Source organism: Phyllostomus hastatus, unplaced genomic scaffold, assembly GCF_019186645.2.
Source record: "Phyllostomus hastatus isolate PE091 unplaced genomic scaffold, TTU_PhHast_1.1 phas_scaffold_21, whole genome shotgun sequence".
NCBI lineage: Eukaryota > Metazoa > Chordata > Mammalia > Chiroptera > Phyllostomidae > Phyllostomus > Phyllostomus hastatus.
The window spans coordinates 19,179,232-19,251,168 of NW_025334017.1; the positions used below are offsets into that span (position 1 = coordinate 19,179,232).

Here is a 71,937-nt window from a genome sequence, read left to right on the forward strand (position 1 = left end):
CTGGGGAAAATTTTGTTCTCTTTTTGGCAGACAGTGCATTCCTTTCTCTATTTTAGGGCTGTAAGGAGCAAAGGAAGAGGAGGAGGAAGGTCCTCCCTAGAAGCTTAGAGAGATCAAGTCAGTTTACTCTCTTCGCTTTCCTGGCTGGCTTAGGAGGTAAAGCAGGGGAACCTCTTCAACAGAGTGAGCCCGTCTCCCCCAGAGGAAAATGAGAGCTGAGAGCAGAGCTCAGAGGAGAACTCAACAATGGGAATGATACTACCAGTATCTAACCCTGGAGCTGAGGTGGAGGAGAAACGGAAGGAGGATGTGAAAACCCGGGAAACATCTAGAGAAAGTAAATGAACAGGAACGTCAGGGCTGACCCAGCAAGTCTACCTAAGAGTTCATCGTCTTAGTCCTTTTTTTGTCTTTGCCATAATCTGGGCTCAGACCAGTGGCCATCTGAACTGTGAGCACTTGGTAGTAGAATCTTGGGTGGGAAAATGATCCAGATAGAAATGTTTTACTGGATTCTAATACAGAGTAAGGAGGACATTAGAAGGGAATACATATTTCCCTTCAAAAGCAGAAATTCATTTCCCCAAGAGAAGAAAGGGACAAGTACCCCGTGCCCCAACCCTCCCGGTATGACAAATGAAGACAGGGACAGAAAATGCTACGGTTGCGGGGGCGGGCAGAAACAGGGCTACATGGAAAGCTGGATGAGCTGAGAAAAACTAAGGTGGAGGAGAGGGGTCCTTCCTCGGGCCTTCTTCTTAACCTCTCTACTGAAATTCCCCTCTTCTTCCTTGTAGTATCTGTTACTGCTGATTATCTGAGACAAAGGTGGTATTGCTCTCATTTTCCAGGAATTCCATTTCATCCTTGTCCCCCCTGTGCCCTACCAGAAGGAGCTTCTAGACAGGACTTAGCACTGAACTGCTTAGACTATGGGATTCCTTGGAAGAGCTCTTGGACAGCAGATTTGTTGATGGGCACCTTGAGCCTTGTGGTAGAATGCTGTTGACAGTTGCCTTGCCATTGGAATCTCTACTTTGTAGCAGCTACTGCTCTTGTTCCTCAGTGGAGCACCTGTTTATCTACTTCCTCATAGAATCTGCTCTCCAAAAATGGCGGTGACACTGCTAGCAGCACGACATGGGTCACCTGCTGCCACCTTGCTTTTGTGTCACTTGTTGGGTGAGCTATGCCTGGGCCAGAGCTCAGTACTCTCAGTTGCCTAGGCTAGTGAGTGAGGCAATACCTGGCCTAAGAAAGAAGGACTAGACAGATTACCGATTTGTGGAAGTTAATATTTACCTGGCCAAGGAAATGGAGACAGGCAGACCAAGATAAGGTGGCTCAGCGTCTTAGTCAGTTCAAGCTGCTATAACAAAAATACAATAGACTTGGTGGCTTAGACAACGAATGTTTATTTCTAACAACTCTGGAGGCTGAGAAGTCAAAGGTCAAAGTGCCAGCCAATTAAGTTCCTGGTGAAAGCCCACGTCCTGGTTTGCAGATGAATGTCTTTTCACTGTGTCCTCACATGGGTGGGGGGCAGGGAGGAAGCAAGCTCTTTCAGGTGTTTTCTTATAAGGGCACTAATTTCATTACAGGAACTCCACCTCCATGACCTAATTACCTCCCAAACTCCCCATCTTCAAATATCATCACAATGGAATTAGGACTTCAACATATGGATTTAGGGGGAGCACACACTTGCAGTTCATAACATTTGGGTCACTATCAGAGTGATCAGCTCAAAGTTTCAGGAGCCAGTTAGAGCACCTTCTTATTAACAGTCTCCACAAACCAGTAGACAGAAAAAGTGGCCCATGGTGTCTGAGTCTTTTTGGGTAAGAGTACCATCCTGAAGGTTACCATGAGGTGGTCAGGGTGGTCGTCCCAAATCTTGCTGATAAAAAGAGTGCCCATACCAGACCCCAAATCTTTTACTCAGCCAGTGAGTCAATAGGAAACTGTGGAGCCTGAAAGAGCTATACATCCTTACTGTAATAGTCTTAATGGTTATCAAGATAACTTTAGATACCTTATTATGATAATGTCTACAAACTCTTCTTCTTTCTTTCTGTGACCCTTGCCTGCTCTAGACTGACTACAGGTAAAGTTGCCTGGACTGAAGATCTTGCCAAAAGGACTTAAACAAATATATTTCATAGTCTTTGGCTTATAATCATCCTAGACGATGTGGGGAATAAGGTACTGCCTGTGGTTTCATTACAACACCTGCAGATCTGGTCTGGCTGCACATCACCATTCCATCATAAGTGCTGGTGGGCTCGATGCTGTGCTCATCACTGAACACCAACCAGAACTTAGCACTCACATGCTTGCCACTGTGGACAACACAGCTTGGATAGACTAGGTTTCCCTCGGGGTAGAATTTACTTTTCGTTTTTACTCACCTCAAAGTATGTGGAGAACAAGAGAATCACACATTTTTTTCTTAGTATGGACTTTAAGAATAGCACATGGCCCAGGAAGCTGCAGCTACTCTATCTGAGTTCAGAGACTCAAAGACTGCAGCAGCTCTGGTTCTTCCTTTGTTTTTCTAATTGTGTTTGCCTACGTGAAGTTACTAGTGTGTGAAGGGCAAAGCCAGTGTCTTCCCCATTCTATTAACTGTTACTGTGTCTCAGAGAGTATTCGAGTCTGGTTCAGTGATTCCATAATCACTGACTGTTTAAAATGAAAAAACGTTGCAGACTGTCGGCTTAACAGATATTGCTCACACTCTTCATTCCTCAGATGTGACACGTGGGTAGATTTGGCTTGAAGGAGGGAGAAATTTCAGCAGTATCAGGACAGCAATTTTTCAGGGCTCCATTATTTTCTGCTGCTCACTTTTCTTGTTGTCAGAACTGAAGAAGCACCAGCTACACATACATCAAGATAAGAGCCGTGCTTCCATTAATGAAAGGGGAGGCTTCAGTGGAAATCAAGGAGTTTTTTACATTGCAAATGGTAAGAGGGAATTTGTTTCAAGGTCTTATCTGGCTTTTGATCATCTGAACAGGCTTACAGAAGGAGAAAAGTTGGTATTTATTTTAAAGACAAAAATTGCTCTTCATTACAACAAATAGGTGTTGCCACTGCTTAGACATACTTCTTTAGAGGCAAATGGGGTGAGCCTATTCAACACAGGTATACAAGGCAGTATAAAAAGAACTGTACTTAAAGCAACCAGCTTGTAAAAGTCACGGACTTTCTAAATCCACATCTGACTGCTGAAATGAACAGCATCCTACAATAACCAGAGGTTAACACAGTTAATAAGGAAGTGTCCATTTGCATTAAGAGAAACAGAACAGGAAAACAGAAAAAGCCACATTCATCTGGTTCCTCTTTCCAATGTGGGACCAAGACTTCAAGAGAGAGCAAAGCTCACCTAGATTGCCAACGCCAAAACCAGAAGTTGTTTCAGGCATCTGTTAATTGCACAACTCTACTCACTTGCTTTGGCCACATAGACACCACTCCGGGGCTCCCTTTGAGGTTGAACTCATGGACATCGGACTACTGCCTGGTTTCAGTGAAGCACTTCTAGGGAGGAAACCATGCCTTCTACACCTTCTGATTTTTAGCATGGTGTTATGCAGATGCTAATAAACTTTTACCAAGCAAATGAAAAAGAAACAATAAGTGGATGGATGGATGGATGGATGGATGGATGGATGGATGGATTGATAGGTGAATAGACTTGTATTGGTATTCCAGAGTGTGATCATTATCACTACAAGTTGTTCTCCTTGTATACACAAGAGAAAAAAAATAGAATCCCCAGGGCAGCTCTAATTTCTAGGCTCACATCCACCAGTGAAATATGCTCCACTCCAAGGGTGCCCTTCAGATGGTAAATGTCTGGCTAGTCCAGTTAGGTCACCCTTGCCTTTTACTCCCTGTTAACCTTATTTTTATAACCTCCAGCGAGCTCTTTGCTCCTGCCTCTCTTCCATTCCCACACTCAACTACCTCCCTTCTTCTTCAGTCACCTTCTCGTGCTTCCCTACCATTGCCCCACATCCTTTTCTCAAATGTAACTCTTTCTATGGCAAGTAAGAAAACCCAATCCAAATGGCTAAAGTGCAAGAGAATCAGTCAATTACTCACATAACTGAAAATCCCAGGGCTAGACCTGGCTTTAGGCATGGGGCTCAGATTACATCATGAAGACCCAGCTTTCCCTCCATCTATAAATTGTCCAGCATGTTGTCTGAATTCTCTGAGAGATTAGAAAGTGTCTGCAGCAGCTCCAGTTTATATCCTCCTACGTTCAAGTTCAGCATAAAAGGAAGGGTCCTCTCCCTCAATAGTACAATAATGAATCCCAGAGTTGGGCTTCCCAAGCTCTGATGAGATATATACATACACATGTGCCAACCACTATGCTCAGGGGGTGACATACACTGTTAAGATTAGACCAAGTGTCACAGTCCAGTGCTGGGGCTCAGGGCAATCAACTAATGCCAAGCACTTAAGCTAAGCATTGACTAAGGGTAATTTCCCCAAAATATGCTCAGAACATTCTCGTCTAAGAAAGTGGGTATGGGTCACAAAAACAGCAAACACCCACTAGTGTCCTCAACTTGCTTCCTAGTTTTCTTATCATTTCTTGTGTCATCAGCACCTACATGATTCCACATGTTCCTTCCTTTTCTACTCTCCTGGTGTCACTGCTGATACCTGGGTCCCTGTGGCAAACACATATTAGTTCCATTTTTGTCCCTGGTGCTCTCTTCCTCTGAAACAATGCGTCTTCTTCCGCCTTCTCTCACAACTGTCACCTGGATTTCAACTCACCACCATTATCTTCGGGAATCAGCATACCTGCAGGAAGCAAGCCTACTACCAGAATCCTAACATCTGCTGGGAACTGTTTGCTTTCTCTTGTGACCACAGAATCTCCCTCATTTTTTATCGGCTTTTTCCTTCTGTTTCTATAACCCCATCAAAACCAAATATACCCTGGCTTCCCCATCCATCTTAGGAAACAAGACAAAACCACTTTCATTCAGCCTTGGCAGCACGCCAGCCCCCACCCTTCTGCTTCCTGTTCTCTGTCCCCTCCCCCATCACACTATCATCCCATCTCAACCCCTCCAGGCTTAAGCCTGTCTCTGCTTTCTTTCACCAAACTCATTTCTTACATCCCTGAAGTTCTGTTTCTGGGGCTGTCTCTTTTCACCACCCTCCCAAAGATTTCTTCACAGTCAAAATATTTGTCCTTTTTCTCCCTCACCTTCCACATCCAAATTGCCCACAAGACGCTTCAAATAGACCCTGTAAGTGTTCCTTAGCTCCTTCCCTTCTGCTCTGTTCCCTCTGACATATCAGGAATTTTCCCATAGCCCACCCGGCTCTGCCCTTCCATCCAATGCTGAGAGTTGATGTGTAAAACACTGCTTCTGTAACAACGTTTCATGGTGAGCCATGGGATGAAATTCAGATGTTCCAACTTAGAATGCAAGACCACTCATCGCATGCCCTCCTTGGCTGTTATAATCTAGAGCTACTCTGCACTCCAGCTGCATCTCCCTGCATGTGCTCACACTGATCCCCCCACCTGGGATAATGTTCTCAACCTCTGCTCTGACACTGCTACACCTGAGGAACTCATTCTTTCTCTGAGCCGCCCATCAACCACCTCCAACCCTTTGACACTGGCTTTAGACCCCTCTCCCCACCCTGAAGCAAGATTAAGCCCTTCCTGACTGTGCTCCTCTAAGAATTACCACCCTGATTTATAACTGTGTACACATGATTGTCTTAAAGCACCAGACCATGACCACTGCAAGAGTTGCCTCCATGAGTCACTTGAGCCTGCCTTTCACGCATTTTACGTGCCTGGTATAGACGGGAAGTGAGATCTGTACCACCCTCTATTCCCAAAGCTTCATCTGCTTCTTCCACTTCGGAAACCATAGCCTATAGAGTTGCTCTCCTGTCCCCGTTATCTGACCCACTGGGAGCAAGAATCCGCAGAGCCCTCCACACTTTTTCCTAGACATATTCTACCTGGAAAGGCAAAGCAGCTCTCAACTGCTCTCTCTCAGGCTTTGATCTCTCCCCTTCTTCACATCAGGTTCTGCTGCCTCCACCTGCACAAAATTTCATTCATCTAACAAGTATGTATTGTTTGTCAACATTTTCTTCTTTTTTTTTTAACAGTGAAATATCATGGAGAGGAACCCGAGAGAGAAGAGTGTAGATACTTCAGAGTGATCAGGAAAGATCACTTCTTTGAAAAAAAAGTGATTGATTTTAGAAAGAGGGGGAGAGCAATATCGATTTGTTGTTGCACTTATTTCTGCATTCTTTGGTTGGTTCTTGCATGTGCCCTCACTGGGGATCCAACCTGCAACCTTGGCATAGCAGGATGACACTCCAACCAGCTGAGCAACCCAGAACTATCAATATTTTTATTTAATAAATACCTGTTGTCCCTAGTGATGTTGCCATCTCATGGAGCAATGCATCATTCACTTGTGGTCCCTTTGTGACAAGAGATCATGGGTTAGGTCACTTTTTCAATCATCCTAACTTTTTGCTTGTTTTTACAACAATCTGTCCAAAACCTAACCCTCCTTTTCCACATGTAAACCAAGGTGAGGGTGACTATGTCATTTGCCTACAAACCAGATGCTTGAACAGTGAACAAGGCAGCTATTAATAGTTTTACCTGAGAAGCAGGTATAAACTGAGACCTTTCCTAGCCAATCAGTACATCTGGCCCACCTAACTAACTGTAGCCTGATTACTTGAACTCTTCCCTGCCAGAATCCACCACTTTAAATGTTTCCACCATTGTCCAAGGTTTCCACCAAAATCACCTTCCTCTTCACACCAACCTCAGTACTTTTCAGTGATTCCCTACTGCTTATAGCATCAAATTCATACTCCTCTTTCTCCTACACTTTGCCACAAGTCTGCCTGACCCAAGGTCTTTGTTCCATTGAGCAGAAGCTGGAGACTTTTGTTGTTGTTTTTTTTCTGTCACTTTTTCCATCCAGTCCTCACCTATAGAAATCACCTCCCCTTCATAGTTCCAATTTACTTTTCTTCCCATAATTAAAACTCAACCTGAAGTTCATCTTTACCAGGAATCCTGCCATGATTGGGAAGAACTGGGCAAGAACATAGTTCTATCCAAAGCCAAATGTTAATTCTCCCACTTATTTGCATTCCGAATTATTTACAAGAAAGAGACACTAAGAAAAAGGGGGAGGCTTGGAAACTGCAGTGTTCATCCACATTGCCTCCTTTACATTTTAACCTAGAAGTACCTTGCAGATAGGATACATGGCTTCTGCATGATTCAAACACCAGCACATGTGTATCTCAACAATGACAATGTCAAGGATGTTGGAAGCTTTCTCCAATAATGAATGCACATTTAGGGGCAGCTTATATGTATTTCCTAAATAACGTTGCTGAAGATTGTACCTAGGAGCTCAGAGCCACCAGAAAAAAACTATTGATATTTTTCTGTTCTCAGTGACATTTTTCAATTTTGACAAATGTGTTTAGTCCAAAAGTCTGAGCATTTTTGGAAATAGGTGCCCATTCTACCACGTGCCTGTCTGCCCCTCACCTTCCCACGGAAGCTGCTCCCTCTTCTGGTTAACACTGAGGGTCAGCAAAGAGGAAGGACCATCTCCCCCCTCCCTTGGAGCTCACTGAGGTGGAGCGTGAGAAAGACGTGCATCTGTCTTTTTAGCAACACACACACAAAGATGTGAGACAGGCTTCACTCAATTGTCACTTTTGGTTTAGTCAGCTTTGTGAGGCTTTCACACTCATGGAGTCAGAGTGTGCCCACCATCCCTCCCATAGCTGCAGAGGGTGAGGAGGGACTCTTCCTCTCCTGAAAGCCTGCAGCCCTGCCAGCCAGTGTCGCCAGGAGCCCCGGCCCACGCTGCTCCCTGTCAGCTCCACACCCGGGAGCCCTGCCAAGCTGTAAGGGTCGTTAGAAAGACGCCAAAGAGTGCTCAGAAAATGAACAATGAATTTCGGCTGTCAAAACAGACACTAGAGAAGCCCAGTTAGAGTTCAAGCATTTTTTTCTCCACCAGCAAACCCAAGGCTTTGTCGGTCACACGAGATGGGGCAGATTCTGGGATGTTTACGAGACAATATTACACAGTGGTTAAGACCACCGTGCGCTAGGGGATCATATTGCCTTGTGTGGGTCCCAGCTTTGCCTTTTCTCTGGCTCTACCCGCAGGCATATTCTTGAACCTCCCTGAGCCTTGGTTTTCAGGTCTGTAAATTGGAGTTTTTCTTATCTGTGTGTGGGGGAGACAGAATGCGTGCAAAGCATTTAGCATTACTCGTATCTTATTGTAAGAAGTCAATAAATGGTGTTGGTTTTCATTGTTGTTGGTGGTGCTTCTCCTGAAAAGCAGTAGGTTCCTTTTTTTTTCTTTGTTCCCTCTTCCTGAATGATTAGTGCTTTGTCCACATTTCAGAAAATTTTCTGAAAATCAATTTCTTCGGGGAACCCTCACTGGTAAGTAACAGTTTATTGACTCACTTAAAACATTCCACGTGAATGTAAGACTGCAAAGAGAAGAGAAATCATTTTTGTTGTTATTCTCCCCTCGGTGAGGCTGCAGCCTAAATGACACCTACATAAGCAAAATGGAATTTGAAAAGTAAGAGGCAGAGTATTTTGAAAAATTAAAAGTTTCTTATACATCTTTACGAAAATGCATCTGTGTCAACACAATAAAAATAATAGCCAGCCCCCTGGCTTTCATCCTCCAGCCCTGCATGAGCACTAACTCAGCCCTTCCACTGCTGTTTGGGGGGTGGGAACCACCTGCTTCTGCTCTTTGGGGTGCATGAATGAAAGCTCTACCCATGTCACGTGGGTCACAGTTTTCCAGATACCTCAAGAAAGCAATCTGTTAAAAGCACATCATACAGTAACACTTAATAATATTAAAAATAAATCGCCTTTATAATTGAGAAAGGTTGGCAATTTTTTCTGGATTGTTTAAAAAACAAAAAACTCATGCGATATTCCTGGCTCCTCTTTCCTTTTCTATTCCCAATGATGCATCCCATAATACTAGGGAGAATTTATGCTGAAGCTCTTCTTAAGATCCATGCAGTCTGGTAATCTATACTGCAAATATAGATTGCAAATATCTTCTCAATGTCCATTTTCTCCCTTCTTCTGTGGTTACAGAACCTCAGTTTTACTTCCAGCACTGATGCACCCAGGTAAAAGACTCTATTTTCCACCTTCCCTTGCAGCCAGGTGAAGCTTTGTGACTAAATTCTAGCTAATGAGATGTAAGTGAAAATGTTACATGGAGCTTCAGAAAGGTTCCTTAAGGGTGGCTAACACTGCTGGGCTGGGGTGCATCCTTCTTCCCTTTTCCTCTTGCTCTTTCTTGCTTATGAGAACACAGATGTGATGGATGGAGCTCCAGCAGCTATCTTGGACTCTGTGACAAACTTGAGCATGGAAACCATGTTAAAGAATTAAAAAAAAAATTCCTTAATGACTAACAAAGCACCATATTAATGCTAAGATTTTTTTTTTGCAAGACAGAAATAAACTATCTGGTTTAAGACACTGTAATTTGGGGCTTCCTGTTTTAAATAGATGAACCCGATCTTAACTGATACTTTTTCGGGGAGGGGACCAGGAAGAATTCTCTGCATTGGTTCATCTGAATATCTGTTCCTAGGGGTGATGCTACCCAAGATAACATAGTAAGGTTTATTAGAATACCCATTCCATGACCTTTAAGATAGCTTACCAAAATATAGAGTCCACACAGACATAGAGAACAGACCGATGGTTGCCAGGAGGGAGGGGGTTGGGGAACCAGGTGAAAGAGGTAAAGGGATTAACAAACACAAACTGGTAGTTACAGAATAGTCACAGAAATGTAAATTATAGCATAGGGAATATAGTCAATAATATTGTAATAACCAAGTATGGTGTCAGATGGGTACTGGAAAAGAAATATCATTGGGGATACTTTGTAAAGTATGTAATTGTCTAACCACTATGCTGTACACCTGAAACTAAAACAAAATAATGGCAAGTGTGCACTGTAATTAAAAATAAACTTAAAATATAAAATAAAATACAATAGTCCCAGAAGAATTAGTCCAGCATGGTTAATAAGACGTATGTCAAAACTTGGGTTCTCCAAAACCATTGTTCATTTTAAAAGAGGCAAAACATACTGTTGTGACCACATGCTGCATGCTAACCTTGGCAGCTCACCTCACCGATGTGCGAGATTAATGATCCGGTGGGTGGCTCACCAGAACGCAGGGAAGGGCCACTTTTGTGTGAAGGAGATCTGCTTCCTCCTTTTTAGCGTGTTATTCAAATCTCCAGGATTGCAAAGGACATCGTACTGCAATGATTTTAGCAAGTCTCCTGTTTTCCTACCTAGGTCTATATTCTTAGTGCCAAGCACAGCACCTGGCAAGTGAGGAATATCCCAAAAATATTTGTACTCTTAGAGGAATGATGTACCTGCCTGGGGACTCATTTGAACTATCATTTCTATCTATATAATTCACTAGTCAAAAATTAATGTAGCTTTCAAAAATACGTTAAAAAATAATATAATAATGATAGTAATCATTAATAATTGCTGAGTTTTCTCAGCAATAATTGCTTTCTACATACTAGGTCATTTATTAAGCTTGAAAAAACTGTGGAAGAGACATACATATGTGTGTGTTTCTGTATTATTTCCATATCTATGGCCCACGTTTCAGGTCACACATATCCTCATAAGTAGCTGTGCAATTTGGTGCCAAGACCACTTAAAGCTTCTCCTCTCCACCCAGCACCCCAAACCCCCAGAGCCTGAACTAGTTTCTGAAGGCCTGAGTGAGACGAGTTTTTGGAAGAAATATTTGTCTGTAATCTCTCTTTAGGAAGCAAAATAACATGTGAGGTTCCTGGGCACTCAAGTCTCGGCCCACAAGAGGAACTCAACTGTTAGCATTTATATAAGTTTATCACTTTTACAATCCATAGAGTAAAGTTTGAAGGGTGAAATAATGAACAGTGTACAATGTTTTAGGTATGAAGCAAAAGAATTTGAATGTATATATACACATTATTTACAGAACTTCACAAAATCCTACTAGTACCATCCAGGCCATGAAATGTTGGTTTGGGTTGTGTTTCGTTTTTTTATCATAGACAGTGTCACAAGTATCACTGACATTATAATTGCCTGAAGTAAGGTGACCTTTTCATCTGTCTTACTGAAGATCTTTTGTTTGGAAGCTATGGAGTTTTCAGTTCTCAACTATGGTCAGTCTAACAAGTTCTTGCCTCTAGCCATTGACCACTGATCAAAAGCCCAGTTCAGCAATACATTTTAATCACAGTTAGTGTGGCTTAGCTCCTATGACTCACTATAGTTTTCATTTATTGTCTATCTTTGGTAAATAACAATGAAAGCAACATTCTCATGGCATATACTATGAGCTTGCCTAAAATAAACTAATTTATGGCAGCACCATCCAGCACTGGGAGCCCGAGCACACAGACCAGTGACGCTGTTTGTGGAACACAGCGGGACAAACAGGAGAGTCGCCTCTGGGACAGAAGTGCCCTGTGCCAGGTGTTAGCTGCCCCAACCCCAATATCTCAACACGTCTGTAAGCTTTTCAGGGCCCTTTAGTTGCAGAGCTCAGAGTTATGAGATTATGTATTGCATTATATAATATATAGCACATGGAATGTATAAAGATATGTAGTATGTCTGAGTGCACAAAGTAACAGGATTATTTATACATCTATAAGAATCTCTGGGTAGATACACATACAGCCTTGTAAGAACACCTACAGTAGGAAAGTTAAAGTTAGGATGGGATCTTCTACCTTATGCCCTTTTCCTTATTGGCTCCTTCCCACGGGAAAAAGTCAATCATTTGTCTTAACATGGACTTGCTCTGTTCTTTCAGTTTAACCTTCTTCATTCCAACAATTAAGTAGCTAAGTTAGGCTGGTGTGCCCTATAGATTCAGGCATTTTCAATCTGGAGGGAGGAGCAAAGGCCTTTGTCCATCAAGCCTCTGGTTGGTGCTCCATCAGCGTTTTACTGGAGAACCTGCGTTTCTCTACCATCACCTCAGAGACTCTGGTTTCTGGTATAGCTTGTACTCTGTGCAATGAGCTGTCTGGGCTGGAAGCCCCCAGGGATAAGGAGGTATAAGTGGTAAGACTGGGTCCATGCTTTAACACCACAGTATTAAGAGGTCACTTGTTGCCTAGTGGAAGAACAGCCATATGCTAAATGGAGTCAGACTACATTTCCTATTTCCCTGGAAGTCGGTGTGAGTGTGTACTCGCAAGGCTGTTTGAGGTAAGCCAATCCTGCTGGAAAGAGCACCTTTATGCCCTTCTGGTTTTCTTTTTTCTGGCTGTCATCTAGGATACGATGTCTGAACTTCAGCTGCCAGCTCGGGCTATGAGGCAGCTTAGAATACACTAGAATGGTGGAACAGAAAGTCAGAAGGAATCTCGGCCTCTAAAGGCATTGTGAAACCATGATTAAGCCTTGGGTTGCCTATCAATGATAGACAGTCCAGGGCTTACTGGACTTTTGAAAAAATGTTTAATGTTAAAACACCTTTCTTATTTTAGCTAATCCTCACCTGAGGGTTTTGTTAAATAAATCTAAACAAAGGCCTAAGTAATATAACCATCTATTACTTTATATCTAATTTCTAATGGTTAAAATGGCCTACATTATAACTACAATTACCATCATCATCGTCTATAACCTTACATAACAGAGAAGTCAAATCTCACCATCAACTACAAAGTCTACCAACATCCCGGCAAGAGTGAGCAAGTGCCTGTCTAATGATCCCTCCCTCGATGTCTGAACTTGCTGGGAAGATACAAACCCCGGGCTACTTCCTTGCTTCCTGCGAGAAAACAAGTGCTGACTTACATGGACCCAGAAAACATGGTTGTAGGGTAGCCACCCGCAGCCTGGTCACACCAAGAAATTGAGAGACACTGATGTGAAGGGGTTAGATCTGCCTGTTCCTGCACCACACCATTAGACAAATGGCCCAAATTCAAAGATTTGGGGTAATCTGAAGAAATTCTGAAATGCAGTCGCTGTTCAGATCATGCTTCCAAAGGGTCTTCTTCATCCACTCTGCTGACCCACTATTTCATCCGGGCCATTGGCGTGGCTGGCCAGGCAACAATAACTACCAGTGTACTGGCTCAGAAGCCATTTTCCAAATAATGCCAATAAACTTTAGCAAACAAAAAACTGTTTTTAAATTTAAATATTTCACTAGGCTTTTAATATTTGCCCATATTATTTCTACGTATGATGTGAAGTCCGAATCTATTTTGATATTTTCCCTAAGGCAGTCGATTTTCCTAACACCAGTGACCGAATTGCACATTCTTTTCTCCTGGTTTGTAGCCTCTAACCATCAAAACTTCTGTGCATGTGTTCCAGGCGTGTTATGTGTTTTGTGTGTATTAGTTTTATTCTGGTCAGTATTTTTACCCCAGAACTTTATAATTTTTAAGAGTATGATAGAATAAATGTATCTTCTTTTCCTTAAAAATTTGTTTTTTAATAATATTATCATCTTCTTTTTGGGGAAAGCCATTTGTTTACTGCAGCGTCAGAGGTTGTAGCTCAATGGCAACTCATTCCGAACAGTTGTCAGTAGTTGGGTTTTAGGAAAAGTGGAACTTTGGAAGGAACACATACAGTTTTGTTCGACCCGAAACCAAACATCCTTATAAGATGAACGTGGCTGATTTACTCTGGCCAGCAATTTTAAAGTGAGCACCATTAAAAGTTCTTTCTGATGTGACTAAACGATGAACTGAGCCCTCTAACCAAGGGCCTTGAAGAACTTTAAATCTTCTGCTGTGATTTGAACGGTTAGTGTTACACCCTTTGTAATGCTGAACACGGATCGAATGGTACAGAGGACCCAGGGCTGCCCATGTTGCCCTTTTCCCAACCTTCAACCCTAAACCCATTCTCCTTGCTCCCTCACATAGTTGCAAAGGAGGGGGGATTCAGTTTCTGGGGATTTCGTGAGTTGGAAAGGAAAGAAGTAAGTCATAAAAAGTCTGTTGTGACCATAGAACTAGATGTGGAATGAGGTATATGGAGTTTACAATGGATGTCTTTTAAATATCTGTAAGAGTTACAGCTCTTTGAGACAAAGAGTACAGAAACATGTACAGAATTCTGATTAGCTGAGGTTAATGATAAAGCTGGAAGAGGCTGTGGAAGAAGAATGTAGGAGCCGAATAATCCAATAAGGTGGCAGTAAAGCAATTTTAAACCTGAAGTTGAAAGCAAAGAAAGTCCTAAAATCATTAAGTAGATGTGAAATCCAGTTAATCAGTGAAGAAGATTAGCTATAATCTTAATGAGAGTATAGAATTCAATTTACTCAAATTAGAAGGAAAAATAAGTTAATGGCCTGTCTTGAACCCAAGAGAAACCAAGTCGTTCGAGTCATGGATGTGGGGTTCCTGTCATTAAAGTGCCTATTGGAGGTAGTTGCGTGTTGGTCAGTGTCTTAGAGAAAGTCCTTCTCCTTCCTAGGCCAAAGCTATGTTTGCAGCCATAGTCTGCTGAAGTCTCCCAACTTGCTGGTGACACTGTAATTTTTCAGTAGTGGATTAGTGTTTTTCGCCCAAAGATATTGTAGAATAGATTATGAAGATTAAGCAAATCAAACCTGCATAATTAACACTTGTATTAAGTTCAAATACCATTTTTTGACATCGTTGAGACAATCTATATATTTGGTATTTAAGATGTCTTCAAGTTTTAAGAAAATGTAGTTTATTAATGTATATAACACATTAGCCTTCTAATATCAATTTAAATAAATCATCGAGTAATTAAGTTTAGATGCTGGATGTTAAGTTAAAAGTATGAACAGTGTTAGAATGTTTACTCGAACTTCAGCATCATCGAATTTAGAAGTTTGTTAGTTCTACCTGGAGTGGTTTCAGTGTATGGAAAGCGTTTTCTTCTGAAGACATTTAAAGGGCTTTAAAGAGAAACTTGAATACTTTAAATTGATAAAAGTAATGTACAATATTTAAAGACAGTTTATGAACTAGGTTTGTAATCAGAATTGATTGATTAAGAGAGGATGGTCCATTTAACGTGAGTTGAAGAGACATAAATCAAAAGCTCTCCTGGAATTGCTTATTAAAACTACTGGACTTCTACGTAAAATGACACTTCTAAATTCATTTATTCAACATGTTCATTGAGTGTCTATGATGTGTTGGGCACTATTGTGCAAAAGATGCTCAGAATACAGCAGTGAACAAGGCAGGGAGACCGGGATTTTGGGGGGGACTACATTCATTAAATTTAGAAGCTTTAGCAAAAAAAAAACTAAGTTGTCAAGTCTTTGACTTGAATATATTGGATATTATTGTTAAAACAAGTTTGCTAGTGTCTCCAATGCACAAAACGTCCCACAAGGACACCAAAAAATCACACTGACAAGTGTCCCCATTCTTTTTTGTATCATCAATGCCCAGCTCACACTCTCAGAATTATGTGTGGTTTCAGTGTTGTTTTCTCATATTGTCTAAATTTTTTTCACATCACTCACAAGTGATCTGAGTTAACCAAGATTTTTTTTAAAATCCAAGTGTCTCCAAGGTCGAGGAGCTAAGAGATATTTACATGTTTATGTAATTCAATTAAATTGTGTTTCTCCTAACATCTGAGTTAAGGAATAAAATTTATGATGGAGGGCAAGAGGAAAATAACTTTGGAGATGGAAACATTTGTGCAGAAAAGGGAAATCTGTAGACTGGGGACACATGACGGAGGAGGGCTAGGTGTCTTCAGGAAGTTGGGGGGTTGGGGGAACTGGGAAGCAGCAGCACCCAAAGAGTGGTGGAAAATGGAAAGAATTCTCAACCATTTCAAAAACAGCCTCTGCTCAACAAAGAGAAAGACCTCTGTTTTGTTTTCCCGAGTGATTCCCTGTTCCCCAAATCCAGAAGTCAAAATCGCTTTGTTAAAAATTTCCATTTGGGTAAATAAAGCTTTTGCAAAATGACCCAGAAACATAAATGAACATTGTTTCCATAGGAAAATGTTTCTCAGTTATAAACAGCCCGCTTACAACTAGTCTATGGAAACATGACCTGTTTGTAAATTTACCATTATTCTGATCGTCGAAACACAAAAACTACACCCAAGACAGTTTCAGAAAACTGTAGACAAGAGAATCTACAGAAGCCCATTGATGACTGAAACTATGGGTTTCTCAAGGCAAGCCTAAAGCTAAGAACTCCCTGAGTTTTGCAATCCATACCCAAGTATCCCAGCTGCCTCACTTCATATGTTCATTCCCAAACCACAGGCACCCCTGGTGGCTGCTGTGGCAGCTTCTCCTCCACCAGCTGGCTACCCCCAATCATTGTGGCTAATTGCAAATTTCCCACACTGACATTTAGGGACCAATTAGAGAGCAGATACGTAATCTGGGGGCACAATTATACAGAGGTGAAACTCCTTGGCTCTAGGATGTGAAAGAACTAGGTTTAAATTTTAACTATTACTCCCTGGGTGAATGACCATGGCTGGCTATTTAAACTCTGCACCTGTTTCCTCATCTGCAAAACGGGAATTATTGTAATAACTACCGCATGAAGATTCTGAGGGCTTTAAAGGAGATAATGCATGCACAGCATTATTTCTAACATGTAGTAAGCATTCAGAATCTCCCTTGTACCTGGGTTCCCTGATTTACAGAAGGCAAACATCTAGAAAAACATTTCATATCTTCTGCTTCCAATAGGCCAAAAATGTAAACAGTAATTACCAACATCTTGGTTGGCCTAGGTAATTTATAGCTTTCTTTTTTCAACATTAAAGAAACCAAGAAAGAATCCAATTTCTATTTGGGATCTGGAGATGCTGAAATGGCACGCAGACCTATAAACGCTGTTCTAATAGCTGAGAGGGATTTAGTGAAAGAACATTTCATGCAAAGAGAGTTATGAAGAGTTATGGAGAGAAAGTGTAATTCTCTAAATGATGGCTCTTAAAATAACCAGTGTCTTTTCCGACATTCAGTCCCATACTGGAACAAAATACCCAGGCTGAGTTATTAAGGGAGAACACGAGTTTAATAATACAGTATTAGATTGAGTATCATCCAGGAAAAATATACTGTAAAAAATGTTTTGAATATCAATTGACCTCTGGTAAATTTAGTGTTGTAAATACTTGTATTATAGTGAGGTAGACAGTTTAAAAAAAAAGAACTCTCCATTAGACAGACTTAAAATCTTGTAATAATATTTAAGAAAATGATAACATTAAGAAGGAATGAAATATCTGATTAATGTTTAACTTTGTACAACTCGAATATAAACTTTAAAAATATTAGAAATTATAACATTTGAGTGCATATAACATTTTGTACATTAAGATGAATTGCATGCTATCCATTTCCTCTTTGCACTTTAAGTCGCCTTAAATAGACAAATATATACAGCCTTTAACAGAACAACAGTGCATCCAAAGCAAATGTGCATTTTAAATTATTTCTCTTGGCCAAGTCTTTTTTCCTCAGCATTTTATATTAATATTTATTATCATTCTAAGCCTTTCTTTGACATACTGTAGTTCTCTGAACCAAACAAGCAATAGGTTTAGATCAAGAGAGAGCAAAACCACTTTGGAAAAACAAAACTTTTTTAATGGCTGATACAAGTTCCCTTGTTTAAACCACTTCATGGTCAAAGATGAGAAGGAAGCAAACTTTTCAAGGGGCTTACTTATGGGCAATGTTTGAGAATAATAGTGGTGCAGGCTGGGGAAAAGTTCTTGTTTTTGACAATCTGGGAGTGGGTGTTTCCATTGCTCTGTGCTCTCTCTGGGCCTTCATTCCTGGGGATGAATCCCACCCCTACCTCCATCCTCGCTGCCAGCCCTCCATCTCCCACCCCAAGCTCAATGTAACACTTTGCTCCTTTCACAGTTTCTCATTACTAAGTTTTAAAAACATTGCCTAACTGGTAATTACAATCTGAAACAATTCTTTTGGGGGAGCCCTGGGCTATTGCTGGTTGGTAATCTTTCAGGAATGTCAGAGAGAGGAGAGGAAACACAGATTTTAAAGAAACTTGGTAGACAGGGACTCGTGTCCTGGTTCATCCTTCTCCGCTCCTGGCCGGCCCCTTCTCCCCATCCTCCTGTGGGGCCCACCATCTCCCCTCCTGACTTTGCCCTTCTACCTCGGAGGTCATCTTCCCTCTGCACCTCTTTCTTACCTTAGCCATATTGTTCCCCACCCCTATTCATTTTTTTGTTTAAGTGGGAACTTGCCTTCCCCTTAAAATGAGATGTCTGGATTTTGGCAAATTCTGTTCAAAGAAATCAATTAGAAACTGACATTAGGAAGGGCTTTTCCTAGGTTACCTGCAGCCAGGGCTAATGCACCTCAGTGTCAGGCATCAGAGACAGGCCTTGTGGTTTCTCATTATCCTTCAGGGGGTTCCATTTGGACTCATTCCTGTCATTCCATCCATACCAGCTTCCCTTTCCCTCACCAGAAAAAGCAACTGTAAAGGCGGTGTGACCTAAGCCCCCTGGAGTGTAATGCAGGTTGCCAGTTCCCTATACTGGGAGCGGCCAGGGCAGAACCCATCCACTAGTGAAAAATGCCAGCTTGGGCCCAATTCTCTCAACATTCTTCTAAAGGCAAGGCCTTTCTTGGCTTTCCTATTCCTGGTGCTGATTCCTCTATTCTAACACTCTCTGCTCAGGAGGTCACAAGGCATGAGCTATAACATGGCCAGAAAGACCCATCTTTTTTACACAGGTAGAGAACAATCAAACCAAGATGTGGTTGGTCAAAAGTGATTCTTCCTCCCAAACTGTTTTCCTTCTTAAACTATTTTTTTTTTTCAATCTGTGAAGCAGTTGAGGAACTGGTGTCTCCCCTCCCCCCACCTTCTACCAAAACCTGCGCGACACACAAAGAAATCCAAAGCTGCAATAATAAAGATAAAAACTAAAGAAATCCTCCTTGGCTTCTTTTTCCAGGGAAGCCAGGCAAGGAGTGAAAAACCCTATTTCCCTTTGGGCTGGCAGGTGAAAAGTTCTGGCAAGGCTGAGCACCCTCCTCTCCCAAGCGGCTGCATATTCAGGCTGTTCCCCCACCCTCTGCCTCCAAGGCCGACTCCTCTTCTGCCACTCTGCAGTGAGGCCTCCTGCGGTCATGGGCCAAGGCGGCAGGAAAGGCGCCGCTGCTACCTGCAGCCGCATGACTCCACCACCATATCTTCGTATTGCTTGTAGACCACGTTGTTGCCGGCGTCGATGTACAGGATGCTGATGGGAGTCAATTTCGTGGGCACGCAGCAGCTGGGCGGGGTGGATCCGGGGTCCATGGAATTCATCAGCGTCTGGATGATGGCGTGATTGGTGGGCTCCAGGTGCGAGCGCAGCGGGAAGTCGCACACGCCTTCGCAGTGGTAGGCCTCGTACTCCAGGGGCGCGATAATCCAGTCGTCCCAGCCGAGCTCTTTGAAGTTCACGTGAAGGGGCTTCTTGCTGCAGCGCAGCCTGGACTTCTTGCCGTGCCGCTTGCCGTGGCGGCTGGCGAAGGCCGTGCGCCGCCGGCGGCGGCCGGGCGAGGGCAGCCAAGGCCCGGCATCTGGGGAGCCCGACGGTAGGGGCCACGACCCTTCAGCATCTGCTCCCGGGCCCGCAGCCTCGGCAGAGCCCAGCTGCTCACGCATCTCGGTGAACAGGTTCTTGCTTTGGGATTTCGTGAACACGACGAGCAGGGCGCGTTCTTGGGGGGACCGCACTCTCCGGCCGAAGCCCAGACTCCGCAGGTCTGGGGACAGTGGCTGCTGGGGCTCAGGCGCGTGCTCCTCGGCCTCCTCAGCTTCCGGCTCGCCCCCCGCGGCCCGCAGCTCCAAGCACAGCTGCTTCCACGGCTGGTGGCGCAGGCCCTTCCACACGTCGAAGACTTCCCAGCCGGCCCGGGGCGCCCCCTGCAGGTCCAGGGTCCGCGCGTCCAGCAGCTGGGGCGACAGGCAGGGGAACAGCTGCACGTGGAGTGGCCCGGCGGGTGGCCCCACGGGCGCTGCGGGCATCTGGCGAAAGAGTCGCAGCTCTGCGCCCACCAGCTCTTCTTTGTCTGAGAGCGTGGACACATCAAACAAATACTTCTGTCTCCGGAGAGCAGTGTGCGAGAGATCGTCTGCAAGATAAAAAATAATTACAGTCAGTTTCACTTAAGGGGGAGATCAGCCCGGTGCTGTGCGGCTGCCCCCGGGAGGAAAAGGGCGGGGAGCAGGGCCGGCCGTCCGGGAGTCCAGTTGGGCCAGCCCGGGGCCGACCACCCGGGCTACGCGAAGCGCACACCCAGGCCCCCTCCTCCCCGTCAGCCCGCGACTCCCAGGGCGGAAGTCGGTGGCTGCTGGAGAGGCGGCCGAGGCGGCCTCCCGGCTTTTCCCCCAGGAGCTTGCAAGCAACCACTAATGTGCCCTTTGTGGTTGCGAACCTGGGCCGCACTTCCCCCAGCCCTCCTCTCAGCTGGCTCGTTCTCATCATTCACGGCTCAGTTTAAATGTCACCTGCTCCGAGAGGCCATCCTCGACCACCTTGATCTACAGTAACCTCCCTCGGTCACTATCACAGGACCCCGTTTTATTATCTTCCTGGCACTTAACACTATCTACAATGAGCCTCATTAATATTTCTCTTTAGTGGTCTGTTTTCCCCAGCAACACCCCTCCCCTCTCCACCAGCCAGTGGGAGCAAGGAGCATGTCAAGTCTATCTTGTTCATTATAGCACTTAGAGCCTTGCTTGACCTAGTGTACATGCAGGTCAATGAGAAACTTCTAGAATAGCCATTCTCAACTCAGTCTGGCTGTCCATGATAATCACCTAAAGAACCTAAAAATTACCAGCTGCCTGGGCTGACTTCAGGCAATTGAATCAATACCTGCAAACAAGGTCTGGGTATTGGGGTTTTATTGGGGTTTAGTTGCTGTTAACTTTTTTTTAAGCTCCCAAGACTGTTTAAAGGTGCAGTCTAGCTTAGACCCACTGGTGGTGTAGGGAGAAAGTTTGCTGCCCATTGGGCAGTTTTGCTGAAGCATTTGACCCAACACAAAGTAGACAGAGTAAAGAGTTATGTGATTTCTTTCTTTCTCTCTCGTTTAAATTCTCCATTTAAACACAAACAAAAGAGCAATGAGGTTTTCAAAAGCCTTTCTTCATTTGCAGGGGGTCGAAAGAAGACACACACGCACCAGGATCTATCCATGAAGATCCTACAGCCCGCGAGAAACAGACGCTTCAGGAAGGAGAAAACCTCAGCCACAGCCCCCATGGGCACGCAGTGACGTTCTCCACACCTCCACCCACACAACCTGAAATCTTCTTGCTTTTCAACTAATCCTGAGGATAAATCTTTTGGTTACAGGTGAGAAATAGAAATTTAGGGCATGGGGAGGGGGGGCGAATAACAGGCTTTTAAAATCCAAAATGAATTCTTTGGGATGAAGACAAAACTGAACTTTCTGGGTTGGGTTGTTTTTTTTTGTTTGTTTGTTTTGTGTGGGGTTTTTTTTGTTTTTTTTTTGACACATGTGTCTATAAAGCCAACTCCACTTCGATGTGCAAGGCAGAAAGTTAACCAGATTTTTCTGGGCTAGTTGCTCATAAAATATTTACAACTGAGCAAATACAAAAATCCCCAAAGCCCCCAGCTTTCCCCAGAAGCTAGTAAAGCTTGGGTCAATTTCAATAGTAAAAGTGTCACTGGGTCCCAGGTTCGACCTTCACTGCCAGTCCAGATGTAGCCCCAGGACACTGGCTCTGGAGCCTCAGCCATACCCAGTCCCTGCTGTGGGCTGACGGTAGAGCTGGCTGCATCACTCTGACACACAAGTCCCAACCTGAGAGGGAGCTGCGGGAAGGGTTAGAGAGGTGAAAAGGGAAAAGCTGCTGGAGGCAGTTGATTTATGGAAGCCAAGACCTTCAAACTTACCAGGGTCACATTAAAATCAGTGGGAATTCAGCACTCTCTTCTCCTCCTTTACAGAAGCCTGTGCCTGACAGTGCTCTGCCACCACCATCCCTGGACCTAGGGCCTTAGGCTTTGCTTTCCTGCCTGTCATGTTTCTCCCCCAATCAAAGATGTGGTGAGAGGGACAAACCTAAAGCACTTGCTGCACCAGCTCCATGTTGTGAGCGCTGACATGTTTTTTCATCCCTACTTTGTCCACAAGCACAGAACAGGTCTCTAAAGTAAGTACCCCTTTGCTCCCATTTTACGGATGGGAAACTCAAGACTTGGAGAAATGAACTTAATTACCAAAGTCTGAGAACTAGTAAGTGAAATCTAAACCTAGGTCTATTTAATTCCACAGTGGAAACATTTAGCCCATAAGCCCCATTGCCTCCCCATTATATTCTAGGTACAAGAATCTAAAAGCAGCCAGTAGTTGCCAGGGTAAAAGGGATGTGACATAGTCCAAACTGTATTTTCAGGGCTTGCCAGGATAAAAACGCATGGCTGCTTACGTACATAATTCTGGAGAGTTTGTCACTGGCTGGAGAACATTAGGCAGGTGCAAGGGATGATTTGCTTCTCTGGTGCTACACAGAAAAATCAGTCTGCTTTTCTTTGCATTATTTAAGTGAACTAATCAATGGCTATCTGCACAGCTAAATCACATTTCTCTGGTCCTCAGGAGTGGTCAGAACAGAGAAAAGTATCGGTGGAGAGAGAGCTGTATTGATTCTGCAGCCTTGGGCATTCTTACTCTTTCCAGGGCTTGGGAAAGAGTGCAGTTGGGGGCTTCCACCTGTATCCTGCTCCTTCTCCATAGCAGCTTCATGCCCTGGTTTCATGGACCTCACCTGCAAGTGTAGGGACACCCTCACAGGACCAAACTCCTAGGCCACAGGTGCACACCTCAGTGCTGTGATACACTCTTAGGAGGACAGGTCTGATGGAGAAGCTCTTCAGGCCCTGGAAGTGGGCTCGGGGCTATCTGGGCAAGAACTCTATGGCTCAGGTACCACAATGGAATAGTAGCTCTTAAACCACTAAATCTGCTGGTGCTCCTCCATCTGCACCCTCAGTCTCACACAGAAGCTTGTTAAAAATGTAAATTCTCTTGGACCCTAGAGGTTTGTGGTGGGGCCCAGAATATGCATTTTTAGTAAGTCCTCAGGTGATGCTGATTCTGCTGGTCTGGTCTGGGATCCCTCTTTAAGAACAACCACTCTAGATGAGTATTCCATTGGCTCTTCAGATTCTCCACCATTTGGGGGAGGGTACTACTGGAAATGGACAAGATAGGGCTCTCCAAAGCGCAGGGCCCAGGGCAGGGTTGAAGGTGGTTCAGCAGAATCAAGTCACCTTCTTGCCCCAGCCTCTTCCTGCCTCCCCCCACCTCATCCAAATACATACATATATATATATATATATTTTTTTTTAACTCTTTCAGCCACATGTTCTCTCACTGGGTCTCCTAAACAGTGTCCCAAAAGGTGGTTGCTCTGTGCAGCTCCTCCCAGACCACATTCCCCACCTGTCTGGACCTGCTCTGGAGCCATGCATCACAGAAATAGCCCCAAGGAGGTATCTGACCTGGGGAGTGAACAGACCACTGTCCTTCTGCTGTGACCCTGCAGACACCTCGCCTATTGACTGGGCATCCCAAGGCCTGGCTCTGCTGCCATGGCCACCTATGTAGAAAGCTGGCCCTTTTCACAAGCCGCCTCTCCCATTAAGTCCTGTATAAATGAGAGCTGATGTTATCAAGTGGCCCTCTCTCCCACGCCTTTGATGAGAACCATTGCACCTTTCACTCCAAAATCTGTTTGTGGTACTTTCTTACATCATGGAAGTGAATCATTTGCCTTAGGCCTTGAAATAAAATTGATCAGCAATACATCATGCAATTTTCTGTTTTTTATTTTTGCTTTTAATTTGCATCAACCTGGCTTGCTACAGCTTGGCTCAGACCCCAGTTAGCTCAGTGTTTGTTGAATATTAGACAGGTGGACCTTTCAAGTTACAATCCCGGGATTCGTGTTTATCAGCTTTCATGGTGGTGGTAGAAGGAGGGCTGGGGGAGAAGAGGAGAAGGCACAAACCCGCATATTTTAAGAAAATTTTTCATAAATAGGCCAGCCTTTTCTGAACTCAAATCAAGTTAGTAAAAGGCAGAGGACACTTCAAACATGCACATTAGGTGTGGAATTGGTAGAAATTTTATAAGGAAAGAAAATAAGTAAATGGAGGAAAAAGAGCTAATCATTTGCAAGGTGGGGACGACTTATTAATCCCATGTGAAGTGAATGAACTCCCTAAGAAAGGTAAAGGCATCCGCGCGAGGTCACAGTACATGGCCGCAGGAAACCAGAGAAGCAAACAAACACTAGATAGGAAAGGACAGGATGCCCAAGGGGCCATAGACCAGACACCCTGGGAACCTGAGCCCCTGGAAGGTGGCGTAAAGGAACCGCGCCAGGCTGGCCCACCCGCGCTCCACCTGATGCCTGGCTCCCCTGGACCACCTTGTAGGTGGTTTCCGGAAAACCTGCCATTTCATTTGGTCCGGAGTAGAAAGAGCTCACACTGCATTTTTCCAAGACATCTTTGAGATAAGGACACCGCCCGAGGTTCCTGTTGAGAGTCCTAGTTGGAATTTCTGTCACTCCCTGGCCGGAAGGTAAGATCTCTCTCAACTCCCCCGACACACATTGCGCCAAAGACTCTGGGCTCCCCCAATGTTCCTCCGCTCGAGTCCAGCTCGCTGTGACCTGGGCCGAGACTGTCCGGTGTCTGGTCTGCCCCCACCTGCCTCCTCCAACCCTCCTGCCAAACATCACGCCCCATGCTGTCCACAGATGCACAGACCCCGCTTTCCAACTCCCCTAGGTGGAGGGGGTGGGAATAAACAAAATCTTTATAAAGGAAACTCCAGAAGTCTTTGCAGCTAAGCCTCTCCCTCACCCCTCATTTTGAGCCAAGGGAAACAATGAAGTTTATGGGGCATCCCCAGTGTGCCAGGCACTTGCTCCTGGCTTTGATGGCCTCTGTCCCTGAATCCTCGCCTGGAGCATCCGAGGTCCACCCTACAGCTCTGCTCATTTGTACATGAGGAAACTGGGGCTCCAGGAGGTGCCTTAACTTGTCCACTATCTCGAAGCTAGTGAGGCACAGGATGTGGAGGTCTTAATTCCAACTCCTGCCTTTAGTCCTGTGGCCACGCCCCTCTTCCAGGGTTCTGACAGGGCCTTGGGGCAAAAAGGGAGGGAGGAAAAGGAACACATATTCATCAGCAATGCCATCAACAAAAGGGACTGACTTCCCCCAGGAAGTCAGCTTCTTTCTCCAGAAGACACTTCTTCTCTTGGTTCCTCAGCTGTAGCACTGCACTAAGATGCCACAGATGGAAACAGAGTCAGGTGTATTGGGTGAGAAAAAGATGAACCACTAGCCCTTTCCCTTCCGCAAGCCTCCTTTCCCATTAAGTCTGTATAAAGGAGGCCTCTGAGTGCTCCAGCCATGACACTGTCTTGGGACACAGTGGTCGTCCGGGCATCCCTCCGTACCCTTGTCCTGAGTCAGGTCTCTGTTGAGATCTGAGCCTTGCAAATGGCTGAGCTTGCTAAGCATCCACACAGAGGCTCTGATTTAGGGGGTGGTCCACACAATTCAGCCTCCCTAGGGTGCTCCTGCTTGACCACCCAGCATAGTAATCCTAACAGCAAACACTAGTGTCGCACTTATTCTGTACTGGGCATCATCTAAAATCTTAACTTACAATAACTCAAGTAAGCCTCAAAACCACTTATCAAAAAAATGTATCACCATTATGTCCATGCTATGAATCAGAAAAATAAAACTGAGCTGAAAAGCAACTTGCCTAAGATAGTACGAGGCCTGGCTCCCAGTATCTGTGCCACCCACCTGGACACCCCAGACCTGATCTCTGTGCCTGGCAGAATCCCTGATTGGGCTCCAGCTCTCTCTTGCTCTCCTTGCCTGGAGGGAAGGACCAATCCCTGGTCTCCAAAAGTCACTCACTTTCTAAGCAGAACTGAAGGGATGAATTGGACTTTTGAAAGAATTTATAAGGAAACTTACTTTCCCCATCTACAAAATGAGAATAATAGCACTGGCTCACAGTCACTGAGGGAGGGGTGGACAATGATATCAGGAGTGGGAAAGATATCTGATGATATGTGCAAATATTAGTTACTACAGACAATGTGGAATGAGCACTGCAGTCTAGAGTCAAGGAGAGGGAGAAGTAGATTTGAACCCTGACCTGTGCTTTATTGGCTGGGTGACCTTGGGTGGACTGAGTCACATAATCTCTCCCAGATTCATATGCCTTGCCTATAAAAGGAGAGAACGACCTCTCCTCTGCAGAGTCTTTGTAAAGTCAGAGCCAAGGCACCCAAGGCACACAGAGTACCCAATGAGTGCAGCCAGTATCACTACAACTACCTGCATCCAGCCAGGGGAAGACAAATGCACCTGGTCTCCTCTTGGCCTTATTTGCGGAGGTGCAGTTCAGTTATCTCCATAGGATTTCCTCCAGAAATTCCTCCAGAAATGGTGGAGGAAAGGTGCTGAGCAAGAAGGATAAAGAGAGAAGCAGAGGCCTCAGGTTCCTGGTCATCTAAGTTCCAGAAAAGGGCAAGCCTCACCCCCATCACTTTAATCTTTTTCAGTCCCCCAAGCCATATCCACCACTGTGGTCCCTCCCACAACACCAGGTGAGCAGCCGACCCCCAGGCCCAAACCTCATTTTTGAGAGGGCCCTCTTTCCAGGTTCGCTCCTCAGTGGGAACAGGGCCAGTGCAAGCCAAAATGCTAATTACTTTTGGCTTCCCAGCTAGGGGGTAGCAGTCCCAAAAGGTCTGGGGGTTCATCTACCCTGCCTCCCTCCCTCCTTCCCCCTTTGGTGCCCTTTTGTGAGGCAGAGTCTGTACATAGAACCAGTCTGGGGTGGGGGTGGGGGCAATGTTCCAAATCTTCTTTACTCGGGGGAAGCCAGGTGTGTGTTGCAGGGTAGAGGAGGGGTTATAGCAATGAATGAGCCCTTGGGTTGCAGTGTCACCCAGCCAGCAGTGCGGGCCACCCTCAAAGTTCCCACTGGTTGGTCTACAAGGGTGTGTGCCTCCTAACCCACTGCACAATCATCAGCCCGGCTCCTCTCTGGGTCACCCAGTTTACTCGGTATTTCCCCCAGTGAACTGTCCTGCAGTTCTCAGCTTCTTTCCTTCTTTCAAAAACCAGAGGGGCCCAAGGTGAGTTTTCCACAGAGTGCTGGAGAAGCTTACCCACCTACTCTCCAAGCCTCTCCAACCCCACCACCCTCCTTCCAGGGTGAGCCTGGGCCTTGTAAACCCTACAGGATTAAGCCCATCTGGTGGCCTGCCTGAATCCTGCAGAGAAATCAGTGCTAGCAGAGTAAACTCTGTCTCCGCGTGAGGCAAAGGAGTGAGGCTGGGAGAGGGAGAGAAGGGGTGCCCTGACTTACACCTGACTGCACAACCTAACTCCGAGTGCCTCGGGAGCCTCAGCCTCAGAACGCAGTAAAGCCAGTGCTAGGAGGCAGAGGCAGGCTAGCGCTCTCTCCTAAGCACTGGGCACTGGGCATGCCCAGCAGGAGTCCGAAGGAGCTTCAGGGAGGCTCCTTTTGCCCCTAGAATGAATTGGATTCATTTATAAAGAAGTTTCCATGAACTTGGCGCAAACCCCTGGCTGTGCGTTCTGAGACGGGCCAAAGAGCCAGAGACTCCATGTCGAGATCCAGGACACTTCTCAAGGCGTCTCTTTTCACTGCGGTCCCTCCCTAGCCTCCGGATCGTAGCAGCTCGAATCTTAACTTGACGTCACTTTAGATGAATCCCAAACAGAAACTCCGTATGGTTCCTACACGCTACCCACTCTCCCCACCTTTCCATTCCTCGAAAGCAGCCTGCGCCCGACGTGCCTCTGCTCCGGTGTCCCCCAGAGGTTGCTGCTCATCTCCTGGGGCCTTGCGTGCAATGCCTGCGTGGGGGTGATTTGCCAGGGGCTGCTGAGCGCCAAAGGCCCGTGGTTGCAGGGGGTGGCGAGAGTGGCAGGGAGAGTACACAGGAGGACAGAATCGCAGACGTGAAACCCTGACCTGGGCAGGAACGGGATCGGGTCTTTTGACTTGCGAGCGTCAGTGTCAAAAGTACAAGAAAAGTTTCCCACTTCAGATGGTTTCCCCTCTCCGACCATTTCTGATGTTGCCGGTGGGGGAAGGGGTTCAAAATGGCTTGTGGTCGTGGTTACGTGAACCCTCAGGGGCCAGGGGTTCTGCGCAGGAGAAGCCTCACTGATGTGTCCTTCGAAGTGTTCTGCCTGGCGCAGAACAAACACCGTGAAGAAGAGATCGCCCAACTCTGCTCCCCCCGGGGGACTCCGGGTATACTGCCGTAGCAAAATGAGGGTCGCGGTAGCAGCTACGGGCCAGGGTCTAGCCTCGTTCGGTATGGTCCCCTCGGGTGTGTGGAATGGGGGCAGGACCCACTTGCCTTGAAGCCAGATTTGCAAAGCAGGCGCGCTGATTCCCTTTGGTTTTTACATTATTTAGGAAGGGGTATACGTAAACCACTGCCGCCGCCGCCACCACCACCCCAAAGCCAGCACTCTGCGCTGCCTCGGCTCCGCTTTCTTCTGGGGTCCCGAAGCTAAACCCACCCAGTGTGAGCCGAAGGTCCGCCCCCCTCCTCTCCCTCCCGCCCACTGTCGGATCCCTAAACCATGCCCCGCCCCCAGGCGGCCCTGCCACTCTTCCCCGCGCACAGCTCTGGGAACGCCGACCCACGCCTCGCAGAGCCTGCCTCCTCCAGCTCCCACAGCCCCTCTCCCCGAGCGGGCGCACCCAACTCTCCGCCCCCAGCAGCGCTAATGGACTGTCCTGGAAGTCAGGAAACTGTAACCCTGGAACCCATTAGGCTGAAGAGGACCTATTTAATTCCTGTAAACAGGAGATACCATTTAACCAACATTGAACTTAAAAAATAAACATCCAGGGCTTTTTATAAGGAGGGGAGAGAGGCAGTGGACGCCAAGCAACGAAATGGCCTGGTGGATCCACATTCCGGCTTTCGCACCCCGTGGCCTCAGCTCAGATCCCTTCTCCCGGCCCATAGAGTATCGTTTGAGCAGGGTTGTCCGACACGAGAGGCGCTGTTGAACCAATGCCCTTCACTTTACGTAAAGCCCAAGGATTATTGTTGATTTGCTCGTCGTTTGGTGCACGCAGCAGTCCCGGGGAGAAACAAAAATTCTTATTCTTCCCTATTTCTACCACGCCATGTTTCCCCCACCTGTCCATCAAGTTCCCTTCTCCCTCTTCCCAAGCAGCTCTAGCAAGACCTCACCAATTTCAAGGAGGTGTGCCGCCGCCAGCACCCCGAGAACTCCCGCTGGAGAAAAACAGGGTACGCTAGGGCCTCTGCCCACGCAGCGCCGCACGTTCCCCACAGGTCCTGACAACACTCATCCTCTCTGGTCTGAAAGGGGGGCTTTCATGTCTTGGTTCGGTTTTCTGGGGAAAAGATTCACAAGGCCTGTCGTGGGCTGTGGCTTAGGTTAAAAAAAAATTAATGTGCAGAAATGGCAAGGATGTTTGAGGACGTTTTTCGATCCCTTCCCCCACCAGCAACTCGGAGGGGCAAACTCCCAGAGCCAGCGAGCCTCCCGCGGAGGGGAGAACGCTCGGTGTCCTCAGATTAGCATCTCCTGCCCAGGAATCTCGCCCAGAATTCCGGCGCCAACCTGCACTCTTGCTGCAAACGACTCCAGACATCCCTAGCTTCTCGCTAAGGCGGCCCCTGTAGGGGTCCTGCGGAGCAGTCCCTCGGGCCTTAAGGATGCGTGTGACCATAACTGATATTTAACAACAAGCCAATGGGTACGGAGTTGGTTTGTGGCCTCAGTGTTTGAATCGTTCCTACCAGAAGTGCAGGACAAACTGCGGTCTAAGGCTTCCTTCCCTCACCCCCAGGCTTTGCTCCAGGCCCTTTCCGTTCACCTGGCTGGAGGAGGGTGCTGAACCTACTGGGCAACACAGACCCCGCGCCGGCGCTCACCGGGGAGCGCGCGCACGCTCACACTTGGACGCTCAGCAATCCTTTTCCAAGGCTGTTCCCTCTTTCCGGGGAAATAAAGCCTAGATTGGAACCTTCTGCCGGCTTCCTCGCTTGGCCGTCTGGTCTGCATTAGTGTTTTTATAAGGGACTCAAACAAATCGAATACAAGGTCACCAAATAATTAACAGTTGTGAATTCCCTCCGTCCCCATTAAAATACTTCCCCGCTTATATTTCATTTTCCGTTTGCCAACGACAACAGGGTCCGGGCAAAAGTGCTTCTGCGTTGATTACAAAAGCGCTCTGCGGCCCAGGTCCACCCAGAAACTCGCTGTTTTGCATAAACGTGCTGCAGCAGACGAACCGCAATGGGGGGAACTCTGCGGCTCTTAGAATGCCCTCTTAGCCGCCCTGCTCCCCTCACAATGGTCCTGCCCTGCCCCCTGATAATCAGGACCCAGAGGTAAACCAAGAAGCCAACAAACAATCAGCCACAGACTCTCCGAACATTCATTTCTAGGGTGTCAAGTTCTTCAAGGTTTCTTCGATGTTTCAATCTCGTTTTGGTTTTTATCTGTTCCACACTGCCTCCTTTCTGAGCATGCTATTGTGACAACAACTCTGCCCCCCTCCCCACACACACTCAGATACTTTTAAAGAGTATTCTTACTTCAAAATCATCTAGAAACCTAAGTCGCAGCAATATTCTTAGACTCATTTTGGTTTCCTCATCCTTGGGAAGTTTTCTTGTTCCCCTCGTTGGAATTTTGTGACACTTTTCACTACATAAACTGAAAGTTCGGGTTTTGTTGCTCTCTCTCCCTCCCTCTCTGTCTCTCAGCCATGTCGAATTCATAAATGTTCTAATTGTCTGCCTTTCCCAGGCCCCAGTGTTTTAATGAGTTATCTCTTATACTCTGTGTAATTTCTCTACATCCAGCCGGGTCCGTTTGGATCCTACGACCATACAGACACACACATGCACACACTGTCTCGTCTTTATAGACCCAAAATCATTTAAAAGAGCAATACAAAGGCATTTTTAGAAGATCGGGGATAGCATAGTTTGTGCCCTTTACACGGTGTATAGAGGAAAAAGGGCAGACCCTTTAACCCGAAGTTCCACTCCAACAGCTGAGCCTTAAGAGCCTAGAGACCACTCTTAGATGGGGTAAGAAATCTGTCCATTGCTTTGCTTCTCGCCACCATCTTTTAGAAAACCCTGCCTACCTGTATGATGCCATAGACAAGCACTTGGGGTCTGGAGCCAAATATGAGCGTCACCTCTCACTAGCTGTGGGACTTGAAGCAACTTGCTCAGCCTCTCTGTCTTCCTTAATTCACCTATATAAAACAGTTATTGTAGCATTTTCCTGGAGATTGTTGTTAGAATTAAACACGTAACAGGTTTTAGCATAGTCCTTGGTGCACAGTGAATGTTGAGTATGTCTCGGGTGCTGTTATTACCCCTAGATGTCTGGATAACAAATCCAAAGGAGGGACACATTGCGGGTGGGAGGAGGCGGGGAGAAGGTGCCGAGGCGTGTGTAGGACAGAACTCGCTGTCCTAACAGATCTAAAACGCTCTTCATTCACTCTGGAGAGAGGTTATCCCTGCTCTCGCACGCTTAATGGAAAGCTTCAAGTGAAACTTTTGAGGTTCCGGATTTTCGGGCGAGGGAAGCTTTTTACCAATATTGCACGTGAAAAAGGAGTTCATGCCTTGTGAGCCGGCTTCGGGATTCCTGCCATTTCCTTTGCTCCTCCCCCCGGGGGACCCCTGCTCCTGGAAGCCAAGCCTGCCACATTAGATGGCGATTTAAACATCCTCGAGGCAAGGCGCCAAGTGAGCGCGGCTGGCCCAGCTCTTGGCTGGCCGCACTTCTTTCCTTCTTCGTCCCCAACGCCCACGGGTTGGGGGAGGGGACGTTGAAAGGTTTGGCGCGGCTGAGAGTCCCCACGTGAAAGGGGCGGAAGTCCTCGCCAGGGCCGGGGATGCGCGGCTGGCGGGTCCCTTCCCTCACGGGAGACTAGACCCCGTTTGATGTGTTATGACATGAACCCCCAATTAGATCACTGAGTTGAAACACTCCAATCAGGGGGCCCGATGCTAAGCAAGCCCCGGAAGGTCCAGCCCGAGGTCACCGCCGGTGACACATCAAATCAAAATCAGTGAGAGGGAAAGTGAGGCTTTCCCTTTATCAAGCTGGGAATGTACCCCTCCTCTGCATGCCCCCTCCAGCACTCCTTCGCCCTCGCGCGGTGTGTGACCAGCCGCGCCGCCTTCCCAGTCAACTAACTGCCTGTCTTCGCGTTTTCTGGGAACCCGAGCGCGCGGAGGAGACCGCGCTTTTGAAGCTGCTGTCCAGGTGGTCACGCCGCTTCTACTCTGGCGGGGGACCGCGTGCAGTTTCAGCTCTCTACGGCATTCCGGAGCTGAAGCCGGACGTCTGGATCTCGGTCCGGCTAGCCTGGAGACCTTGGCTCAGAAACAGAGAGTCCCCCCACCCCCAGCCTGGGCGCGCAGCCAGGCCCTTCCCTACCTCCGGCGCCCAGGGGCGTCCAGCGCAGTGCCCGGGGAGAGGCTGCAGCTTAAGCAAGGGTGAAGCGAGCCTGGGTCTGACCCGACCTGAAGCCCCCAGAGATGCCCTACACTTTCCTGAATGCCACGGGCTTTGGTAGACACCTCCAAACCGCCTGCAGAGCCCCTTGGTCCTCTGCCAAACTTACAGGGCTCAGTGAAGGAGCGAGGGGTGCCTGCTTGGGGGAGGGGCGGAGAGTCTTGGAACTTCCCTTAAGGAGAAGAAAATGCGCGCCCAACTGCCCGCCAGCTTGGGCCTCCGGGATTTCTTCCCCTGGGGAAAGGCCTCTTGAGAAATTTTCTCTGAGCATCCTTAGTATCATCTTCGACTAGGGTGGTAGAAAAGGCGGACAATAAACAAGATTAGGAGGGAGGGAGACAGAAGCAAAGGTGGGAGTGGATGGAGAAGTTGGCCAGCTACGCTGGTAGCACGGTGGCCAGGGACCGAGTTCCAGCGCTACAAAGACACCACGTGTATTTGCAAAAGTGGCGTTAGTAGTTCTAAAGTCGCCGTATAATACCCAGTGTTAATTTGCTGCGTGGACCTTTCAGCAGCTCATGAACCTTGCTGACCTCTGGCTGCAGCAGCGAATCTAGCATGGGCAGGACCCTAGGATTTTGAACCCTTTCCCGAAAGGAAGGTAGCTGCAAGGGAGGAGTCTGGGCTCTGGAACCCGGAAAGCCCCAGGCCATCAGCCGGCTCTGAAAAATTTCAAGGACATGCGGGTACCCAAGGCAGCCAGAGCAGAGCAGCCTCCTCAGCCCGAACCCCGGGTTCGCGGTTTCCTGGGCGATCCCACCCTCAGTGACCAGCAGTGGGGGGGCGGGGAAGGGTCAACGCGCGGAGCCAAGTCTGGGCAGGATAGCAGAGCATAAAACAGCCTAAAACTTTACCCCCTCCTTCCTTTCTTCTCATCCCCTTCGCCCCCCTTTCCCCTTCCTTTCCCGTCTCCATCCGCATTAATGTCTCTCCACTTTAGGAGCCGAGTTCTGGCGCCTGTAGATCCCTCTATAATTTCTGGGGCTGCGGAAACCTCGAGGTTCTCTCGAAGGCATCCCTCACGCTGCAATGCAACAACCACAGAAAAGAGGGGCCAAGTGTTTCCGTAGACGCGCAGACAGGCGCCCGCACTGGCAAAGGGGTCCTAGGAGGCGCACGGAGAGAGGAGCATTGGCTGTTGGCTGGCTGAGAAACATGGATGAGCACATCCATGCACTCATGTGGTTTAAGTCCTGTGCCAGCAAACCCCAAACTTAGCTGCCCGGCCCCTGCCCCAGGCTCGCCCTGCCAATTGCGGTCACTGCCCCTGCATAAACCACTCCGCTGCGGCCTCGGAGCCGCGGAAAGCGCTCTGCGGTAGCAAGTAAGACGGCAGGCGTGGGGCTCCCGCCCGGCCGACGATCCCCACATCCAGTATAGGACAAGTCCAGAACCCGTGCAGCCGCGGGGAGAGGGTACTACCAGACGCGCGCATGGCTGGACTCCTCCTGCGAACGCAGGACTCACCTCTGCCGGCTGTCCCGGGATCGGTCCGGAACTCACGGTATTGCCCCAGGGCCCGCCCTGTTCCGACTCTAGTTCAGACCTCGGACCCAGCACCCGGCAAAACCCGGACCCCATGGCACGATTCCGTCAGGACCCGCCGCGACCCCTCTCCAGCCCAGATCATTTGCCCGCCACCTCCCGCCCTTCACGCTTCCTTCACGAGCCACCAGAGAAGCGGCCACCGCGCTGCTTTCTGCAAAAGACATAAGAAGGAAAAAAGAGAGAAAGGAAGGAGGAAGGGATGATTGCAAACTGTAATTAAATCTGCAGACGAATCAAGAAAGTTACTTGAACTTTTGAAAAAGCAATTTAAGAAAAGAAAGGGGAGGTGTGAGGAGTGGGCCGGAGCTGGAGCAGCGCCCCGGCTGCGGAGCTCCCGGGGAAATGAGTCGGGCGTCTTTTTTGCCACTTACCTAATCCCCTGTCTACGAAGCTGGTGATCGTATTAGCCGACTTGGAGGACTGGAAGAAGCTGGCATTGATGCCCAGCTTCTCAGCGATGGAGTAAGTTCTGTAGATTGACAGCATGTATTCGTGGGGCACCACGCGTGGGCCCTTGCCCGGAGGCTCCTGTGCCTGGGGCTGCGGCGGCGGCAGGCGTGGGGGCTCTTCCTGTGCCAGCGGCTGTGGCTCCCGGAGATCCGGGGATGCCCATTCCGCGGCACTCTCGTGCGGCGCCCACGGCGTCTTCCCTTCCTTGCGGCTTCGCATTCCCTTGGCGGAGACCAGCTCGACAGAGGACGAGGAGGATGAGATGGAAGCCTGATGGAAGCCAGGCAAATCCCACAGGAAACTGATGAGTAAGACAGCTAAGAGCAGGACCCTGGCAGTATCCATGGCCAGCGAGTAGCAACGTCTCCCCGAGAGACTGCGGCACAGCGCGAGGAGCACGGAGCGGCTGGACAGCGGCTAGGGCCAGGCTCCTAGGGCTGACTCGGAGTGCGAGGATCTTAGTCCCAGCTACAGAAACCTCGGCCCCGCCACGCCCCCTCCCGCCCCCAGCCGGGAGGGGGGCGGAGGGTGGGAGGAGAGGCCGGGTGATGCGGGCAGGAGGTGTGGGGGAGAGGGTCCGCGGTGCGCCGTGGTGGCAGGGAGTCACAGCGCCCCCTCGGGACGCGCTCGGGATTGACGGGCGGTGCGCGCAGCACGGGACCCGGCGCCGGGCCAGGGAAGGCGGGCGCGGCCGCCTCCCAGTGAGGAATCCCGGGGCATCCGCAGTGCCAAGGTCCCTCCAGTACTATTCGAATCGGTCCCTCCGCAGACACGCGGGGTCTGGGTTCTCGCCTGTCGCCTCCACTTTCCTGGGAGCATTCAGTCCCCGAGGAGGGAAGCGGTGGTGGCGCCCCCCAGAGACAGCTCGGTGCTGGCACCCCTGTAGTTCCCCTGCACTCTGGCTCCCAGCCTTGGTACCTTCCTTCCTCTGCCCCAACCTCCAGGCCGCCGTTCGCTCCGATTAGGGCCCAGCCCAGGGCCAGAGAAGCCTCGCCGCACGCCAGGCACGGGCCCAGCCCCGAACAGCCCCATTTGCTCGGCGGGGTACAGCTCTCCACAAAGACAGGGCGTCTGTTTCCGACCCTCAAGGTCAGGCAAAGGCCACTCTTCAAAGTCTGGATGGATACTCAGAGCTGCCGCGCTCTCCTCCAGGCTGCGGCCCTTCTTCTCGAAGTCCCCAACCTCTTCTGAGGCTGGCTTTGGATGTTTCCTTTCTCTGCCTGCTCCCCGATCCTGTCGCCACTGTCGGGCCCCCGCCTCCGCCGCACCCCCATTTTCCCTCTCTTCCTTCCCTCCGCCTTCAATACTTCCTCCTTCCCGAGTGCTTTTTGCGTTCCAGCTTCTCTTCTCACACTGCCCTCGTGTCAGCGCTCTCTGCCTTTCCACTCTCTCCCGCCCCGGCCTCCACCTCCCCTGTGCGGACCCTCCCTGTGCGGCTCTTCCCCAATGTGTTTCTCCTCAGCCCAGCCTCGCCCCAGCACGAGTTTCCTTTATCTGTCCCTAGACTTTCCAGGCCCGTCTTCTCGCCCACTGCCCAGCTCCTTCCCGGACCTGACGCTGCCAGTCGAGGCGCGGGAAGGCTTCTCTCCCGCCGCGAGCGCCCAGTGCCCTGGAACGCGAAGGACTGGCATCTCCCTGCGCGTTGATTGGGTGCCGAGCCCCCAGCCGTCAACTGCTCTCCCTTAACGTCCCCGCAGCTCCATGACATTGGCGTTAGTGTTTTCACTTTCACAGATTTAAAAAACAAGATGAAGAGGGGATAAATGACTTTGGACACTTTGCCAAGAGGACATGCAGTCAGGGACGGAACCCAGGGCTCGGACCCCAAACCCAGGGCTCTTCCCATTCCAGCATAGAAGAATCCGGCACTAGCTCATGCCCTTCACTCCATTCTTGCCTTCTTTTTCCTTTGTGGTTTTATTCGATCTGAGACCATTTCTCCCCACACTGCTGTGCCTATGTGTGTTCCCCTCCTCTCCACCCCACTCCCTCTCACTCACCACCCCCCTTTCTTTCTTTGGCTTTTTCATTCCTTTTACTGTTCCTGCTGGGACCACTCACCTGACTGCTGAGAGATGGAGTTTTGCTTCCTTGCTCCCTTCACTTCTTAACTTCTTTTGGTTCTGGGCTGGGCAGTCCACCCTGGGCACTGGCCACCAGCCTCCCCCCAGGCAGGAATAGCAAAAAAGAGAACGTGTGAGTTATGCAGGGCTATAAGCCCTTTCCATATTTTATTTCATTTAATCTTCAAAACAGTCTTATGAGGTATTGCCTCCATTTCACAGATAAGGAAACTGAGGCCCAAGGCGGCACTACCAGGGGCTGAGCCCTTAACTGCGGGGCTCCTGAGCTCCGCCCTTGAGCTCCTCTGTGGATGCCCTTCTGACCCAGTCTTGGTTTTAGTTTCATGAGTCTTAACTTCTGAGATTTCAGACTCCAAGACTCTTTACCGTAACCTTTTCTTCCTTCCTGCAACAAATCAAGTGTTTTTGCTTTTATGGGTTCCCTTCCATTCCTTCTTAATTTTCTTATGTACACATTATTTCATACTACTGTAACACAAGAATAGATGCTATGTTGTATTCTTCCTTTAAAACTTAACATTATGGCCAATACACATTGTGGCCAAATCATACCTGCTGGTCCTTTTCTTGTTTTTTTTTGGGGGGGGGGCTGTGTTACTGCCAAGCCCACTTCTTTGGACATCTCTCCTCTGCCCTCTGCCTCTCCCTGCAGGTCTCACCACCCTGCCGTTGCCTGCCCCTGCCATTTCTGCAAATGCATGGACTCAAAGCCCCTCATTTCTCACTTGCAGGTGCAGCGTTTCCCCTTCTGTCTACCTGTCAGCCCTGGGATGCATGCATCCCAGGTTCGGTCCAGCCTGCTCTGGCTCTTGTTCTGTCCATCGTGCCTGAGTGTCGTTCCAGAGAAGCCTTTTTCTTGTGGTCTCTCTATACCTCTTCCCTCAGGTCAGTGAACACTTGCGGTTTGTATTATCAGATTTTAATTTCTATCAGAACGAGTCTAGTTAATGATGATTCATGGTTTCAGACTCTCCATTCAATAAAATGTTTCCTGCCAGCAACTGCAGCCCTGTGTACTCTCTTTTCATTTTGCCCATAGCGACTGTATCTGTTTCAAGTTATCCGTAAACAGGAAACAAGGTGATGAGCCTATTTGCTCTGGCTTAGGGTCTCTCAGCACATTGGATGGAGTCATGTGTAAGAGTAAACGATACTGAGACAGTGACCATAAAGGACTCGGTCCATCTTCGGGTTCAGGATTCCCCTGGGGCAGATATTACCCTCCTTCATTGCTGCCAGCCTCTGGTCTAGGAGACGGAAGTGCCGGCTGCCCTTTTCAGGAAAGGGTTGTAGCATGGATTTCAAGGTGAGCAAAGAGAAAGACAGACACGTGTAGTGGGAGGGCTCAAGGTCACAAGCTGTCAGAAATCTACCCAGAACTAGGAGGCCATCCTTTCTGGCTCCCAATCTAACTCTTCCCCTATATCAAAAAACACTTCATTTTTCATTCTAGTATTCTAGTAACGATGACCAGCAGTAACATATATAAAGCCTTTTCTCCTCCTCCCTTTCAAATGGGCATTCACCCCAAGGTTAACAGGCCATGCCAAAGCCTTTGCTCTGTGGGTATATGGGTGTGCGTTTGTGTTGTAAAAATGAAGTTACAAAGAGCACACTACAAGTCAAAGTCTGCCTTTAGATCTCACATTTGGAGAACTTGAAATAATACTATAGAATTTAAGTTTTCAGTCCAGTCTTAAATTCTTTCGTAATTTCTTCAGCAAGTTCATCTATGAAGAATATAAGAAAAGGCAAAAGGTGCTTGAGCTTAATGAGAAGGCACCTTTAGCAGCTTAACCAGGGTGTTCCTTTCCCCATTAGATTCCCCCACCCCCACCCCTGCCCCAGTAGACTGAAATACCAACAACTGTGCTATCTGGTATATCCTGCCCCCGTGTGGAAATTGTTGGAATTGCTCGTGGAAAACCAAAACCATGCTGGACATATAAGAACATTTACAGGAATTTGCAAGACAGACAGGAAACAAGGACACCTATTAACATGATTGGAAGAAATTAGAGAGACACATATCAGTTGTGGGCAGCATTTGGCAACAGAACACCTGTGAGTGAACCATCTGCCTGCCCAGAGACACAGGACCGAAAGCATTTCCCTGTTGCTGTCTGAAACCCGGGCTCTCTGATCTTTAAGTTATTATTTTATATTAAACCAAGAAGAGAAGATTCTCCTAAATAAACAAACATACCCCTTTTATTATGTAATTTTTATTGAAGTGTCACTCGAAAGGCAACTTTTGTGAAAGTGACTGGGGAGATTTTACTTTCAGTATAGTCCCCGACTAGTTGAAGTGACCATTCTTTCAAAGGTCTGGGAATACATCCTGGGAGGAAATCACAGCACCCGGAGTTCCCACAAATAACACAATTACTTTAGTCTGAGGTGCTCTCTTTATAAGATCCCAGCTAAAATACAAATGCCAGTAGGATCCCCATTTATATTTTACTATCATTATGATGCTATTTTGAGTAAATTGATAAGCTGGTCATTTGATAGGATTAGATAGCTGACTTAAGACTTGTAGATTTTGATTTTTAAAAGGGGGGAAGGACCAAAATGCCTGGGGCGGTGGGTTTGAAATTCTGCTCCTTAGCGCGTCTGAGGTTTCGGCAAGAGGAAGGAGGACATGAACCAGGAGGCGCTCATGTAGCTGTGTTTGCTCCAACCTGAGCTGCCCTGCTTTTATGTGTTTGACCTTTCCATAAAGTTTTGTCTGCAGAAAAGGTTGCTCAACAAAGAAAAGAGGAAAGAAAGCCATCGGCTTAGAGTCCTGAGCCATGTTCCTCAAAGAAGGGGTCAAAGGTGAAAAATGTATGGAGTCCCGAGCATCAGAAAGAAAGGCGAGGACGCTGTTTGCTGGGGAAACGTGGACACCATTGAAGAAGCCTCTGAGGAAAAGGTACACAGAAGACAGAACGTCCCCTTCACAACTCAGTCTAGGAGCGACCGGCCCTAATTCCTTCTACTTTCCCCAATGTACATTGACACCAATTTTTTCACTTCCCTTGTTTGGGCACCCCCATTCCTTCACAGAGCGATTTACAGACAAGTTAGGAGAAAGGAATGAAGAGTTGTGCCCAATGATTTAATAGTCACAGCCTCTCTGGGCCTCAGCTTTCCCACTCTACTGGCTGAACTTGGTGTGACCCAGAGGTTCAGTCAGTCTGGTGCCTGCCACCAGTGCGAGAGCTCTGAGATGGGTAGATGGAATTGCATCCAGTCCTGGATATTGACAGAAGTGTGAAGACCCACTGGGGGCATCAAATCCGTTCAATCACTGCTCTCCCTTGTTTGGTTTCACACAGGGCACACAGGTGTCCCACCAAGATGTAGTTTGCCACCACCATCGGCGCTTCTGAAAGGACGGCCCCCAGAGCAGCAGCATCAGCATCACCTGCAAACTTGTTGGGAGTGCACATTCTTAGGCCCCACCCAAGACGCTGGGCCTGGGCCCAGCTATCTATACTTTAACAAGCTGGTGCGGGAGAGGGGGGTGGACACATGCTGAGGTCCACAGCATGAAATAGGGGCAACTGACCTGCCAAGAACTTCAAGAAATGCTTTGAGTTTTAAGAGAGAGCTATAAACGAAACGCATAGTATGCAACTTTATTATCCAATTAATGATTTTCATCTCTAATGAGCAAATAATTTTCATTCCCCATGCAAACCAGGTGTATTTAATTGCTTACACTCATACCAGGCTGAATGTGGCTAATCTGGCCAGGTCTCGGAAAACCAGTAGAGTGGGGCCTGTTGAGAACCTGAAAGGGAGGCAGAAACTGCATTGGAAGGAAGCTGACTGCAGACACCCCTCCTAAGCTACAGATGCTAAATGGAAGGGGAGGACCACGGAGCCGGCTCGGCTCGGGTCCCAGCTCTGCCACGCCCTAGCTATTGACTCAAAACCTTCTAACATTACTTTGCCTGCATCTGAGGTTGTCTTAATGCCGATTATATACATCTGCATACATAAATTCTTATTACAGATAACAACAGTAAGCATGGTGATTATTAGTTACTCTCAACTGTGTGGATTTTTTAAAATATCAAATAATTCTCTGTTACTTTTAGTAGTTCTCAATCTTTATACTTTTTCTCTGGACTTACATTGTAGAAGTTCAACTTAACCACCTTTCATATCGTCTTAAGAATTTGTTCTTTTTTAAAGTGATTTCTCTAAAAAGGCTAAATTTGTTTGTCATTGTGAGCTTTCACTGTATTTCACCATGGATTTGTGGCAACACTTTGCTTCTGTAATGATTCGCCATGTATTATGCTTGTCCAAACATTCTAGATTAAAAACACATTGCAGTTTGCTAATAGGTATCGGGATACTTAAGCTGAGCCGACCAAGCGCCTTCGCAAAGGAGCGTATCGGACGCTGACGAGAGTGAAGATGGTTACATTCTAAGAAGGATTCGACCCTTGCCAAAGCTTGCATAGAAAATTACAATTACATAGGAAATTATCTTTCCTGTTTGGGATCAGATTTGGTTTTAAAAATTACTACCAACTTTGTAAACATTAAAATAGAAGCAATAAAGATGTGAAATTTCACACAGGGGATCTACAATATTTGGATAATTATAAGCATATGGCTACTTTACATGAGATCTCCATTAAAAGTATATTTACTAGGGCTCTGGGAAAACAGAGGTTCTCAAATTTAGGGTTTATTTACATGTACTGAGAATGTCATGTTTACTATCGATTTATCATAGTCCAGTGTTGCTTTAGAACTCTAAATAGTATTAGCTGAATGATTGTAGTGTCTGCTGTTTATTGCTCTCTTGTCTATTTGTCAATATGCCAGGTTTTATTGGGTTGGCCAAAAAGTCAGTTTAGTTTTTTTCTGTAAAATAAAGACAACACATTTTTCATTTTCATCAATAAGTTTATTGATTTGGATATTTTGAGTATATCGGCTATCTCCCACTGTTGGCTTCTAGTGGGTAGAGGCCAGAGGTGCTGTTAAACATCTTCCAATGCATAAGACAGCCCCACAACAAAGAATTAACCTGGCTAAAATGTAAATAGTACCAAGAAGCTTCATAAATCACATTTGACACATTTGGTCAGTCACAGCACCTTCATACACTGCACAAATCTTTTATTTTTGCTTCAGCTGCATTTTTCCTTTCCTGAAAGAATAAGCATAATACACCAAAAATGTTGCATATCTTCTCCATCTGCAGTATTAAAATGGCTACACAAAAATTCACCAATTTTGATAATTTTTTAATGCGTGCTAATATGACAGCTGTCACAATACAATCTAACAAAATTGTTTCAAATGAAGTTAAAGACAACTAAGCACTACTCGGGCCATTGTATGAACAAAACTAAACAAACATTCTAGCCAACCCAATACCTGTAAAAGAAATCACAAAGAACAATGAACTATCCATCAAAAGTGGTGCATAATTCCTTAATCACTTTATAAACTATTTCTTATATTTCATGGTAATATTTAAGGCACAAGAACACACTGACTAGCTGCAGTATATTCTGGTTAAATAGAAATGATTGATATGACTGTTTAATGTCATGTGCTTTTTAAAAACAATACCTTAATCTGTTTTTCCTAGGAATCACAAAAAATAAAGACAAATTTGTAGCTTATTGACTTAGAACTAATTAAATGAACCCTTTAAATCTGAGAAATGGTTGAAATTTCACTTTAAAAATTGGTAAATATGAGTTTGAAAAGTCAGTGTAAGCCCTACCTTCCCTCAAAAAGCCTTCTGTCCATGACTTTTCTTCTCAAAAGTTAAGATTACGAAATGCTACAGTTACAAGTTATAATGAATTAGCTTTAAAAGCAAAGTGCAGAGACCGAAAGTAGAACAGTGGCTGCCAGAGGCTGCGGGGCGGAGGGATCGGGAGTGAGTGTTTAATGGGTACAAAGTTGCAGTTTGGGGTGATGAGAAAATCCTGGAGTTTGACGGCGGTGATGAATGTATTTAACCTCACCGGACTGAACACTTAAAAATGGTGAACCACCTGGCCAGGTGGCTCAGTGGGTTGGCGTGGCACCCATGCACCGAAAGGTTTCGGGTTCAATCCCCAGTCGGGGCGCAGGAGGCAGCTGATCCATATTTCTCTCTCACATCGATGTTCTCTCTCTCCCCCCTCTCTCTTTCTACCCCCCTCTAAAATTAATAAAACTTGTCCTCAGGTCAGTAAAATAAATAAATAGCTTATTTATTTATTTTAAACTCCCACAGTCCCTCCCCCCACTGTTGTCCAAGTCCGTGGGTCATTCACACATGTTCTTTGACTAATCCCCAAAAGTACAAAGACTTAATAAAGCAGTTTAAGAAATACCCATTTGTAAATTACTATGCTTAAAGACAGAACTTTCTAGATGGCTTTGTTGAATGTTTCAGCTTTTTAATCCCTTTGCACAGGCTCTGCTAATAAAAATAACTGAGGATGAATTTATACCGACTTACCCAAATGTCAAGTGGGAAATTTGTATGTCCTTTTGGGATTAAAACCCAGTTCTCCTTCACCTCCTGGATTATATCCTGTGAGCTGTTCTCAACTCCTCTTCTTACTTTTTCCCTTAAATAAGATCATTTTAGTTTGTTTTCTGTTATTTCTACTTCCCTGATTCCTTCAGACTTTCTCTGAAGTGTGTGTGTGTGTGTGTGTGTGTACCTGCATTCTATGGGTTGCCTGTGTAAAATTCTAAGGGATGTGGTTCACTTTAAACAACAAAACAAAACTCTTCTTTAGAAGAATGATCTAACACTTATTAGAATGGCATATAGCTAGAAAACAGGGAATCGCTGAGGAACAATCTCATCCTAATTCCTTTGGAATAAATGGCTCTGTCGGCAAAGGTTTCTTGTATTAATTCCTTCGCCTGGGTGCTCACCTACTTCAACAGCATCTGTGGTTCCAGCAAAACAACGAGGAGAAAAGAGGGATGAAGGGGCAGTGAGTGGGGCTCTGGGGGGTGGGGGAAGGGGGTGCTGCACATTGCTGCTCTTCTCCAGAAAACCAGTCCACGGGGCCAGCCAGCCCTACGCCCCTGACCAGAGCCCCCAAACTTCCGCCAGGACAGGTTGAATTGACCTCATGACGGGTGGCTGAAAAAAATATGAAAGGCATCAACTCAAATGAAAGAAGGATGAAAAGCTGGAGTTAGTGCCTTCCAGGGCAGAGCTCACCCGACGAAGCCTGCCAAGCAAGTGAACGTTTCCTTACCAGCTGTCTGCAAAATGCACAGATGGACAAAAAGTTTACAAAATCCTCAGTATGCCACCAGCTAGGTGGATTGCCAGTCCTAAAGATTTATTTCCACTGCCCTGTGGTTACCTTTCTTTCACGCTGGAGATGAAAGGAAACCAGTAACTGAGGCCAGTTAATACAGGTTGCCATTCTCCCCCACAAAGCACTGAACGATCTTTCTTTTAAAAAATATATTTTATTGATTATGCTATTACAGTTGTCCCATTTCCCCCCTTCACTTCCCTCCACCCTGTACACCCCCTCCCACCCACATTCCCCCCTTTAGTTCATGTCCGTGTGTAATAAGTTCTTTAGCTTCTACATTTCCCATACTATTCTTACCCTCCCCTGTCTATTTTCTACCTACCATCTGTGCTACTTATTTTCTGTACCCTTTCCCCTCTCTCCTCCTCCCATTCCCCTGTTGCCAACCCTCCATGTGATCTTCATTTCTGTGGTTCTGCTCCTGTTCTAGTTGTTTGCTTAGTTTGTTTTTGTTTTTGTTTTAGGTGTGGTTGTTAATAATTGTGAGTATGCTGTCATTTTACTATACATGCTTTTTATCTTCTTTTTCTTAGATAAGTCCCTTTAACATTTCATGTAATAAGGGCTTGGTCTTGATGAACAGCAACTGGTTGAATGTGACTGTTTCATTCAAGACTCGGGAAACTCAAACACACAGACAGCAAATGTAACCTGGTTATTCCTTGCCCTCTCCCTCGCTCCCACCAAATCACTGTCTTTGAAATTCGTTTGAAAACCTCAGTCCATGCCATTTATCGTCAGGGTACAGGAATGTGACTTAGAACCAGGTAGTTGAATAGCTATCAGGAAACTGATTAATTTTAAAAAGCCCGTGGGAAGCTTTAGCAGAATGCCTACAAGAAGGGCCAGCTGTCTGGGTGCTGGTAAACTTCACTGCCTTGTAGGGACTTGCTTTCTTTAACACTTAACTGTAAAATGTCTGGAACCTGCATCCCACATAAGGAGAGAAAAACAGACTCTTTCCTGTTCCTGATATTTCTGGGGATCCTTGGAGGAGTGTGTTTATCCCAGTTCCCCTTTATCGCAATGCCCTGTTTATGCTGAATTCTTCACTTCTGCCGTCGCCCATCACTGTCTGCTCTTGCCGTCCTGCCTTGAATGCAGTCATCATCCCTTGGACCTCCGATTCCCCGCAGCACACGAAGCTGCCCTGTGTGACAGGTCGGTGGTGAAGGGGTAGAGGAGCTAGCCTGTCGTGTGGCCCGGAAGATGATTTAAAAGGCAATACCAGATCTCTTTGTTCTTCAACAGTCCTACTTTGGGACAACCTCTGAGACCTTCCTGCAGGCCACGTCTACTCTGCTTTCCCTGGCTCCGGCCCTGTCCCTCCCTGTCCTCCTTGGATTACCTTGGGAATCTTAAAATCCTTCTTCTTCACTGTACAAATCAAATCAGCTTCTGTGTATTCCCTCACTGGTGCTCACAAGGCATAAGACCCATGACAATGCCTTGCAGAGAAACCAGAGTCAACCACGATGCCTAGCCTCCATTCATTACATACATAAGCTTGCCAACACAATGAAATCTAAAGCTTATTTTTTTTTAATCGGCCCAAATTCTTGGCTCAGGCACCCTTATTCTGATCTGAAATATACTGCCCTATCTTTAAAAGAAAAAAAAATACAGACTCTGTAAAAATGTGTTTCTAACAGCATTTTTCTCTTCTTACTATTATGAGTATTTAATAAACCTCTTGACTCAGAAACTAATTTTTAAAACGTGACATTTAGAGTTTGTACAAACCAACAACGTGGAAGGAATTTTCTGAGGAAAGGAACACACGTGTAGCCTTCCAAGGCTTTTCGGTGTAGCATTTTGTGTTGTTGCTGGTGTTCTCGATGCATGCTAGCCAGCACATTGTCGGCCCGGCCACACCTCCAGCATGAAGATCAGTGTAAACCAGTGGTTAACTTCACTTTGGCTGAAGGGAAAACCCCAAACCAAGAGCTTCAGGGGAGCCTCTAAGTCTTCAGCTCACTCGGCTCGGTGTTCGTGTCACCATTCGGCTGGCCCGACTCCTTCAAGGCAAAGAGTGAGACCTGGGCAGGACAAGGCACGCACACCACCTCAGCCCAGCGCCATCACAGAAGCCAGCTTTTTGCCATCTTTTCTTGAGTTGCCCTGACTTGGTAGGCGAGAGCAAGGGTCAGAAGGCTTAGTTCAGAGTTCATTCTGCCTAGTTACACATGGCCCCTAAGAGAGGACCCAGCATGCACTTGCAGGGTTCTTGCACAACAGCTGTATTTGCATGGCACGGCCTTGGAAGTCCCTGGGGGCAATACCTTAGATTCCATATTGAAAACCTGATTCTTGAAAAAGAATTGTTTCAGAAGTTCACGCTCTAAATGTCCAGTAGGCTATATATCTCTTTTTAAAATATGTTTTTGCAATTTTATAGATTTTAGTATTTCCAGTATGAACCGCTTCATCAGCCTGATGTCCAAGTAAGGTTTCATCTCTTTTTAAAATTCAAGGAAAATTTGATGTTAGCAGAGCACCCACTTTCTCGTGTGCTCCCCTCTTCCCTCCTTGGCACCTCCAGCTGAAAGGCTCAAGAACCCCAGCAACTCAGTGAGCCCAAAGGAGCCAGTCATGTCCTCTCCCTCCTGCACTTTGCCCTCAACCAGGCATGCTCCACGCCTGGGATTTCCACTGGGAACTTTAGTGTTCGTGCTCAGGCACTGTCCCCAGCTCTGCCCTTTCTGAATCTGGGGGTGAAGACCGATTCCCAAACTCAGATATACACTGGACACTCTCCTTTTCTTCATATGAATGTTCTTGAAGGGTCTTGGTGGTCCCTCCTGCCATGGACTTTAGTTGAGAGCATCTCAGTTCATCAGAAAGGTTCTGATCAAAAAGGAAGAACTGAGGTTTTACTTCCTCCTGGGAAACTCCTTTACCCCTGTGCACATTTCTCATCCTCCTCAACTGCCAGACCTACGTACTAAGGAGCACTGGGAAGAGTGCCTTTGCTCTGTCATAAAAAAGTCCTACTGTATGTAGCTACTCCTCTGCCCGAGCCCAGTGAGTGCCCACTCGCATTTATGCATCAGAGAAGGACTACCCAGGGGACTTTGCCCTGCAAAAGAAAGGCAGCTGAGTGACATTTGTCTTACACATTGTATAGCGATCACTTTGATGTGTATTTATTTCCCACATGACAATGAGGAGCCCCAAGGCAAAGAGCCACACACCGCTCCCCTCCCGACGGGGACCTGTGGGTCCCAGTCCTTGAGAAGTAAGAAGCAGTTCTCTTACTGTAGAAGACATGGTCATAATAAAAGTTAGAAGTTAAAGTCCCACATATCATAATGCATTTAAAAATATACTTGTTGAATTAAAGTCTTTATTGTTGTTCTCTCTGGGGGACCAACTAAATTGTACTTTACAGATTTAGAGGACAAATTCTTTTTTTTTAAAGATTTTATTTATTTATTTTTAGAGAAGGAAGGGAGGGAGGTAGATAGATAGATAGATAGAGAAACATCAATGTGCAGTTGCTGAGGGTCATGGCCTACAACACAGGCATGTACCCTGACTGGGAATCGAACCTGCGGCACTATGGTTTGCAGCCCGCACTCAATCCACTGAGCTATGCCAGCCAGGACAAATTCTTAATAAAGTAAATTTGAGATTCAAATACAAATGTCAACATGTGTGCGATATAATGCATGTATCTGGCACTTAATAAAACTTGGTAAATTTTGTAAACGCCTTCCCCAACCTATTTCTTTAGTAGCAGAACTCTGTTTTGTGGTTGGTTGGTTGGTTTTTTCCCAGTATCCTTTACTCTTTCTTCTGGACAGAACATTCTTTTGGGAAATCTGTGTTTCCCCACTCCAACCACCTCTTACCTCAGCCATAAGGAAGGGCCCAGGCCGAGGTGGGGCCAGTCTAACCAGAGTACTTCAGCGGTTCCCCCTGGCCTCTGTGATTGATTTAGCATTGGGGAAAGACAGGCTCGGCCAATCAGGATCCTTCCCCAAAATTTTCTAAATGGAGTTGGGGAAGATGACCCTTTTTCAAACTGTACTGGCAAAGTTAAAATGATGTCAGCAGAGAAGAACCAGCAACCTGGGCTCAGGCTCCCTTAGAGAAAACGGGGGTCCACAGAAAAGAGTAGAGGTCATAGCCCCGAGAGGCTAAGGTAAGAGGAGAACAAAGAGAGATGGGGAGATGACATGGGGTCCCTAGTTCCCTCCACCAATGATCCCTCCTTGCCCTGTTTGGCCTAAGCTAGTTTCAGTTGGGTTTCTGTCACTAACCAAGAATCTTGACTAACACAGAAGTTGCTTCCAGCCACTGATGACCCCAGATCTCACCCTAAAGCTCGCATGACCAGATGCTTTTGCGATTCGGTAAGCCATGCCAAGTGTCATTGCAGTAAATCCCAATTTCAGTTCAAGGTTGTTCAAGCTGGAGTTCTGAAACTGGCATTGGACTTTTCTGGGTTCATTTCCTCTTTCCTCAGTTTCTCCATGGCTCAGTGATCTTTAGGAAGAAAATAATTTTCTGCTCCGCCTCTGGAGACATACAACGCATTTGGTTGTATAAATGTGGTCAAGGAGAAAAAAAGGAAAAAAGGGAGGAAGAGCCTCAGACCTTTCTTCTCTGGGTGGGACTAGTTCGACCAGCGAGCCTTATCTGGTTACTTTCAAGAGCTTCTCCAGCCCTGGTGGCTCCAGGCTATTCTGACCTCATAGCAGAGTCATTCCTTTGATCGCCTGCTCTGGGACTGAGCTCCCTGCCTCACAGTGCCTGGTAACAGGGGCCTTGTCGCAAGCATGTGTGGAATGAATGAGTGCACGATTAGGTACAGCGAGATTGAGGGGGGGGTGTTGCCTTTAGTCCTCCATATTGAGTTGTTCTCTTCCTATGTCCCAGCGGTGCTGTCTGCACTGGGGCCCTTATCCTCTGCACCGCGATCCCTTTCCCACGTGTGTATGTCCCACAAGACAAGGAACAGCCCCAAGGCAAGGCTGCCCAGAGTCCATGTCCCTCTGGGGCACCTATGGGACCCAGTGGCAAAGCCAGTGTTTAACAAGTTATTAACTGGGTGCTGAATAAATAAACAGAGTCTGAATTATGGGTTTTCAAGTGTGTTTCTGTTATTTTCACAAACATAGCAGCTACCAGTGTTTCCAGGTGAGTGCCCTGCTGAGACCAGCTTCTGTGGCCTCATGAGGTGCATTTGTGACTTCCATCTATGTATGTACAACAGACAAGCTGTGGGCCAAAAGCTCTGATCACACCCCAGAGAGCTGCACCATTTTCCTTTGCTCAAACCAGTGTTTGCTCCATAAGCCTGTTCCGGATCAGGCCAGATTGAAAAAAGTGGTACATCCTCCATAGAAGGACCCTGCTGGCTGCTCTCGGTCCCTGTGGTGGACTACTCAGAAAGGGACACACTAGAAGCACTGCTGGATGACCATGGGCTCATTGGAACTGTGACTCCACAAAGCAAGGGGGAGGATCTGCCACTTGGTTTTGAGACGAGTGAAGTGGCAGCGCCTGGATAAGCTTCCCACTGCAATTATTTAAAAGAGTGCCTCATCCTCCATAGAAGGTTCTGTGCTTCTCCTGCCAAGAATCACTGTTATTCATCCCTAGGCCTGGAAATATCAGTTCCTTGGAAACCATTTAAACCAGACTTACTCATACTTATTCATCTTGAAATTGGGCAGAAAGAAATCAAGGAGTGGCTGCCCTATTTTACTGTTGGTGAACTTAATTCACAGCAAAGAGCCAGCTACTGGCTCTAAAAATAGATCTAAAATACTGGGTTTTATTTCACAGTGTCATGTCTGTCTGGCTCTTTTTGATCAGAGCAGCGGCAGGAGTTCAGAACCCAGGCTAACGGCGCCCTCTGGTGTTCAGACGGCAACTGAGCCTTTTTAATGCTTCCAGGACTGGGGCAGTCTTTTTAGGTGACTTGCTTTGTCCTGTTTCTGTCTGGGCTGGGGAAGGTCCAACACTGCTGCCCTGGAAATTCATCCTGATAGCCCAAAATAATCCTGGGGATCTGCCGGCTGTGAGCAGTTTGGCCAAACCAGACTCCTTTTATGTTTAACAATACAGAACGTCACTGTCCTCCACACACTGGGGAGAGCAACGTCCCAGGATCTCACACTTGGCCCCCGGCTCACATTCCAACAGAGACCAGTGGAAGGGAATCTGTGTGCTGTACGCCTCTGCTGGGTGCACGATGGGTGTACAATGGTCAAGCAGGCCGACACTGGGTCTGGGGTGCGGAGGGCCTGCGCAGAGAAGAACGCCCAGAGCAGATGGCTGGGGCATTCCTGCACAGCCTGACCTCCTCCCACTGGGAAGTGATTCCACCCATGCAAAGGTATTTAAAGTACGTCTGCCTTCTCCTCAGAATGTCCCCAGAGCAGCAAATGCAGCCCAAGATTGGCCCAGAGGGAGTGGATGCTACCAGGGGATTGCTCGCCACAGGGTGGGCCAGGCGGCTGGAAAACGGCGACTCCATGGCCGCCTCAGGGGAGTGCTCATGACAGAATGAATCCTGCCCCTCCTCGGCCTTTACTGAAAATTGGCGGTCCAAGGAAATGAGGAAGGAGCCCCAATAATTAACTTACAGTGAATGAATGTCTCACCAACCTTGGAGAATGGAACCCAGAGCAGGTTTTTATTTAGAAAAGTAAGGAATTGAAAGGGTTTTTGGTGTGTTTTGTTTTTTTTTTTCACCTTGTGGCATGGAGCACTTCACATCTGCTATATGTATTTATTCGTTTCCCACTTCATTCCACAAAGGCTTTGAGGTCCATAAGAGAAAAGAAAAGAAAAGAAAAGAAAAGAAAAGAAAAGAAAAGAAAAGAAAAACTACTCAAGTAAAAATAAAGTAATGAACAGTTACTTGGGGGCAGAGGGTTGTCAAATATCTGAACCCTTTTCCCACGTCTGAGTGATCCCCTACCACTTGAGTCTGGGTGGGAGGCGGGGCGTCTCTCCTGGCCTACAGATGCCTAGAAGGCCTGACCCTTCCTGCACACTGCTCCGCTGGCTGGGAGGGTCTGGGCATGGGACCCCTGTTCGCCCTGCATCTGCAGTGACAAAGGCTGGTATGCGGGCCCACGGCAGCACTGCTCTCTCCCAGAGGTCCCTGTAGTACGATTAGGCTGTGATTTTGACTGTCCGGCTTCCAATGGACCTGACCTTTCCTAAACCAAACTTTTATTTTCCTAGAGATTAGTCATAGTGATGATAAATACAGAGTATCAAGTATAGACTTCAGAAAAATAAAAATGCAAATATGCAGACCCTTACGGCTTCTGTGGATGCTGTATATGTGTTAAGTATTTGGCCCCGAGCTTCCTGGAAGTTGCCATGAAAGGAGCAACATTGCTTGCTACTCAACTCTTTCTTTTTATTTTATTTAAATTGTTGTTGCAGTACAATTTTCTAGCTACTCAACTCTTGACGGCCAGTGTCTGCACTATCTTTCCCAAAGGAAGTGAACATTCTCCTAAAGAGTTGAACTTTGAAAGGAATTTCTCACACTGGGGTTTCTCATAGTGGATCCTGGGACTATAATGCACCACCTCTCAAATGTCATTCCAGCAGCAAATGAGTCTTCAGGTGGTTTCTCCTGGAATTCTACAGTGAGAGACTGGGGCAGAGCACACAGTTTACCTCAGCTGAAGCCACTTTGCAACAGGCAGAACTGATCATTTTCTGAAATATAGGGTCCGGCATGCTCACTTCTGCCAGCCCCTGTGTTTAGAAAAATGAGGGGAAGACATGCTTCTATGGGTATTTTTCACCACGTTGTGCTTTTAGGAGGTTAACAGGACATTGTTTGACGTTATTGTCTATGATAAAAGCCTGGAGAATTCTGAATTGTTAGAAATAAGACAATGGTAAAACTGACATTCTTTCCTGAGAAAATAGTGATAATAATAACAATAGAATTGAGGTTTAGGTGATGAATATATAAGGTGCTTTTAATACATTGTTCACTCACCAAATGGGCCGAGCTTGGTGCACACCACGGTGAATCCGCACTTGTGGGACTTACACTCTGGTCGGGGGACACACACAGTAGCCAGTAAACCAACAAAGAAGGGTTGTGTCAAATAGTGCTGAGTGCTGTGTAAACAATAAAATGAGGCTGTGTGTACAAGTGTCAGGGCATGGGCTTTTTTGGTGGGATGGTAAGAAAAGACCTCTTTGACACGAGGATATTTGCTGAGGCCTGAGGATGAAAAGAAGCTGGCCACACAAATCTGGTGGAAGAGCTCTCTGGGCAGCGGGAACAGCATGTGCAAAGACCCCGAGGTGGGAAGAAACTTTGCATGTCTGAGAAACAGGCTTTTATCTCACGAATCCTTATGAACACTCACGACATGTTGTTGTTGTTCTTACATTACAGATGAGGAAAAGCTAGAGAGGTAAAGTACGTAGCCCCACACCCTGTACCTCAGGAGAGAGCTGGGATCTTGGTCAGGCTTCCCAGATTTCCCCTGAGGAAACCAGCCCTCTGTGTTCTCCGTGGATGAAGGCCAACACCACAAAGCCCCTGAATGGCAGGGGTGTTCCTATTTTCCCAGGTTTTCATTTGCCGCTGTCTTCCCTGTGCTTTTGCAAAGTGTTCACCTCCTCTTCCCTTTTGAGGGTCTAGCCCTGTGTCTGGCTCTTCTGGCTCCAAATCCAGGGGCAGCTTCAGGAACCCAAAAAGCAAGCTACAGTGATCTCGCAAAGCAGTTGAGATGAATGTGCGGCATGAAAGCTGAGGGGCTATGTGCAAGACATCGATGGAAATCTGCCTTGTCAGAAGCATCTTGGTGACATTACTTTTAGAAAAAGAGTCTTTAGGGTCAGAGGCATTATTTAGTCCATCCTTCTGTCTCAGAGTGGAAGTGGCCTCAGAGGCCTTCTGACAGATAAAAACCTGGACCTACAGTTAGGAGTGGATCTGAAAAGCTCTTCAGCGATGGAAATTAGTCATCTTGTGGTGGAGATTTGTTCATCCGTCCCTCTCAACAGGAAACTTCACTGACTTCTGGCATTTAACAGATGGAAGGGGGAAGCACAGGATCTGAGAACAGGGTACAGAGTGGAGGTGGCAGTCCCGTGCCATGGGCCCTGGTCCAGCGAGGGAAGGCGCGGCTCATCAGGGGAACGTACAGCTGAAAGGAGGAGAGGCGCATTTGGCTTGAGAAGCAGTAACAAGGGCAAGGTTAGCAAAGACTCTAGAAGGACCAAGTACCCATGGGCAAGTCCTTGGAAAGGCTGGAAAGGAGCTTCGTGTCTTGGAAAAACCACCAGCTTCAGTTAGCTGAGTATCCAGGGTTTCAAAAGGCAGACAACTCAAAAGAGATACTCTGCTCTCTGCTTCCCTACAAATGGCCCATTTGTCCTGGAGGGATTCTAAGGCCCCTCCTATTTCTCTAGCTCCTCCAAAGCTCACCCTCGGCCTCCCTGGTGTTGCAACACCGTTTTTGGATTCCACACCCTGCTTCCTGCTCCAGAACCCCATTTCTTGAACTTGCTTTGATTCCCCGCTTCTCAAGGACATGATTCTGAGCCTCTTCTTTCCAGCTTGTAACATCACACATTTGAGACATCTGCTTATCTTCGTGAGATCTGCTTGAGCCTGGCTAGCTCCCCCGCCTCTGCTTACCTGTGGGTAGAAGGGGGATTATATGTTAACGAATAATGGTTCCGAATCCTGAAGTAGATTTGCCTAATCCTCTTAACAGAAGGTCATTCGCTAGATGTGCAATATGGTGCCACCTGGTGGTTTGGAACAACCTCGAGGTTGTCTCAAGGTCACAGTCATTTTCTGTCCAATATTCATCTATGTGTGTTGAATATTGGGGAATCTGAAATCAATTGTAGTGATTCCATTTATATATACACATGTATGCACACACACACACACTTTGGGGATTCCCATGGCTATCTCCAGGATAACGCACTGTTCAGCATGTGCAGACCCACATGTGGATGTAGTTTCTCCTTCTGGGCTAGCCGTTGACAGCTGGGTGCAGGGAGAGGTACCCACAGAAAATGTAGGGTTGGTGCTTCCCGAGTAGGGAGGTAGCCAGCTGCTTGTTTCCTGTCCAGATGCCCAGTAAGATGTGCTGGACTCATCCTGGCTGGTGTGGCTCAGTTGGTTGGGGCATCGTCCCATGGACTGACAGGTCAAGGGTTCAATTTCTGGTCAGGGCACATACCTGGGTTGTGGGTTCAATCCCCATTCAGGGTGTGCACGAGAGGGCAACCAATCAATGTTTCTCTCACATTAGTGTTTCTCTCACATCAGTGTTTCTCTCTCTCTAAGCAATGAAAAAAAATCTTCACTTGAGGACAAAAAAAAAAAAAGATGCCCGGACTCTCATCCTCTCAGGCTTTCCCACTGTCACCGAGGATTCACAAGGCACAGGAGGTACCTCAAACCAGTGGTTCCCAACCCGGTTCCCTGGCTGTAAAGTATTAGAATTACCAGGAGGATATATTAAACAATCCCATCACCTAGACTGCTCTCCAAACCATTTAAATCTGAATCTTTGGGGTGAAATCCAGGTAATCCTGGGTAATTTTTGAAATTACCCAGATGATTTTAATTCGTGACCAGATATGAGAACCACTGTTTTAAAGAAAGCCGTGATTCCAATGATCGCCGTCATCACTAACATCATCATCATCATCATCTCCACCCTTATTTATTTAACCTCTTGCCCCGTCTTCTCCCAAAGCTACATATTTTGACACAACAGAAAAATTAGTTGGCTCAGAATAAGGCAACTAAGAATTTTTTAGATTCCATCAGTAACTAGCTGAGTGATCTTAATAATACCACAATTACTAATGTTACAGATGATGAAGATGATGACGGCAACTTACATTCATTGCATCCTTATTATGTGCTAGAAACTCTGCTAAGAGTTTTACATACTTTATTTCACTTAATCCTCACAACCACCCAGTGAAGGAAGGGTGAGTTCATAGAAGAAGCAACAGAGGTTCAGAAAGGTGCAGGCAGTTGTCTAAGATCATAGAGTAAGTAGCAGGACCAAGATTTCAACTCCAGCCGTCAGACCCAGAAGCCCATCTCCTTAACCACTCCGTGATGCCACCTCCCTCAGCAACCCGCCCCAGTTACAGAACCAGCGGGGAACACACGACTCCCTTCCACAACAGCCTGACCTCAGAGTCCACCCTTTAACTGGCTCGCTGTATTTTCCAGGCCATCTACACGAAGGTTAAGTCAGGTTGATATCTCCTCTCCTGACCTACTCGCTTTCCTGAGAGAAATCTGGATGACAAGGAAAAAATACTCATGGCTGGAGTGATTTAAACAATCTAATCCGGTGAAGGGGGTCACCGCATTGAACAACAATTCAAGGGAAAAGTTAGGCCTCCATTGAAATGTTCAGGGATTTCCATTTGTAGGAAGAAAACCACAATTCATAGATAAGATTTAAGACCAGAAACTGCAGATTTGAAAGCTGGTAAATTTTTCTCACACTATAGTCCATATGGTAGTAGCAAATGGAGTCTTTAATTTCTCTGATTTCTTTAGAGACCATAAAAAAGTGTACATGTGCAAAAATCAGTATGCGTTTTCTTTTCTGCCATTGCACATGATAGGCAAACACAAGCTCGTCCCCAAACAGAAATTACATTGCACATTAGATGGCCCCAGAAATATGTAATAACAATGTCTGAACTCATAGGCATTTAATTTCAAAGTGTTCTGGTGCCCGGGGCCAGAGTCTCCTGGGAGCGCACATTCAGATGGTTCCTGGTGAGCATCGCGGATATCTAAGGCAATGCCTGAAACTGATTAGAGTAATATATTACAGGAGAAATGTCTTGCATGACCTTCCTGGAGGAGACTGTCATCACAAGCAGATGAGACCTGCGAGTACACAGTAACTCACACCTGACAACAGGACTTGGTAGGCAGGAACAGGAGAGGGGCCCACGGTCATCCCAGTGGTATATGACCAAGTCCTGGGTGTCTCTCTCTGTGCAGCCAGGTGAAGAAAGCACCTTCAAAGGCTGTGTGCCCAGGAAATTTTTATTACAGGCTTGTTCTAAGCAGGGCAGGGGGAGGGGAGGATTTAGGAGGTCCTTCTGGAGGCTAATCTTCTCAGGGTCCTGGACCATATCAGTGATTTGTAATGTAAAAAGTGTGTGTGTGTGTGTGTGTGTGTGAGAGAGAGAGAGAGAGAGAGAGAGAGAAAGAAAGAGAGAAAGGGAGAGAAATGCAGGAATGCACAAGAGTGAAAGGGATATCTGTTTTCTTTAGGTGCTTCACTACCACTTTCAGGCAGAACAGTTGTCTAAAGTAATAAATAAAGAAGAAAAAAAGAAAAACGTTCAAGTTGTTCTTCATTTAAACCAAGAATTAAATGTGGGCTCCTTCATTAATTCATGTCTTCATTCATACATTCAACAAATACTGACTCCCTATTTGACACAATTACACTTGCAGTACACAGTCAAAGAATCATGCAGGAAGAGAAAAAAGTGAGGGCCTTATTGACAGAAGAAGCGGGGGAAGGGAAGGCATGGAGTGGGTTTCAGGTAGGTGAGAAGAGAATCTGGCCTGGGGGTGAGAATGTTCTGTGCCGGAGGAGGAGCCGGAGGAGCCGCAGGGCCTGGAAGAAAAGCAAGACATCTCTTACTGGAAGCTCTTTGTTTCATTTCCAGTTCTAACATCACATGGTTTATGACTTTAACCAATTACATAGCTTCCCTCTCTCAATTTTCTAGCCTGAGATAATAATACTTATTTCACATAGAAGTGATCAGAAGTAAATAATACAGGTTTAAAAAAACCTCTGCAAAATAAAAATAATTACAGAAATATAATCAATGAGCCTGAAGTGTGGAGAGAGAGGGAGGGGCAGGACAGGGAAGAGACTCAAGCCAAGAGGAGGTGTGGTTGGATGCGGGGGCAGTGCTGCAGTCACGGGATACTGGGAAGGGAAGAGAGGCTGGTGTTTACTGAGTGGCTGCCACGGGCTAAGTGTGCCTCTCTCCCACCTACCTCACTTAGACTCCACAGCAACCTATAGAGTAGATTCTAATATTCTTGTTTTGTAGCTGAGGACACCAAAGCCCAGGAATGTTGACACAGATAGAATTTTGATAATGAACTAGATAAGAGGAACAAAGGAAAGGCAGGCATTAAAGATGATTTCTAGTTTTCTGCTTTATCACCACGTGAATAGTACTGTTACTTAAGGAAGCTGAGAACACTTGGCAGGAGGGGTGGGCAGCAGGGTGCAGAGCCTTGTGGCGGACACACCAAGCTGGGGATACCTTGGGGACATTCAAATGCAGAAGGAGAGTAGGAAATGGAATTTTTAATATGCAGTTCAAAAGAGAGGTTAAAGTTGGAGCTATAATTTGCAGACTCATAAATGTTGTGTTTTTGTTTTTTAAACCCTGTTACTGAGGCCACTGAGGGGGTTCTGGTTAGATTGGGGAGAAGGAGTTTGGTTAGGAGAGTGCCATGGGTACAGGTTGTAAGAAAAGCATGTGGAACGTGGGGTGCCCTGGTAAGCAAGTGAATCGAGTGTTTTGAGAAGGAAGGATAACCAGCTGGGACAGAGGCTGTGGAGAGGTAGAAGAGGACAAAGAGTTGACCTTGGTGGCATCATGGAGGTGACAGACAACCTTTTATTGAGGGATTTCAGGAGAGGGGTAGTGGCAGACCCCAGTTACAGAGGGTTGAGGAAAGGGTGGGAGATGAGGAGGTAGAAACAATGAGTGTAAATGTTCATTTGAAAAATCTTGCTATAGAGGAGAAAGGGACATGGGGCAGTGTCCATAGCAGGACTTCAGGCGAAGAGTTTCTTTAGAGCGGAAGATTCCACAGAATGTTGGTGTGTGGAAGGGAATAATGAATCGGAGAAAGAAGGAAATGGCAGCAGCAGAGCCCTTGGTGGGTGAGAAGTGGTGAGACCTAGTGCACAATGGAGGGGTTCACTCCAGAGTGGAGACGAAGACAATCAAAATGTTACCCTTGCTAACAGGAGGGAAGGCAGGGCATGTGGGCGAGTGTATGGACCAGCTCTTGTTCTAATGATGGAGGGATAGAGTAATTCCCTCCTGACTGCTTCTGTTCTCTCTGTGATGTGAGACTGGAGGTCCTCAGGGAGAGTGTGAAGGGGCTGGTGGCATTGTTGTTTTAGGAGAGGAGAAAACATGAGAAATAATTATCTTGGGTAAAGAAAGTGCAAGCTGAGGAGAAAAAGATGAGATCACCAGGTGGTCCAAAAGGCCTACTTGAGATTTATAGTGATAGATTCAAAGGAGGGGAAAATCAGCATTTTGGTGAGTTTTTCTCAGCTGAGTTAGCTGCTCGGGTGCAGGCGCAGAAGAGTAGTCAGAGAGTTGGGCTTAATTAGAATTGGGGGTTTTCCAGGTGAGTGTCATGGAGCAAAAGAAAGATCCCAGAGTTGTGGGGACATGTAAGAGGACGACTACTATCATGGATTACAGATTTCATGCTGGGTTAAGACAGAAATGGAGATTTTGGGGGTGGAAGAGACAGTGGAGAGGAACGATGAAAATGGAGTGAGACTTGCTCTGGCCAGATAGTTCAGTTGGTTGGAGAGTCGTCCCAATGCACCAAGGCTGTGTGTTCAATCCCCAGTCAGAGCACATACAAGAGTCAACCAATGAATGCATTAATGGGTGGAACAACAGGTTGATGTTTCTCTTTCTCTTTCTCTTTCTCTTCTTGTCTCTCTAAAATCAATTTGTCTTTAAAGTGCTAAGGCCAGTGGTTTTGAGATGCTGATGGGAATAACAAATTTTTGATATGGGAGAACTAAGCAAAAGAAGGAATGTTGGATGCTGAAAAACAAGATTGGGGGGGGTGCAGTTACGGGTAATGAAAAGATTTTGGGTCAAACCATGGCAGTTGGGGCTTATAGGGACTTCAGGAACAGGTCACTGGAAGTGATGAGGTCAAGAGACGGAGGCCAGAGTGTTCAGTGGATTATTTATGTGGATGCTGGAGGCACCACACAGAATGACAGGAGGAAAGGCTCAGAAACGCCAGCATCGGAGATGCTCGGAGCCATCTCTAGCCCCCACCCCCTGCTTATGACAGAGTGTTTTGTGATTCCCATCATGTTCAGTCTTCTTTATTGCAGAATCCCCACTTCTGAAACTACACTGAGGGAGTTTCCATTTCTCATACTCTTAAGCCACAATCAGAGATCACCAGGAGTTCCTCCTATTTTCTGCTAAAAAAATTAATTTCTATTTTATTTCTCCTGAATTCTGCTAACAGAATCTGGGAGCTAGTATGACAGATGAGATGAGGTTGGGTCCTAGAGTGGACAAGAAGAGGAAGGCAAGCTGCATATATTCTTCATTTATTTTTGACAGTAGACTGGCCAGCTCATTCTAAAATAGCCCTAAATTGCTGTTACAAGACACAGGAAATTCCCTGCATTGCACACTCTGGCCATTGTGGGTGTGGACCTGCTCTGCACGTGCAGGTCAGCCACACTGTGCTTTGCAAATTCTGCTTTTAAATTTTGATCTATGTCCCAGATTCCTAAACACCATCTTTTTGCAGAGAAACTACAAAAGTTTTCAGTCATATCATGCATTTTACGGGACTCTCTTAATTCTAGGACAAGATTTATGATGAGTTAAAACTCAACTGAAGCACCTAGAAAGATTTATTTTCAAAAAAAAAGGAAAAAAGAAAGAAATGAAAAATAGACACAATGATGTCATTTGACAGATTCTGCTTCACTAAAACTCATTAGCACATCATTGAAAGTGATTGAAATTTTCACCAGCTCTTAAGTTTTGGCTGCCTTCACTAGACTATAACCTGCAAGGAGACCCAGCTGTGGCTGTCCTTCCAAAATGAAAAGAGATTAGTCTCAGAAATGAGTCCCTGAAACGTGTGGCATATGTGCCCCACAAGCTAGCATATCATCAGAATGCTGGTCCTTTCCCTGTTTCTCGGCAGGAAAACCGTGTAACAGAAATGGATTTATCAGGTGTATTATCACTAATGTTCCCTAGATGCTGAAGTGTCCCTGTGGACTGGCCCAGATAACTTAAAAACAGCTGCTGCCTAACAATTAGGACACATGGAACAGATGGACAAGAGTAGCACATCATAAGAAACAAAAGCCAAAGAAAGGAGGCCTTTCCCCCATTATGATCATCAAAAGGCACTTGGCATGTGGAATTCTTGCTTCCCTGCCCAGTAACAGCACCAGCATTTGGGAGACATATTAGAACTGGAGGCTCTTGTGAATTCGTCTGTCTTTTCCTCACCCATGAGCTATAAGGGGATTCTGGACATAAGCCAGGAAACCTGCCTACAGATCTCCAGAACTAGCCATGCTGCAAAGCTTTTTCAGCCAAAGCACCACCAGCCTCTCAGCACAAAGGGATTTTGGCACAAAGAGGTTTTGTTTGTTTGGTGAGTTATTTCCAGAATGTGGGCTTAGTGCAACACTGTGTGTGTATTTAGTTCTCTTGGGTCCTGAGAGTTTTTATGGAGGAGAGGAGGAAGACAAGACAACTAACCTCATTTCCTGGATGAGAAACCAAGGCATGAAATAGAAGTTCATACCTGCAGTTATCAGAAAAAAGCTAACACTTCATAGAGAGTTCCCTAAAGGTGCAAACCATATCTTACTCATCTTTGAATTCTTAATGCTTTGAGTATTAAAAAATAGTATATGACTTGAACACAAACTGCATGTTTGGGGAATGTTTTTTGAAATTAAATATGTGATGCCCACAATGCTCTGGACACATGTTATCTCACACGATCCTTGAAACAACGCCATCAGGTAAATCTCATCACCCCCATTTCACAGACAGGAGAATAAGCAGAGAGGTTCGGGAGCTTCTCCAAGGTCACACACACACCTGGTAATTGACTATAGTCTAGACAATCAAATCTTGGCTTCCCAACCTGCAACCTTTATATCAGCCATGCCGTCTCCTTGTCAGTTGTCACTTGGTGGCTTCGCATGACTCTGCTCAAGGCAAACCTTGATTACAGCACTTGCACAGGGTTTGGCTGACTGTCGTTGCAGCCAGAACATGAATTCTGTAACAGTGGGGCTTCCTTTAGGTCATATCGTTAAAGGAGTACAGTCCACCCTGGGTAGACACACCAGTGAATTTATTATTTATCTTTGTATTCATAGCGGCGGGCTCACGGGTTGGCACATTGCAGGTAATAATGTAAGTAATAAAACTCAGTAAATCAATAAGCCAATTGATTGTAAGTCTAAACTACTCTACATGGAAATCAAGCCTTTGCCATGAACTGTGCTCAGAAACTTCATGTATGTTATTTAATGACTGTTAGTCTTACCATGAGAAGTATTCTCAGTAATTCAATCTTTCATTGCTTTGACAATGTACTGATACATAGCCCTGACTGTAAGGAAGCAAATTGTCTTTTGAGGCTAGAACTCCCCAAAGTTCTAGTCTGGAAGAGCTCTGGAAGGAGAAACTACAGGCATGACTAGGCCTGATTACAGCCTTTGTCAACCCCTCCACCCCATCTTCTTGACCACCTGCCACCCACTTTGCCACTCCTTATGTCTCAAAGGACCTAGAGACCCCCGCCCTCACCCCACAACACCATTATCCTATCTGCCATCACCTTATATTTGCTCACACTGGCCCCTGTGCCCTATATATTCCTCCCTCCCGCCTCTCTGCCTGGTCACCCCTCACTCCTATTCACGTGTTATGACTCAGTTTGGATGGCACCTCTTTTGGGACACCCTGGATTTCCTTCCGGGCTGGTAGATCCACCCCACTGGCACTTCCCCGAGTCTCCCAATCACTGCATTTCTCCCTTACACCAGGCTGTGAACTTCTCAAGGAAAAAAAGCTGTGATTTATTTGTGCCACCCTGTCAACAGGAGCTTAGAAGAGGAAGAAATGGAAGACGAGAGAGGTTTCCCATAGATGATGAGTTTGGGACAATGAAACATAAGGAAAGCAGTTCCCCAAACTGGGGACAACTTATGTCCCAAAGGACCTAAGTTGGTGGGCACATTTTAAAATATTAGCGGAAAGGATGTAATTACAACAGGACCAACAGATAGAAGGAGGAGGGACCTGTATAAACTTCCTTGGTATTTGCTGCCCACAGCAAGAAAATGGGCAACTGTAGAAGCAATCTGATTCTCTAGCTATATAGACACTGCTGGGATTTTTTTTTTGTTCTCATTACTTAAGTGAGTCCTAGAGCATGTGCTGGACTTTTATAAGCTTATGTGGCTGGGCCAGCTTTGCATAGTGCACATATTCTGTAGAAATGAATATTTCTGCCAGGAGAGTTAGACAAATACACACTCATTGGAGTTTCTTTCCACAAAAGCTATCAAACTGAAAGAAAAGCTGAATCCATGTATAATGGGATCTGCTGAACGTTTGTCCCAGGGTTGTGCCAATGTGGGCCTAGTAGAAAAGTAATTCTATGTCTATTAGGTGGTTAAAAGCAGTTGCATAAAATCATCACCAAGTATCATTTTCATAGGGCCCCAATTCACTCTCACCAAGTAATTCTAGAGTTAGGAACCTTTCCAAAGAATTCCTGCAGAGCTATACTGGGATAAAATCTGGCCCATTGTGAATATAAAATGGCAATTTTATTTAAACAGTTGTAACTCCTTGGGTCTCTTCTGGCTGACTCTAATATTGCTCCTTGTCTATGTACTTTGGACACATTTTCACTTTTCTCTAAAAAGTGTTCTATAGCTTAATCATCTTCCTTTTGCTACCTCTGCCTTCTGCTGAGTTCTGTGTTGAAAAAGTGGATTAATTCTTACTTGGCAGTATTTTGATGAATTCCACGGGAAAGTTATCGCCCTTAATCCCTACTACATGTCCCTAAACTTGGCACTCTGACCACGCCACTTCACCTCCCTACACTATTGATGTTTTAGCTGTTAAATTCAGCTAAGTCTTAATACCTTTTGTTTCTACCTCTAGTTTCTCAGCTGCTAAGGGTTCTGCTGCATTGCCTTCCCACCATTTCTTCACCTAAACTGAGTGATGGCTTTCAACCCTGTTTAGATATTTTTTTTAAATAATAGGAAAGACTCAGACATCATGGGTATTTAAGAATCCTAAGGATATCAGAATGAAGTGTCAGTTGTCATATTCTTTTAATAATAATATATCTTCAGAGTTTCTGCTTCAACATCTAGAAAAGAATTCATTTTCTTATTTCATACCAATTAAATGTGCTGGACGAAACAAGTCACTCATTGCCTATGACTTCCTAGAAAAAGTTGTTTCGTCAAAATACTGTACCTATTATTAATCTGACTTTGCATTGACTATGTTTAGTGTATTTATAAATGGTGGACTTAGTTTCTGAAATTCAACTTTTTATTAGCAATCAAAAAATAAGTAAATAAAAGGCTGACAAATTATTGTCCCATCTTTGTCACTTCTGTGGCAAACATGAGCTAATTAAATGCATATCACCTGAAAAATTTTAGTAGTTTTTTTAATGGGATTTCTAGTCTATGACTGTGAACTTGAATTGACTATGCATTGGCCAAATAATCTCATTCGATAATAGATTATGGTTTAGTTTTTGATTAGAGGACAAATTAGATTGATTTGTATAGCCAAGTAACAATTATTGGGTGTGTATTATGTAACTAGGGTGGTAAAGGATGGTGAGAGTGTTAGCTGGTTGTTTTCCTTTCTCAGTGGTGACAATGAACTATGGGTGAAGTAGTTTCCATGACAATAGGTGTTAACAAAGTGGCCTGACAGGTAGTGTCTAAGCAAGGGTTCTGTCCTTGTTCCAGTCTTCTGGTACCAGTTAAGGATGGCCGTGACTTTATCCTTTTTCTCTAAACCCCCTTGACAGAGTAAAGAATCACACATGACTTCTTGGGAGTAATGGATATCTATTGAAGAGCACTCCACATAAGCGGCACCAGCCTATGTTTGCAATCTTGCCAGAATCTATCCTAAAAATTCCCCTCCAATAACCATCCAATTTGCAACCAGTATCTTGAAACAGAAACCCATGTTTACTGCCAATATTTTTTACCCCGCTTTGTTCCCTCCTCAGTTCGTCTTCACTGCCACTCATTGTGGGATCCAATCACATTACTTTACTGCTCATAGAGCTTTTTGGTTCCCAGAGGCCCACCCTATGGGATGACACCCCCTTACCACCTACCAGTGACCTCTTCCTCAGTGGGGCTCCAGTGCACCCTGTTCAAGCTTTATCAGGTCAGGCATTTTGTTTCATAATCTCAGTAGAAAAACCACTTAAGGACATATTCCTTTCTTTTTGTCTTTGCACCCTAGCGTTTAGCAGAGCCTGAACATGTATTGAATGGCTTAGCTCCATCTCTAGCTCTTTGAGATCTTCCTCACTCCAACCCACAGGCCATCCCTCACCACCAGAATTAACAAAGCCCTCTTCGGCATCCCCAGAGCACTGTGCTGTACCACCAGCAAAGCACGGGCGCCACAGAGAGTTGCATGTCTATCTGTCCCCTGCCATTTGATCCGAGTTTTTGTTCCCATCTTACCTCCTTTACTGTCTGTCCCCTTATGTTTTTCTGCTCCAGCCACACTGGCCTCCCATTCTTTGCTCAGGCAAGCATGTTCTCCACACAGAGCTTTGTGCTTTCTGTGAACTCTGTTCTCCAGAACCACGTGGCTCACTCCCTCTCTTCCTTCAGGTTTCTTCGAAGGGTCACCTCCTCAGAAAGGCTGCCCTCAAACATCCTATCAAAGTAGCAACCCTACTGTCACTCTCTAGCTCCTGTTCTCTTTATTGCATTGATCCCTACCTGTCTGAAAATTTCCACTTCTTTGTATGATTATTGTCATCTACAGTAAAAGGTAAGCTCTTTGAGTACAAGGATTTTGTGTGTTCTTAGAGCAGTGTCTGGCACATAATAAGCACTTAATAAATACTTGTTGAATGAATGAATGCTCTAAAGGACTATGAATCTCCGAGCCAGAACTGTGTCTTACTCATTCTTCAACCTCCAGGTAATGGTCAGCCTAGGGCAAAATTTGAACTGCTACCTGATTTATGATGCACATTAGTGGTATGTGCAGCAAAGCAACTAACCTGTACTGAGTGTCTACCCAACGACAGGTTTCTGCTATGTGCCTTAGGGATGAGGCTTGGTTTCATCCTCACAGCTTTACGAGGAGTTGCAATGGCCCCCATTTAAGAGTGGAAGAGACTCCATGTCAGATTGCTGATGCAATCTGTGCAAGGTCACAGAGCTAGCAAAGGGAAGACTTGGAATCTGAACCCAGTACGCACACCAATGCCTATATTCTTCCCTCCACCTTGTGGCTTCCCCTGAGGCCCCAGCTACATATGGATATTTGACTAATATAAAGTCCTGTAATTAATGAAGTAAATTAAAGTAGAGAAATTAGAAGATGGTGTTCTAAGTAAGCAATTTTACCTGTCCTGATTTTTAAATTTATTTTTCTTTTGGTCAGTGATATTGACAGTGATACCTGTCAAGAAGAATGGTATGAAAGTTATTATGATAATGAACATGGCAATTACTGAAACCAATTTTGAAGACCAAGGGCTATAGAAAGCAGTTATTGTGAAGCTAAAGCCATTGTTATTATTATTACGTTTCTCACAAAAGTTACGTTGCTCTTGCAGCTCTTTTACCTGAACATAAAGCCCTCACACATTCATTATTTAAAAAAAAAAGACAAAGACAAGGGATTTGTAAACACTCCATGCTCAGGTCTCAGGGAAAGACTTCCTTTTCCTAGAGGTGCACTGCTCGGAGTGTGAGGGAGAAAGCAGCACGAGACAGAGCTCTCCCCCAAACTGTGTCCAGGGAGAACCGTTTGGAGACTGGGGGCTATTTTGCAAGAGGAGTAAAGCTGGGACTGATTTTATAAAGTTATTGATTTTTAAATGTTTTGCATTTTCCTAAGTCTGAAGCCAATACCATTGTGGGACGACGCCACTTTCCTGGTGGTTGCGGTCCCTGCGCTGAGTCAGTCGAGGACACACCAGGTGCGTGGGAACGTCCAGAGGCAGTTGTTTGTGCTGCTTGGACCAAATAAAGGTTTTGTCGGGTGGTGGTCCTGTCAAGTAAAAGAAGACAACAAAAATAAAACAAACACTTGCCTTCACTGCTTAAGAGCTAAGTTTCCTCAGCTTTAAATACAACCTGCGTGCCATTCACTCCTCAGCTTACACTGTTCATCCGAAGCCCTCCCATGGACGCTGCTGCCCGTCTGTCAGCGGCTGCTCTGCATCTCCACTCAGATGTCTAGAAGGCATCTCACAGATCACACAGCCCAAACCGAGCGCTTACCTGGCCCTTCACCTCAACCACCCGAACCAGCTCCAACTGCCAGGGGGTTCTCATCTGCCCTGTCTCAGAGACGGCAACTCTACTTTCCCAGTGGCTGAAGTCAAAAATCCTGGAGTCATCCTTGACTCCTCCGACCTCTCACACCACACCTGTGGGCTCCTGCTGGCGTTACCTTTGAAATACATCCAGAGTCTGGCCCCTCCTCTCCACCTTCGCTCTGCTACCCCGTCCTCACCACCATCATTGCTCACTTGGACTCCAACCATTGTCCCCTAACTAGTTCCCTTGTTTCTGCCCCTGGACCCAACACCGCATGTAGTCCTCAGAGTGACTTAAAAAAATTTTTTTAATCCTTATCCAAGGACATTTTTTCACTGCTTTCAGTATGTGGTCGTACCAGGGATCACATGCACGCATACTAGGGATTGCAGGTGGGCCAGGGATTGAACCCACAACCTAGGTATGTGCCCTGACCGGGAATCAAATCTGAAACCTTTTGGTAGGACAACACTCCCACCAACTGAACCACGACGGCCAGGGCCCCAGAGCAACTGTTTAAAAAAATCAGTTCATGTTGTTCCACTACTCAAAGTCCTCCAACATTTGCCCACATCACTGAAAAGGTAAGTCAAATTCTTCAATGTGACCTCCAGGGCCTGTATGACTTTCCTAGGGCTTCTGTAACAGATCACCACAAACTCTGTGACTTGCAACAGAAATTCACTCCCTCGCAGTTCTGGAGACCAGAAGTCTAAAATCCAGGGGGCGGCAGGGCTGCACTCCCTGCGGAAGCTCCAGGGGAAAGTGTGTCCGTTGCCTCTTCCCATGTCTGGCGCTTGGTTCCTTGGCCTGTGGCTTCTCTCTCTCTCTGCTCCGTCTTCCCATCACCTTCTTCTCTGTCTTACACGGATACGTGTGATTGCATTTAGGGCCCATCTGGATAATCCAGAATCAGCTCCTCTTCTTAAGATCCTTAGTCATATTTTTGCCATATAAAGTATGGGAAAAATACTCAAAACACTCTTTTGTACTATAAGGGAATATTCACAGATTCCATAGGTTAGGGCATAAACATATATTTTGGGGGGTCATCATATAAGCACTTTGGGCCCCACACAATCTGCCCCTGCCAACTCTCTTGGCCCATCTCCTGCTCCTTTTACCCTTGTTCTCCCCCGTCCATGCTCACTGGTCTCCTTGCTGTGCCTCATGGACATCAAGCTCGTCGCTGCCACGGGGTCTTTGCACTTGCTCTTTCCTCTGCTAACGAGCTGGCTCCCGCACGTCCTAGGCTCATAACTCAAAGCCACCTTCCCAATGAGGATTTCCCTGGTCACCCTCTTTAAAATTTCAACACCCCCTAAAATTTCATTTACTCCCTTCCCTGGTTTACTTTTTCTCCTTAGCACTTCTAGTATAGATTTTACCATTTTATCCAACTTATTATAGACCTACATCATTATTTATTGCCTGTTTTCCCCACTGGAATGAAAGCTCTCATGGGGGGCTTCTGAGCCCAATGTTCTGAGGTACCGGGGGCTAGGAATTCAACATATGAATTCTGAGGGGCACACAGTTCAGTCCATAACACTACTCCATCAGACAGCAAAAGGGAGCCCCCATTCTTAACTTCTTGACCCATAGTTTATTTATGTCTGCCATCTTCACTCTTTCTATCTTTGCCAGCTCCTTCTCTTCTGCCCACAAATACACATACATTTATCCATTTTTTAAAATTCTGAAGTTTTCCATCCCCTTCAAGTTTACATCCATTCTCTTTCATTTAGCTGCCAAACTTCAAAGGAGTCTCTCCTGTTCTTGTTTTATCCCTTGAAGTTGACTAGGAGAGAGATAAGCCCGCACACCAAATTTCCAGAGATCTAGAAAAAGATACTAGGTACTGACTTCACACGAAAAAGAATCTCAAGCCAATTGATTTCAACATTGAAGGAAACAAGTGTTCATATTATCTGTAACTTAATTTAGAATAATCCGGAATAGACAGAATGATCTCATATATGTAGTCTACAGCCCAGGCGCTCCCTAGCAGGAGTATGGTGCACATTCGGAAGACCTTATTAGGCATCTGCACTCTAGAAACAGCCGCTGACTGCACGGGCTTTGAGGCTCCAGTCAGGTCTGTAAACTGGCATGAGGAATGTTACAGGTATGTTTTACTGGGATGATGAGTGGTGCTTACCATATGGAGAGTGGCCTCTGTGAATGGGCCATTAGATCCGGTGAATCCGGCAGCCTAATGCCTGTGGAGGGTCCTGTTTCAGTCACCTCCTGTTTACTCCACTGGCGAAGGAAGCATTTCTACCCTAGGTTTATGGAGAGGACCATACATGTGTCACTCGGCACTGGACAGGTAAGATAGGGTTTTATTAGTCATACGTACTCACAGCCTGGGGGGGACACCAGGGCCACACAGAGTCACATAGGGGCTGCACCTGGGAACAGAGGGAAGCAGCGGGGGCTGTGGGAGGCCAGCATTGTGGTATACAGACCGTGAAGTGGCCCCTGGCTCCGTTGAGAGGACGTGATTGGCCCGTTTGAATAACTCCATGGGCTGGCAGGGCATGTAAGCATTTACTCAGGGATAAGCAGGAATTGTGCCTAGTCCCTATGTTAATGAGGTTTGTTGGGCTAGAGGACCTTTTCCAGGGGAGCAGAGTAAGGAGGGGAACTTGCAGTGAGCCATTCGAGGCCCTCCTGATTTTACAAGACATCAAATCTTGTAAAACTACTGCACCTTGATTTTAGACCACATGACACTTAAGCATAGGACTTCACTCACTCAATGGGATAAGTCCTTCAAGGAGGACTTATCCCATTAGCCTGGAAGACTAGCTGATCCCACCACGGGAATATCATCACATCTGCCTAGACAGAACATTACATGAAAAGCGTTGTTGGAGATCTAGGCCTTCACCAGAGGTAGATGGTTAGATGAACGTCTTTTGCTATACCTGCTCATTATGTATGTGGCAAAATCCCTCTGAGATTTGCTTTTTCCACTAACATAACTTCTAATAGACATATCCTATGGGAGAGACAACATGCTTCTCACAAACCTCTAATTCTCAGACTTCACATCAGTCTGGCACTGTGAAAGGCCAGCGGGGCCTCTGCCCTGGTGGTCTGGAGGATTTGGGGATGCTCAGGGGTGTGACACTAGGGAAACATAAGCAATGCCCCAAATTGGTTTTCAAGGCCTTTTTCTTCTGACTTACACTCAGTCTCCAGTGTGTCTGTTCACAGGGCTTTGATTGTAATCTCTGTGTGGATTTTCCCAGGATCTCAGACCCTGGTCTTCTCAGGACCACTGGATTTACTTTCACGTCTGTACAGTGGACATCTCCACATGGTGCCATTAATTCATTAGTTCAACCATTTATTGGACATTTATTGGGTAGCAAGTGTTCTAGATACTAAAATACATGGAAAGTCTTACTGTCTTCATGGAGTTTATGGTTGGGCGAGGATGCCATACAGGTACATAAACTCAACACGTCCAATATATTATTACCATCTTCACCCCAAAATCGATCCCCCCTTTTTCAATTGAGCACATTATCATCCCACCACCTGCTAAAATGTACAGTTCCAAAGTCATACTTGTTTCCTCTCTCTCTCTCCATCATCTTCTCAATTCCCTGTCACCTTCCTGCCCTTGATATGGTTCAGTTACCATTTGTTAAACAAGACTATAACAATAAAATGGCAATAAAGGTTTGCTGGCTTGAACCAAATTTTACTACAACCCCCTTAACTTCCATCTCCAAACTAATTGTCTGAATGTTTTATTAAGTTATTATTCTTAAGGTCCTCTTGAACAGAGATTGTTGTCTACGAAGACTTGTACTTGGTGTGTTAACATTTGGCTTACATCTTTAAAACATATCTCTTAATCAAAGTTCTCACTAGTTTTAAGGTTAAATTTCTGAGACTTCAAAAATTCTGAAAACTTCATTGTCTAGAAGATGAAAACAAGCCAACAGACATGGTCTGGTTTTTTAAGGCCAGATCTGAGGTAGAAAAGAAACGTCTTTGCCCCTTAGAAAGATGCTGATGGTGTGATTCAGAAAGGGACTCTAAGGACTCCAGTTTTAAACAAACTCTAATAACAAAACACTTTCAGCCAAAAGAGAAAGCTGATCCCTTGACATAAAAGGTGCCAGCAATACCACCTTCCTCCCAGTGACGCCCCAGTGACGCATCTTCCCCCCGGGTTGTGGGAGAGCCAATCAGTTCCCTTTGAATGAAATCTTTATTCCACTGTTGAAACACTCCTGGGGGAAGGGAGGGGGGAGACAAGAGAAGTATTTCAGAAACAAATGGAGACCCAAATGCCAAGTTTCTGTTCTTGTTACTGTTCAGGTTTTGGCCCCGTGAAGGCAGTCTCAATTCCATGTTTTTCATTAAACTGGTTTGTTTGGCAAAATCCGATGATAAATACAAAACTCTGAGGTCAGTCTCACCTTACTCGGAAAGCTGGAGCTGGGAAGTTCAGCTTTCTGTGGTCGAAGAACTTTGGAAGCTGCTGATCTGCCCGTTGACAACGGGAGGCAATGATACGAGCCAGATAATTTTTTCTTTACAAATGTACAAATCTAGGACTTTCTCCCCTTAAAAACCCACCATACAAGCAATCCTTTGTTGATAGTTCAGCAACGGTGGCTAGGTGGGGGTGGAGAAGGCAGGGTGGATGTTCAGATTGGGTGAACAAATAAGATCCATTCACAGGCCGAGCTCTGTTCTTTAGTTGCTAATGATCCCCCAAACTGACCTTTGCCTTTCCCCCTGCTTTTGTTATCCTCAGCTGCTCATAGGCAGTTACATCCCGAAAAGGGTGAGACTGTAAGGGCAAACGGGAGGGAGCCTGCGCCTAGATACTGTGCAGACCAGCTGGTCAGCCTGGGAGAGTTGGTATTGACCTCTAGGTGCCCAGATCCACTTTCCTGGGATTGCCCTCCAGTCACATGCCCCTGCAGCTGGTTTTCTCCAGTTTGGTAAAATATGCTCTCCTCCTCTCCAGCCACGGTCAGCTCCCCTTACTTAAAGACAAAGGAGTCTAAATTTTAAGAAGAATCTGTTCTAGTGTTAGAAATCTGCAGGCCAAGGTTAAAGTCTAGTTCTGTGTCACAAATTGTGAAATCATAATGGGCAGCCTGTATTAGGTGCTTACTAAGTGCCATGCACTGTTCTATGTGCTTCCCTACTCATCACACAATCTTATGAAATGAATTCTGTTCTCATCATCCCCATTTTTAATAGATGAGGGGAGAGATGCACAGAGAGACTGAATAACTGGTCAAATATTACACAGCTAGTAGATGGTGGAGATGGGCTTTGACCCAGGCAGTCTGACTTCAGTGACCACGCCCTTAAGCACCCTTACACAGACCTGGCCTATCCC

General features: G+C 46.1%; 1 protein-coding gene across 1 annotated transcript; it reads right to left on the bottom strand.

Moving 5' to 3' along the window:
- Positions 1–19,297: 19,297 nt before the first annotated feature.
- Positions 19,298–35,135, bottom strand: GDF6 (growth differentiation factor 6). The gene is made up of 2 exons (XM_045861616.1): positions 34,712–35,135; positions 19,298–20,259 (listed from the first exon to the last, which is right to left on the bottom strand). The coding sequence occupies exons 1-2, from the start codon at positions 35,133–35,135 to the stop codon at positions 19,298–19,300; spliced, it is 1,386 nt and encodes a 461-aa protein (XP_045717572.1).
- Between the last annotated feature and the right edge of the window lie 36,802 nt (positions 35,136–71,937).

Bases quoted from the DNA above. Each gene is read 5' to 3' on its own strand.
- GDF6 (XM_045861616.1), bottom strand. From the start codon at position 35,135: ATGGATACTGCCAGGGTCCTGCTCTTAGCTGTCTTACTCATCAGTTTC. The intron at 20,260-34,711 runs GTAAGTGGCAAA...TTTATCTTGCAG, and splicing joins CTTCGTAGACAGGGGATTAG to ACGATCTCTCGCACACTGCT.